This window comes from Hyla sarda, chromosome 7 (genome assembly GCF_029499605.1).
Source record: "Hyla sarda isolate aHylSar1 chromosome 7, aHylSar1.hap1, whole genome shotgun sequence".
In the NCBI taxonomy this organism is placed as follows: Eukaryota; Metazoa; Chordata; class Amphibia; order Anura; family Hylidae; genus Hyla; species Hyla sarda.
The window spans coordinates 96711770-96772717 of NC_079195.1; the positions used below are offsets into that span (position 1 = coordinate 96711770).

Below are 60948 nucleotides of genomic sequence, written 5' to 3' on the forward strand. Positions count from 1 at the left end.
AGAGACAAGAGGATTTTGGAGAGAACATTTTTCTGAAATTGTTTTTGGGGGGGCGTCACCTTTAGGAAGCCCCTAGGGTGCCAAAACAGCAAAAAAAAAAAAAAAAAACACACATGGCATACCATTTTGGAAACTAGACCCCTTGAGGAACATAACAAGGAATTAAGTGAGCCTTAATACCCCACAGGTGTTTCATGACTTGGAAATGTAAAAAAAAAAAAAAAAAATTACCTAAAATGCTTGTTTTCCCCAAAATTTTACATTTTTAAAAAGGGTAATAACAGAAAATACCCCCCAAAATTTGAAGCCCAATTTCTCCCGATTCAGAAAACACCCCATATGGGGGTGAAAAGTGCTCTGCTGGCGCACTACAGGTCTCAGAATAGAAGGAGTCTGTTACGCCTAGCGCTCCGGGTCCCCGCTCCTCCCCGGAGCGCTTACGGCGTCTCTCTCTCCGCAGCGCCCCGGTCGGTCCCGCTGACCGGGAGCGCTGCACTGTCTTGGCCGTCGGGGATGCGATTCGCACAGCGGGACGCGCCCGCTCGCGAATCGCATCCCAGGTCACTTACCCGTCCCGGTCCCCCGCTGTCATGTGCTGGCGCGCGCGGCTCCGCTCTCTAGGGTGCGCGCGCGCCAGCTCCCTGAGACTTAAAGGGCCAGTGCACCAATGATTGGTGCCTGGCCCAATTAGCTTAATTGGCTTCCACCTGCTCCCAGACTATATCTGATCTCTGCCCCTGCACTCCCCGGCCGGATCTTGTTGCCTTAGAGCCTAGTGAAAGCGTTACTGTGTTTGTCCATACTGTGTACTTGACCTCCTGCTATTGCCTTATTGACTACGATTCTTGCTGCCTGCCCCGACCTTCTGCTACGTCCGACCTTGCTTCTGTCTACTCCCTTGTACCGCGCCTATCTTCAGCAGTCAGAGAGGTTGAGCCGTTGCTAGTGGATACGACCTGGTCACTACCGCCGCAGCAAGACCATCCCGCTTTGCGGCGGGCTCTGGTGAACACCAGTAGTGACTTAGAACCGGTCCACTAGCACGGTCCACGCCAATCCCTCTCTGGCACAGAGGATCCACCTCCTGCCAGCCGGCATCGGGACAGTAGATCCGGCCATGGATCCCGCTGAAGTTCCTCTGCCAGTTGTCGCCGACCTCACTACGCTGGTCGCCCAGCAAGCTCGACAGATCGCCCAACAAGAGCACCAGCTGTCGTACTTGACCACCATGACTCAGCAACTTCAGTCGCAGCTACAGCAGCTTCAGTCTCAGCTACTGCAATTTCAGTCACAGCTACAGCAGCAACAACCTTCTCCTCCGCCAGCTCCTGCACCTCTTCCGCAGCGAGTGGCCACTCCTCGCCTCCGCTTGTCCCTGCCGGACAAATTTGATGGGGACTCTAAGTTTTGCCGTGGCTTTCTTTCACAATGTTCCCTGCACTTGGAGATGATGTCGGACCAGTTTCCTACTGAAAGGTCTAAGGTGGCATTCGTAGTCAGTCTTCTGTCTGGGAAAGCTCTGTCATGGGCCACACCGCTCTGGGACCGCGATGACCCCGTCACTGCCTCTGTACACTCCTTCTTCTCGGAAATTCGAAGTGTCTTTGAGGAACCTGCCCGAGCCTCTTCTGCTGAGACTGCCCTGCTGAACCTGGTCCAGGGTAATTCTTCTGTTGGCGAGTACGCCATACAATTCCGTACTCTTGCTTCTGAACTATCCTGGAATAATGAGGCCCTCTGCGCGACCTTTAAAAAAGGCCTATCCAGCAACATTAAAGATGTTCTGGCCGCACGAGAAATTCCTGCTAACCTGCATGAACTCATTCATCTAGCCACTCGCATTGACATGTGTTTTTCTGAGAGACATCAAGAGCTCCGCCAGGAAAAAGACTTAGATCTCTGGGCACCTCTCCCACAGTCTCTGTTGCAATCAACGCCTAGGCCTCCCGCCGAGGAGGCCATGCAAGTGGATCGGTCTCGCCTGACCCAGGAGGAGAGGAATCGCCGTAGAGAAGAAAATCTTTGTCTGTACTGTGCCAGTACCGAACATTTCTTGGTAGATTGCCCTATCCGTCCTCCACGTCTGGGAAACGCAAGCTCACACCCAGCTCTCGTGGGTGTGGCGTCTCTTGATTCAAAGTCGGCTTCTCCACGTCTCACGGTGCCCGTGCGGATTTCTCCTTCAGCCAACTCCTCCCTCTCAGCCGTTGCCTGCTTGGACTCTGGTGCCTCTGGGAATTTTATTCGGGATTCCTTGGTGAATAAATTCCGCATCCCGGTGACCCGTCTCGTCAAGCCACTCTACATTTCCGCGGTCAACGGAGTCAGGTTGGATTGCACCGTGCGTTACCGCACGGAGCCCCTCCTAATGTGCATCGGACCTCATCACGAAAAAATTGAGTTTTTGGTCCTCTCCAATTGCACTTCCGAAATTCTCCTTGGACTACCCTGGCTTCAACACCATTCTCCTACCCTGGATTGGTCCACAGGGGAGATCAAGAGCTGGGGTACCTCTTGTTTCAAGGACTGCCTTAAACCGGTTCCCAGTACTCCCTGCCGTGACCCTGTGGTTCCCCATGTAACCGGTCTCCCTAAGGTCTTTATGGACTCTGCCTGCCATAAGAAGTGCCTCTCCCCCCCTCCCAGTCCAGTCAGGCAAGCCTCGGTGCCTCCTCATGGCCCCCGTCCTGGTGTCACACTGCCCCGTGCCAGGCCTCGCCCTCTGCCCTCCCTCCCCATTCCCACTCCTGCTGTACTGCCTGCCGTTGAGGAAACCCTCCATTCTTTCCCGGTGTCCTCATCCCAGGGGAGGCAGTTACCGGACAAAGAGAAGGGGAAACCTAAGGGGGGGGGGTACTGTTACGCCTAGCGCTCCGGGTCCCCGCTCCTCCCCGGAGCGCTTACGGCGTCTCTCTCTCCGCAGCGCCCCGGTCGGTCCCGCTGACCGGGAGCGCTGCACTGTCTTGGCCGTCAGGGATGCGATTCGCACAGCGGGACGCGCCCGCTCGCGAATCGCATCCCAGGTCACTTACCCGTCCCGGTCCCCCGCTGTCATGTGCTGGCGCGCGCGGCTCCGCTCTCTAGGGCGCGCGCGCGCCAGCTCCCTGAGACTTAAAGGGCCAGTGCACCAATGATTGGTGCCTGGCCCAATTAGCTTAATTGGCTTCCACCTGCTCCCAGACTATATCTGATCTCTGCCCCTGCACTCCCCGGCCGGATCTTGTTGCCTTAGAGCCTAGTGAAAGCGTTACTGTGTTTGTCCATACTGTGCACTTGACCTCCTGCTATTGCCTTATTGACTACGATTCTTGCTGCCTGCCCCGACCTTCTGCTACGTCCGACCTTGCTTCTGTCTACTCCCTTGTACCGCGCCTATCTTCAGCAGTCAGAGAGGTTGAGCCGTTGCTAGTGGATACGACCTGGTCACTACCGCCGCAGCAAGACCATCCCGCTTTGCGGCGGGCTCTGGTGAACACCAGTAGTGACTTAGAACCGGTCCACTAGCACGGTCCACGCCAATCCCTCTCTGGCACAGAGGATCCACCTCCTGCCAGCCGGCATCGTGACAGAGTCACATTTGGCTTTTTTGAAGGAAATTTTGCTCTGGGGGCATGTCGCATTTAGGAAGCCCCTATGGTGCCAGGACAGCAAAAAAAAAAAAACACATGGCATACCATTTTGGAAACTAGACCCCTTGGGGAACGTAACAAGGGGTAAAGTGAACCTTAATACCCCACAGGGGTTTCACAACTTTTGCATATGTAAAAAAAATATATATCTATTTTACCTAAAATGCTTGGTTTCCCAAAAAATTTACATTTTTACAAAGGTTTAAAGCAGAAAATACCCCCCAAAATTTGAAGCCCAATTTCTCCCGATTCAGAAAACACCCCATATGGGGTTGAAAAGTGCTCTGCTGGCGCACTACAGGTCTCAGAAGAGAAGGAGTCACATTTGGCTTTTTGAAAGCAAATATGGTGCCAGAACAGCAATAAACCCCCCACATGGCATACCATTTTGGAAACTAGACCCCTCGGGGAACGTAACAAGGGGTAATGTGAACCTTAATACCCCACAGGTGATTCACGACTTTTGCATATGAAAAAATTATTTTTTTTTTTTTACCTAAAATGCTTGGTTTCCCAAAAATTATAAATTTTTAAAAAGGGTAATCGCAGAAAATACCCCCCAAAATTTGTAACACAATTTCTCCCGAGTACGGCGATACCCCATATGTGACCCTTAACTGTTGCCTTGAAATACGACAGGGCTCCAAAGTGAGAGCGCCATGCGCATTTGAGGCCTAAATTAGGGATTTGCATAGGGGTGGAGATAGGGGTATTCTACGCCAGTGATTCCCAAACAGGGTGCCTCCAGCTGTTGCAAAACTCCCAGCATGCCTGGACAGTCAGTGGCTATCTGGCAATACTGGGAGTAGTTGTTTTGCAAGAGCTGGAGGCTCCATTTTGGAAACAGTGGCATACCAGACGTTTTTCATTTTTATTGGGGAGGGGAGGGGGGCTGTGTAGGGGTATGTGTATGTGTAGTGTTTTTTACTTTTTATTTTATTTTGTGTTAGTGTAGTGTAGTGTTTTTAGGGTACAGTCGCACGGGTGGGGGTTCACAGTAGTTTCTCGCTGGCAATTTGCCGCAGCTCAAACTTGCAGCCGGATACTTACTGTAAACCTCTGCCCATGTGAGTGTACCCTGTACATTCACATTGGGGGGGGGGGATACCTCCAGCTGTTGCAAAACTACAACTCCCAGCATGTACGGTCTATCAGTGCATGCTGGAAGTTGTAGTTTTGCAGCAGCTGGAGGCACACTGGTTGTGAAACACAGAGTTTGGTAACAAGCTCAGTGTTGTGCAACCAGTGGGCCTTCAGCTGTTGCAAAAGCTACAACCCCCAGCATGTACGGACAGTGGAAGGGCATGCTGAGACTTGTAGTTATGCAACAGCTGGAGGCATACTACTTTGGCTGGGGATTGTATTTATGCAACAGCTGGAGACACACTGGTTTGCTACTTAGCTCAGTGTTTCACAACCAGTGTGCCTCCAGCTGTTGCAAAACTACAACTCTCAGCAGTCGCCGACAGCCAACGGGCATGCTGGGAGTTGTAGTTATTCAACCAGCAGATGCACCACTACAACTCCCAGCATGCACTTTAGCTGATGTGCAAGCTGGGAGTTGTAGTGGCCGATCAGCCAGTAATTCCGGGTCACCGGGTCACTGGAGACCCGATTGACCCGGAATCCGCCGCAGATCGCTGTACTGAATTGTCCAGTGATCTGCGGCAATCGCCGACATGGGGGGACATAATGACCCCCCTGGGCGATATGCCGGGATGCCTGCTGAACAATTTCAGCAGGCATCCGGCACCGACTCCTCTCCAGCTAGCGGCTGGGGACGGAAATGCGCAGGGCGTATCCATACGCCCTGTGTCCTTAAGGACTTGGAAACGGGGGGCGTATGGATACGCCCTGTGTTCTTAAGGGGTTAATGACATTTTCTGGAAGACAAGTCCAGAGATGCTGCAGGCCATCTTAGCCTGCGTTCGAGCAAATGGACATACAGTATGTCTGCCAGCTTTTCCCTTTTTAACAGCACCAGGCAAGTGTGCTCATTGTCACTATTATTATTTGCAATAGAAATGGAGGCCTTTGTGACACTTGTATGCTTGTTTCCTGATATACATGGATTTATATGGTAGACATGGTAACAAAATTGCATTATATGCAGATGATACATTGCTTTTTTAGGTGACACAGGCCCCTCTCTAAGGGTCAAAATTGATTTCATTAGTCGGTTTGGGTAAAGGTACTTGGATACTTCAATCACATAAGGATGGGTTTGTTTCATAGCCATTATGGTTCAGCACAAAGGCTATATTATGGGAATTATTGTTTAACCCTTTCCCACTATAGGACATGTGGGTACAGCCTGTCAGCCGCTACAATAAAGGGGTACTCCGCTGGAAGACATTTTTTTAAATCAATTGGTGCCAGAAAGTTAAACAGATTTGTAAATTACTTTGATTTAAAAATTGTAATCCTTCCAGTACTTATCAGCTTCTGTATGCTCCACAGGAAGTTCTTTTCTTTTTGAATTTCTGTCTGACCACAGTGCTCTCTGCTGACACCTCTATCCATGTCAGGGACTGTCCAGAGTAGGAGCAAAAACCCCATAGCAAACCTATCCTGCTCTGGACAGTTTCAGACATGGACAGTGGGGTCAGCAGAGAGCGCTGTGGTCAGACAGAAAGGAAATTAAAAAAGAAAAGAACTTCCTGTGGAGCATACAGAAGCTGATAAGTACTGGAAGGATTAGGATTTTTACATAGAAGTAATTTACAAATCTGTTTAACTTTCTGTCATAAGTTGATTTAAATTTTTTTTTTTTTTAAAGGATATACCCATACATCGTGCATATTCCCTGTGCTGCTGGATATGGCGCAAAAGATTGTTGTCAGGATCTGGCTGTGAATCGCAGCTGGGATCCCACTGCAACTGCCGAGACCAAGATCACGCTGAGTACTGACCGCAACATCCATAGGATAGACAGGGGGAGGGGCTCCCCTTGTCCTCCATCGGTGACTCTGCAATGCAATAGTGGGTTCCCGTTGGTTGTCATTGCAACAGGAAGCCAGCTGAAAACCTTCTGTCTGCCATAGGCTGGATCTCACAAGGGAATGATCAGTGTATACAGATGAACAGCAGCATAGTAAAAGGTAGTATCAAAAGGTAGCATGTATTGCAAAAATACTAAAAACAGCATCGTTAACATGGGTACTCCAGTTTTTAAAAACTTAACCAAACGTGCACACTTTTTAGAAGTACGGATTTTAACTTATTTTCTTGTGCCTCCTGAGGTTCTAAGCACGTTTATTGCTATTGGCATCAATAATGTAAAACAGTAAGGAATTCATGGTTTCCTTTTTTTTACTATGTCATATGTTCATACACAACTAAAAGCATAGTTATGTAACCCCTTAAAGCGGTGCTCCAGGATAGCGGATAAGCATCTGATCGCGGGAGGGATGGAGATGGTGGGGGGGGGGGGGGGTTTGATCGTTCACAGGGCGCAGGTCGACCCCTCCATGCATCTCTATGGGAGAGCCGGAGATCGCGGGGGGTGGGGTTTAAGGAGGGGTAGCAGCGGTCGAACTCCCTGCAATCAGACACTTATCTCCTATCCTGTAAATAGGAGTAGGCTGTTTAAAACACGAATACCCCTTTAAGCGGTTAAATAACTAATTCTGTTCAGCTGTGTACGAACATATGACATAGTCCAAAAAAAGGAAACCATGACTTCCTTGCTGTTTTACATTATTAATGCCATAAGCAATCAATGTGCTTAGAGTCTCAGGGGACACAGGAGAACATTGTCCAAGTTAAAATCCCTACTTCTAAAGGGTGTGCACGTTTGCATCTGCCATCAATGTACATAAAAGGAAATTATCTGATATGGTTGGGCCATTTTTTTCTTGCTGGCCTCTTAGTGCTCACTACAGGGAGCTGAAATGTTCTGGGTGTTAGCTGCTGTAAAAGGAGATCTGATGGGGATACACAGCTGAGAACAGAGCATGTGCACTGTACATCCAAGATGTATGGCAGTGTAGACATGCTGTACAAACATTTACATGTCTGCTAGACCGCTATAATGTTGTACTGGCAGCGTGACTGTTCAGGGTAAAGGCAGCTTCTGGAGAGCTTCTTTTCTATAACTATGCAGTCACAGCAGCAGATGCGCAGATCAGGAATATTAGTTACAGAAGTCCTTTAGCATAACACAAAAGTGGGTGAAATCTCTCAGCATGTGGACACCAACATGTTCACACCCAATAAAATTACAGATGCACATGAATGTGCGTTCTAAATAACATGACAAAGTGAAACTTCAGCTTACTTAGACCTGGTGAGTCACAAATGAAGGTAATTATTAACAGATATTTTCCATTCCATTCTGTTAATTTGGTTTGTAATTTTTTCATTACTCCTAGTCTTAAAGGGGTACTCCGCCCCTAGACATCTTATTGAGGGAGCGTGGCTGTGACGTTATGAGTGGGGCGTGACCAAGACGTCAGGAGCCTCCGCCTCACATCGCCAGTCATCCGGCATGGAGCAAAGTTCGCTCCGTGCAACGGATGTCTGGGGTCCCCAATGGTAGGACTCAGGGGATAAGATGTCTAGGGGCGGAGTACCCCTTTAACACATTTCAAAAAATCCTACATCAGGACAACCTGCAGAAACTGGAATGCTTCAAATTTATCTTCAAATACACAAGTCCAGTACTGCTTTCAGCTCTGAACTAACAAAATCACTGGAATTTAAAGGGAACCAGTCATTATTTTCATGCTGCCTGATCGAACAACTATCAGGGTGATCCCCCACCAGCTTCTCCCTGCCCTACTGGCCTTGATTGATAGATCTTTCCTTATACCAAAACAGGAAGGAATATAGCAATAAAGATTGGCAGGATGGGGAGAATCTGGCCGGGTCCACCCTGATAACATGTGATTTGGGCAGCATAAAGGTGCTGACAGGTTCTCCTTAAGGGTAGGGTCACACGTAGCATATACGCTGGGTATTTCACGCTGCACAAAATTCATTGAGCTGCAGGAAGTATGCTGCATATTCTCCTATTAGCACACACACAGGGCTACCCAGCAGCAGCCCTGTGTGCACAGTGAGGCTTGAAGGCAGGGCCATATGTCACAGTCACGTTGGTGTGCTGGCCCCGCCTCCAAACCTCACTGCACACACAGGGCTGCCGCATATAAATAATGCATGTGAACTACAATGCATAATATACTGTATATATTAGTGTTTACTAAGACATTAAAATAGCTACTTGCTTAAAAAGTGTTCAAAAATTAATAACATTTTTTTAATATGAAAAGCCTATAAAACTATAATGCTATTGATAAAGTTATTGAAGACAACCGGCTCTTAAAAAAACAAAACCCCATACTACACTTGTAGTAATTTTACTGAGAATCACATGACACATATCTAGATTGTGTCTTGTTCATTTTGTGGCTAGCCTCTCATTTTGTGGTTAGGTATTTTTTTTTATATCTGTTACGTAATATTGTCTTATTTCTTAGCTTCCCTTAGAGAACAGATGATGGGACTTTTTTTTAACCGCCTGCTTGAACATGATGTTACTTGCTCTACTTTCCATTTACAAACAATATACATTTTCTTCCTACACATACAATCATTTATAGGCTGGTTAACTATATATGTGACAGATTTTTCTTTACTCTGAGGCTGTTTGGGAAAAATAAAAAGGCACTATGATTACGAAAAGACAGTTTTTGCCCAATAAACCCACATTACAGGTCCTTCAACCACAATCTCCTAATCACTTCTCAGCGCCACCTTACTCCACAAGGTCCGCATCTCCGGGTGAATGGGTGGGTCAAGACATCCTCCCTTTTACAATCCACACACAGAGGCAGCTCTACTATTGGGTGAGTTAGACGGCCGCCTAAGGCCTCGCGCTAGAGGGGGCCTCGAAGCCGCCTAACTCGCCCCCTATGTGAGTGGCAATATACACATCGCAACTCAGCAGAGCCGCCGGTCCTGGATGCATTTAACTATAAGCGTGTCTTTAAGACACATCTATAGTTAAATGCGGGTCGCTCGGCTCTCTTGACAGCCAAGAGCCATTGGCTCCTCATTTTGTCAAGCACTCTTGTGGCCGCCCACATTAGGTGGGCAACTACAAGAGGCACAGTGTCCTTATTCTGTGTTCTGGTGCATGAGTGATGTCATCATACGCTGGAGCACAAAGTGGATGGGGAAGAAAGAAGAGAGGGTACGCTGCAGTCTACAGGAGCCCTGTGAGTATCTTTTTTTGTTTTTTTAACATTGTCAAGTGCTACCAGTGCTTAAGGGGGCTTCTGTTACCTAAAGGGGGCTGCTGCTGTTATCAAAAGAGGGCTGCTGCTGTTATCTACAGTAAAGGACACTGCTGCCGCTGTTACCTAAAGGGGGCTGCTGCTGCTGTTACCTAAATGGCGCTTCTGTTACCTAAAGGGGCTGCTGCTGTTACATATGTTGCCTGGCTAGCTCAGTTGGTAGAGCATGAGACTCTTAACCTCAGGGTCGTGGTTTCGAGACCCACATTGGGCCGCAGATGATTCCTTTAGTTGCCCAGCTATGTCAGTCAGTAGAGCATGAGACTCTTAATCTCAGGGTCATGGGATTGAATCCCACATTGGGCGGTGGATGTTACATAAGGGGGCTGCTACTGCTACTCAGTATCAGTGTGGTGATATTATCCTGCCACTACATGGTGTGTTGCAATTATTTGTCCCTTGCATAGTAGTGTTATTGGTGATACTGGTCTGTGTATATGGAGTTATTCAGTATGGCAGTATTATCTCCTCACTATATGGTGGTAATGGTGTTGGGTAATTATTTATTATTATTATAATAATTATTTATTACTTATCCCTTGTATACTGGTGATTTTGGTCTATCTGTAGTGTTTTTTTTAAATATAATAACAGTATGAAGGTATTAGCAGGAGTAATATGTCATCCTGGTGTGGAGGTATTATTTTATCAAAACCTATCCAGAGGAAAAGTTCTTGAGTCACCCACAGCAACCAATCAGATCACCTCTTTCATTTTTAACAAGGCCTCTGCAAAATGAAAGAAGCAATCTGAATGATTGCAATGGGTAACTCAACAACTTATCCTCTGTACAGGTTTTGATGCATGTGCCTCTGGTTAGCAGAGATCAATATACTGTATGCACTGCCATTCTTTTAAGTTTGCAGGCTGGCGGGGGGGGGGGGGGGGGGGTTATGAGTGAGTTTTGCCTAAGGCCTCATAAAGTCAAGAGCTGCCTCTGTCCACACCCCTGCAGAGACATGCTCCTTCTATAGTTCAGTTCCACCTGAGTACAGGATATGAGGAGGGGACCTGACCTCAGGTATGAGAACAGCCTATGAGGTCGAAATATGAGGATGGGCTATGAGGTCAGTATATGAGGACAATATATGAAGACTGGATGTGAAGATGGGATATTTGGTCACGAAATGCAGACAAGATATTTGTATGAGGTATGAGGATGGGATATGAGGTCTGGATATTAGGATGGGATATGAGGACTAGATCCATCATGGGTCGCGAAGGAGTTAAAGCTGCTCTGTCAGCAGCTAAACAGGTGTAAATAAGCTCATGGGTAGATAGGGCTTTTCAACAGGATTTCAAGTATACCTTATTATTCCTATAGTGCTTTCCAAGAACCAAGATATAGGCCTTTTTGTTAATATGCAAATTAAGATGAAGTACTCAGGCGGAGTTGACTACCATGGCAAGGGTGAAGCAGTGAAAAAGAAGATATGGGCTAGCTAACCCTGGGTTCTTGCCACCACTGCAACAAGCCAGTTCCCGAAATTTCCTCCTTCCTAGATCTTCCGCAGTCGGCTGTGAGTGAGTGTTTAGCAACTTAGCCACTACTTTTCACACAGATTACTGCTATTCTACTCTACTGTTTTCCCAAACCTGTCTCTGGTTACATCATTGCAAGCAGAACACCATGGACACCCTGTTTACCATTACTACAGAAAACATGGCATACCCCAGGGGTGGAGACCTAAAACATTAGTACATCCATTCTTTATCACTGCTTTGACAGTTAGGATAGTGCCTCAAGGCTAGAGATCCAACAGCCTTCAGTTTGGTCAATTTAAAAAAATTGAAGTTTGTATTTTCTCCTGGTGATCATATATAGTGATTTTACTCTAGGGTTGACACCAGTACATTTTCACTTTTCACACCCTGAATAGTTAGGTGGGTGTGAACTTTATTTTAAAAAGGGGTGTGACAGGTAAGCTCAGGGGTGTAAGCCATCTCAGCCTCATATTTACACTACCTGAATCTGATTCAGACTCCCAGCCTCATATTTATACCACCTGAGCCTAATTTCCACCTGCGCAGCCACCCTCTGAGCCTAGCATTCACATCCTTTACTTAGGTGTTTCCAACCTATGGTAATAATACATGTATGGTGTTTAGGGTATGTTCACATGTGTCAGATTTGTTGCAGCAATTTTTGTAATGCTTTCTAGCAAAACAATCCAACTGAGATGAGAACATTTCAGCTAGAGGCTGGTGGTGAGACACAAATATCTGCTAGCAGCGATGATAATTTAGGTTATATTCTTACATAGAGCAGACCTTTGTGTGACCCACTTATACAATTTTAGGGTTTAAACAATGTCAGATACCTCATTGACAAAGAATTAACTGCATGGTGACTCCTATATATGGTTAAAAAGCTCTACTCAGAATCATACACCTTGCTGACTATTCTAGGCTAAGAATATTTTTTCTTTCTTTCAATTACTGCATACAAATATTACAGGCTTACAGTAGCTTGTAAGGGAGGTTAACTGTATATCTTTTCTTTTGGATCTGGATCCTTTTATAAGTAGTTACCTGTCACTTTAATTGTACATTTTACATCTGCATCTACATCTCGGTTAATATTTTTGTATGTGGTGACTTTATACATTTATATATTTTGGATCATGTTACTGAATATGTGTTTGTCCTTTATTTATTGCAGGTTCTGCAAGATAATGGGTCATTAACCCACTGGCGCCATCTTTGATTGTGGTGATTATCAGAAAGGAAAAAAAGACTACATAGCTGTCAACCACAGTAGAAGATATGTGTATGGGCATTGGCCCAGGAAGGGCCTAGTAGTGGCAGAGGAATACACTGGGTGACCCTTGTGTATTGTGCCACTTCGCTAAGGAGGAAAAGTCTTGAGAAGTGTTATAAGGCAGGGTCAACCAAGCAAGTGAGTAGACAGCCTTGACTGGAACCGACCTGTGTATCTAAAGAAATAGACCAAGAAATGGACATGAGGGTGCTGGTTTTCCCCTCTGTAGTAGAGTTTTAGGGAGACTGGAGGCTATAAAGTTGTATTGGTAGTCATTGCGGTGGTCAGTGTCTTCATAATGCATTGTTGATTATGGTCAAGGTTTATAGCAGTGGCGTCACTTGGGGGTGAGGGTATAGCCCTGAGTGTGATGCCCATAGCCTGAGGCCTGGCTAATGGAGATTCAGGACACTTGCCCCTTGTGCACATACAGGTGAAAGCTGCCTGTCAGTGTGAGCCGCACGCTTGTCGCTTACACTGACAGGGGACCCATGACTTTTGCCCCTCATGCAGTGGTCCTATACATAGTCACTTATAAGGTATGCAGATTCTGTGTAAAGCTGGTATCTACCTTTATGTGGTCCTGTATATAATCACTCATGGTATAGCTGGTATATACCTCTATATGGTCCTTTATACAGTCTTTAACAGTCATGGCCGTAAATATTGGCACCCCTGACATTTTTCAAGAAAATGAAGGATATCTCACAGAAAAGGATTGCAGTAACACATCTTTTGTTATACACATGTTTATTCCCTTTGTGTGTATTGGAACTAAACCAAAAAGGGAGGAAAAAAAAGCAAATTGGACATAATGTCACACCAAACTCCAAAAATGGGCTGGACAAAATTATTGGCACCCATTTAAAAATAAGATTGTTTCAAGCATGTGATGCTTCTTTAAACTCACTTGGGGCAAGTAATGGGTGTGGGCAATTTAAAAATCACACCTGAACGCAGATAAAAAGGAGAGAAGTTCACTTAGTCTTTGCATCTTGTGTCTGTGTGTGCCACATTAAGCATGGACAACAGAAAGAGGAGAAGAGAACTGTCTGAGGACTTGAGAACCAAAATTGTTGAAAAATATCAACAATCTCAAGGCAAGGTTACAAGTCCCTTTCCAGAGATCTAGATTTGCATTTGTCCACAGTGCGCAACATTATCAGGAAGTTTGCAACCCATGGCACTGTAGCTAATTTCCCTGGGCATGGATGGAAGAGAAAAATTGATGAAAGGTGTCAACGCAGGATAGTCTGGATGGTGGATAAGCAGCCCCAAACAAGTTCCAAAGATATTCAAGCTGTCCTGTAGGCTCGGGGAGCATCAGTGTCAGCGTGAACTATCCGTCGACATTTAAATTAAATGAAACTCTATAGCAGGAGACCCAGGAGGACCCCACTGATGACACAGAGACATAAAAAAAGCAAGACTACATTTTGCCAAAATGAACTTGAGTAAGCCAAAATCCTTCTGGAAAAACGTCTTGTGGACAGATGAGCCCAAGATAGAGCTTTTTGGTAAAGCACATCATTCTACTGTTTACCGAAAATGGAATGAGAGCAAAGAAAAGAACACAGTACCTACAATAAAATATGGTGGAGGTTCAATGATGTTTTGGGGTTATTTTGCTGCTTCTGGCACTGGGTGCCTTGAAGGTGTGCAAGACATCATGAAATCTGAAGATTACCAACGGATTTTGTGTCACACTGTACAGCCCAGTGTCAGAAAGCTGGGTTTGCATCCGAGATCTTGGGTCTTCCAGCAGGACAATGACCCCAAACATATGTCACAAAGCACCCAGAAATGGATGGCAACAAAGCGCTGTAGAGTTCTAAAGTGGCAGCAAGGAGTCCAGATCTAAATCCCATTGAATACCTGTGGAGAGATCTTAAAATTGCTGTTGGGAAAAGGCGCCCTTCCAATAAGAGAGACCTAGAGCAGTTTGCAAAGGAAGAGTGGTCCAACATTCCAGCTGAGAGGTGTAAGAAGCTTATTAATGGTTATACTGAGTTCAGTTATTTTTTTCAAAGGGTGTGCCACCAAATATTAAGTTAAGGGTGCCAATAATTTTGTCCAGCCCAGGAGTTTGGTGTGCATTACGACCAATTTGCTTTTTTTCCTCCCTTTTTTGGTTTAGTTCCAATACACACAAAGGGAATAAACATGTGTATAGCAAAACCTGTGTTACTGCAATCCTTTTCTGTGATACATACTTTAAAATTTCAGGGGTGCCAACATTTACGGCCATGACAATATAATTGCTAGTATATGTAGTATACATATCCTGTGTACAGCTGGTATATACCTCTATTTGGTCCCGTATGTAATCACTTATATAGTATACAGATCCTGTGCACAGCTGGAATATACCTCTATAAGGTGAATGTATGTGGTAATATTTGTCTTTTGTATAGTCGCTTTTATGCAGTAACAATATAGCAGTTTTAGTTAGTGGTAATGGTAGTGGTGGTCATAGTGTGACAGTATTATTTGTTCTTTACTGGTAACACACAAAACTAGCAGTGTGCACCTGTGCATTTATATCATTTTGGTTTAAGATGATGACCACATTTTCAGAAGTCTGTGTCAAAAGCCTGAGACACTGTTAAAATCTGGCCCAATCTTAGACTGCATGGTCTAAGTAAAACCTTTTAACTTTATTTTTAGTAAGTTTTTAAATATGCCCCTCAGTGATTCTTTCATTACATGCTATAGGAAACTGAAGTTATGGAACCCAAAGCAACCTGGTTGTGTGTTTTTAATCTAATTCAGTCTAAGGGGTATGTCAGCACTTCCGTGGTGCACGAGGTGGGATAAAGTCAACAGTAGTAAAAATGGTACCCAGCAAAAGTGAAGGTTTTTAATCAGGGGTTAAAGGGGTAGTCCAGTGGTGAAAAACTTATCCCCTATCCTAAGGATAGGGGATAAGTTTGAGATCGCGGGGGGTCCGACCGCTGGGGCCCCCTGCGATCTCTCTGTACGGGGCCCCGGCTCTCCGCCGAGATAGCGGGTGTCGACCCCCGCACGAGGCGGCGGCCGACACGCCCCCTCAATACATCTCTATGGCAGAGCCGGAGATTGCCGAAGGCAGCGCTTCGGCTCTGCCATAGAGTTGTATTGAGGGGGCGTGTCGGCCGCCGCCTCGTGCGGAGGTCGACACGCCCCCTTCCAGCGGGCTGTCGGGGCTCCGTACAGGAGATCGCGGGGGGCCCCAGGGGTCGGACCCCCGCGATCTGCAACGTATCCCCTATCCTTAGGATAGGGGATAAGTTGCTCACCACTGAATCACCACTGGACTACTCCTTTAACCCCTTAAGGACTCAGGGTTTTTCCGTTTTTGCACTTTCGTTTTTTCCTCCTTACCTTTTAAAAATCATAACCCTTTCAATTTTCCACCTAAAAATCCATATTATGGCTTATTTTTTGCGTCGCCAATTCTACTTTGCAGTGACATTAGTCATTTTACCCAAAAATGCACGGCGAAACGGAAAAAAAAATCATTGTGCGACAAAATCGAAAAAAAAACGCCATTTTGTAACTTTTGGGGGCTTTCGTTTCTACGCAGTGCATATTTCGGTAAAAATTACACCTTATCATTATTCTGTAGGTCCATACGGTTAAAATGATACCCTACTTATATAGGTTTGATTTTGTCGCACTTCTGGAAAAAATCATAACTACATGCAGGAAAATTTAAACGTTTAAAAATGTCATCTTCTGACCCCTATAACTTTTTTATTTTTCCATGTATGGGGTGGTATGAGGACTCATTTTTTGCGCCGTGATCTGAAGTTTTTATCGGTATGATTTTTGTTTTGATCGGACTTTTTGATCACTTTTTATTCATTTTTTAATGATATAAAAAGTGACCAAAATACGCTTTTTTGGACTTTGGAATTTTTTTGCGCGTACGCCATTGACCGTACGGCTTAATTAATTATATATTTTTATAGTTCGGACATTTACGCACGCGGCGATACCACATATGTTTATTTTTTATTTTTTTTACACTGTTTTATTTTTTTTATGGGAAAAGGGGGGTGATTCAAACTTTTATTAGGGAAGGGGTTAAATGACCTTTATTAACACTTTTTTTTTACTTTTTTTTTGCAGTGTTATAGGTCCCATAGGGACCTATAACACTGCACACACTGATCTCTAATGCTGATCACTGGCGTGCATTAACACGCCTGTGATCAGCATTATCGGCGCTTGACTGCTCCTGCCTGGATCTCAGGCACGGAGCAGTCATTCGTCGATCGGACACCGGGGAGGCAGGTAAGAGCCCTCCCGGTGTCCGATCAGCTGTTCGTGACGCCGCGATTTCACCGCGGCGGTCCCGAACAGCCCGACTGAGCAGCCGGGTCACTTTCACTTTCACTTTAGAAGCGGCGGTCAGCTTTGACCGCCGCTTCTAAAGGGTTAATACCGCACATCGCCGCGATCGGCGATGTGTGGTATTAGCCGCGGGTCCCGGCCGTTGATTAGCGCCGGGACCCACGCGACATGATGCGGGATCGCGGCGCGATCCCGCTTCATATCGCGGGAGCCGGCGCAGGACGTAAATATACGTCCTGCGTCGTTAAGGGGTTAAGTCCTGGGGAAAAAAAGTGTGGGAACTCACCACAGATTTCCACTCAATTGTTGGTCCTGCTGATGGGAACAGTACACCTGCTGTGAAAAAAGTGCAGGAACTCCGTTCCCGTGCGTTCCTGCAGGACTTGAGCCCTGTTTTTAATCCATATCAAGGTACAGGGACGCTTTTCGGCAAAGTTGCCTCCCTCAGTTCTTGTGTACACACAAGTTCTAAAGTAAAGCTTTAAATATCCATCTGACTATTGTTCATTTAAAGGGCTATTCCAGGAAATTTTTTTATTTGACTATGCTACAGGGGCTGTAAAGTTAGTGTAATTCATAATATAGTGTCTGTACCTGTGTGTGACGGTTTTCTCACAATTCTTATGTGATTTTCATCCCAATATTTATTTTTAAGAGCATACAAAATGACTGTTGTCTCAGCTTTTTCCCAGCTTGCAATGTGGTCGAGACCTGACTCACTAGTCAGCTGATGACAGGGAGCCTGTCTGCTTCAATGGGTGGAGAGAGCAATCTGCAAGTAATGCAACAGTTGGAGGCACCCTGATTGAAAACCACAGGTCTGCAGCTCATTTATGTTTCAATGGGTGGGGTGGCTGATGTGTGGGAAGGAGGAAAATGGTATCATGGGATTTGTAGGCAAACAAGAAAACTGAAAACAGTAAATACAAGTTCACAGAAAACTAGCCAAAGTGTTCTGGTAATCTCACAGCATAGCCATTTAGCCCAAGACAAGCGCAGATCCTTCCTAAGCATGTCCATTACTGTCTGCCAGGTACATACTAAAATCACCTTATGGTGGATAACCCCTTTAATTCTTCTGCACAAAGCCCTTTACTCTGTCCCACTGGGCTTCAGGCCACTGCTGGGCATCTACTCTTTCCTTATTCCAGAATCATTAGGCCTGCTATCCCATTTCTTACATATGGAGTGGTTGGGAGAGACATTTGTCAGATGGACACAACATGTATGAATAACTTTAAGAAAAGTGCTAAGAAACAGTAACCTTTGAACTTTTGTGCCTCTCTTGAGGATTGCAACTACCAAAATGACTGTACCATTTTACAGAATGTGCAAATGTTCAGTAAAGTCATTTTGAATATAGTGTTCTGCACTTGTCTTATTTTAAAGGAAACCAAGCATGAGGATTGAGAGACGGAAACTCGATGGTACAAGCTTGATAATGTGTAGTTATAAAGGGAACTCCCAGCTATTTGCCTTTTAGGAAATATATAACTAATAAAGTTGTGGTGGAAAACAGCATTTCAGGGAGTATTGTGGAAAGCATGAAATAATGTGTGTAATCCCCTAAACTCATAACAGACAAAATACCAGTTATGTGTCTTGACTTTATAAGGGAAAGCAGCTTCTTCATTATAGTTCTTCCTCCTTCACTGCGATTGGTCCAGGCAGAACGGGGCTGCAGTGAAGTATGTGTATTCTTCATTTTGGTTTAGGAATTTCTTTCATAAAGCTGCAGAGGGTGCTCTGGCCAGTGCGATGAGTTAATATCAAGCACATTGTTTTATTACTCCCTAGTACTACTGTCTGTTAAAGGGCTTAGAAAAATATGTAGAGTTTGAATTTGTATTGATTTCTGTCTGAATTTTCTAAGGTTTAAAATGATATATATATATATATATATATATATATATATATATATATATAGTTATATTTATAATCTGTTAACCAAAATGAGTTATGTTTTACAGAAATGCAATGGACCCAAACATCTAATGTGTGAATTTAGTAATTGTATTGTGTCATTTCTGTTAAGATCAATTTATATTACAGTCTTGAATGTACATATGTAGGGACAAATAAAGTGGACTCAGGAACTGATCCCATTTCAAATGTGATGGGTGCTGGTTGTATGCTACAGCTAAGCTGTCTGGGAATGATGGAGGGTGCAGTTTGGCAACAGAGAGCCTCCACCTAAACTACAACTCCCTGGAGGCTCGCTGTTGCTACACTACAATGTCCATCATTCCTAGAAAGCCAAAGGCTGGGAACATACTGCTTTATGGGAGTTCTCCTCAGGGAGAGCACCCGAAAATGTACTAACCCACTTTTTGTTTTTTTTCCTCTTCTTGTTTTAAATCCATGTATGCAGAGGACCAGTTGTCAGACTAGAGAACGACATTGATGGCCAGTGTTATTTTAATTCAATATAATGGTAAAAAAAGGGTGGTGGGGGGGGGGGAGGGTTGTTTTTTGTAATAAAAATGTAAAAGTGTTTTTTTTTTATTGAATTGACAGACTTAGTACTTACAGACAAGCTTTAGACAGAATCCATTACTTAGCCAGGACTTAGTAGTGGATTCTAAACAGGTAGTGCTAACCTCCCATTTATTACCCTGGTACCCACAGGTGTACCGGGAAGAGCCAGTACCAACAGGCCAAGAGCATAAAACATGGCGCTCCTGGGCCTAGGTGGTAACAGACTGATGTTATTTAGGCTGGGGAAGGCCAATCACAATGGTAATTTATAAAATAAATAAAAAAAATTTGTGTGGTCTGGGAATGATTGGAGTTGTAGTTTATCAACAGGGAGCCTTCTGCTGTTGATAAACTATAACCCCTGTCATTTCCAGGCAGCCAAGGCTGTCTGGAAATTGTGGGAATTGTAGTTTATCAATAGCGGGGCGCTCCGTGTTTCAGAATGCACTGGCAGAAAGGTTTTGTTCAAATTATACATTTTTAACATGCTTTTTAAAAACAAAAAGCTTGCTAAACATGCATGTGAACAGACGCATACTTACCAACCTCTTTCCTATTGGTCTTCTTCTGTAGGTCCACCTCTAGTGACATCATAATTAGGGGCAAAGCTACATAAGAAGAGGCCCGGACCCCAGGAAAGAGGTTGGTAAGTAGATACCCCCCTCCCGCAACCTCTAGATGCCTCCATTAACAGTGATCATGGCCTCTAGATGGTTATTTGACAGGTGCTGTTCCTGTAAGAGTTCCTATTGTTATCCCCGCAATGCCAATGTGAGGTGCCAATCAGTTGCCATGGCAGGTCTTGCAGAGGCCTTCATGGTTGCTATAGTAGATTTGCACTAGGCAGGCTGAACTGTCAGATCACCGATTTTCCAGTCGAGTAACTGCAACATAAGGTTATGTTCACACTACGGAATGTCCGCACAGAGAATCTCCATGCGAACATTCCGCAAACACGTTCATTCTTACTGCGGACATGGAATTTGACATTTCCGTGCCGTTAACATCTGGCACAGTGCAGTGGAATCTTTGTGCTTAATTCCAATGCAGAATCCAGAACGGAAATTCCTACGTGTGAACATGGTCTAATAGTACAGGCAATCAAAATAATGCTTGTGTAAGTCTTCACTGGGAAGAGTAAAAAAAGAAAATGTTTTTATATTTAAATACCATAATAAAAATTGAAAACACTATAAATTAGGTAGCACAGAAAATAATACTGTCTGGCAGAATTAATGTAACATGTAAATTTTACTGCAAGGCAAAAGGAGTAAACTTTGTAGGAGTAAAAAAATAAAATTAAATTGCATTATTTTTTAAATTTCACACCACAAGTAACCCCTTCCTCAGGGCAGGTGTAAAGAGCAGCCACACAGGGACCTGTGAGTCGCCATATGCACTCACCGCCGATTCGAGCAGCCACACAGACATCGCGGCAGCTTTGTGATGTCTGAGTACAATGCAAGTGTGCGCGGCGACTTGCAGGTCCCTGTTTGGCTGCTTGTAGCAGCAGTTTGCTGCTGTGAGCAGGATACTGAGGAGGGGGAACAGCTGGAGACACACTATAGGGTTGGGTTACCGGCAGATGCGCAGCGTAAAATACGATGTGGATCACCTGTGACCCTAACCTAAGGCTGCGTTTTCCACTTGCCTATTTTTGTAAAAAACTGCCACTGCAATTTTTGAACCAACGCCAAAAGTGGATCCAGCAGAAGTTTATGTTTGGCTTTGGCTCAAAAACTGCTTTGGCAGTTTTACCAAAAAACTGGCAAGTAGAAAAAGCAGCCTTATACGGGTGGCAGCCTTACAGAGCTTCAGTCCCTGCTGTGTGACGCTACTGGTTTTGTGAACATGACATAACTGGATAAGTGAGCGTGTGAAGTCATGTCCTTGAACCTGGAAGAGGTTCACAGCAGGGACCAGAGCTTCATAACACCAGCAGAGCAGGAGTGAGGCAGGTGTTTGCTCTTTTTTTTTTTTATTACTTCATCCCTAAGTAGATATCTCAAAGACATGCTGCCCAGATAACCCTTAAAATTGCAAAAAAACATTGAGAATATGTAGAGACTAGCATATTAATGCTTACCCATTGTTCAGCAATAAAAATTTGCTAACAAAACCATGAAGAATGTCAGAAGCCAAGGAACCAATATACTTTTTTTTTTTTATATATATATATATATAGGATAGGGCCCCCACCTCAATTTTGAACTCCTGCAGAGTTGAGATACCTTACCCCAGTTTAAGGACCACATTCCAGGGTTATCCCTCATATGTCCAATAAAACTGTTGATCTGCAACTACTCTGCTTTATAGTCTCACATTTAGGTGGGGTTTACATTGAGGAATCTCTGGGCAAATACATTCTGTCTGAAGAGAGTACAGCCAACGCCAACTGAAAAAGTTGACGCCAGGACCGTGCATACATTGCCGCCTTCATAGACGGCAAGGTATTTCACGCAAATTCTGACAAAAGAATTACCGAGATCATTTTTTGGGCAGCAGAATTTCAGCGGTAGAAACTGGTGGAATGTAAATGGTGCTGCAGAATCATATTAACAGCAAAGGGATTCTGTTGCTCTAAGCTGCTAAAATACACTCGAAAATTCTGTAAAGTGAACTCCACCTTAAAGTAAATGAAGTGTACAGAACAGATGTAATGTAGAATTGTTTTGAGCTAAAAGTTTCTGTCAGTTGGCAGATTCTCACAAACGGGTTGTACAATATCCTATATTAACACTGAAGGTATGCAAACACATTTCCTTCCCTTATTGGAGGGGACACATCATAAATCCCCTGCATTACTTCCTGTGGTAATTTTTTGAGATAGTTATAACCCTTTGCCCCATCTCACTGTGTTTTCACAATTATTTATATATTTATATATATATACACCCATTGACAACAAAAAAACAGTTCACCTACATTGGAATGGAATGTCAGTTTGCTGCAAAACTCTGCATACAGTTGTCTCAGACAGAAATGTAAATGGTTTCAGCTTGTGTCTGATTATACACTGGGCCTTGCCACAAGAGGACATGAAAGTTCTTCCCCTGCTGCCTTATAAAAAGTGTTAATTTTGTTGACTAAATTTATTTAAACCCCCTAAGGACAATGGACGTAAATGTACATCTTGATGCAACGGGACGTAACGCAACAGGACATACATTTATGTCCTGTACATGACGCGAGCACCGGAGCAGTGCTCAAATCATACGCGGCAGGTCGCAGGGATCCACCAGTAATGGCGGACATCAGCGATCGAGCTGATGTAGGCTAATAACCCCTTAGATGCTATGATCAATAGTTCGGGAATTCCAATGGATGATCGGATTGCCTGCGGCACTGCCTGGTAATCCAATCATCCAAGATGGCAGATAGAGGTCCCCTCACCTGCTCCGGCTGTCATCCCGGGGTCTTCTTCTCTGGTCTACTGAAAGAGCGCCGATAATACAGATCAGTGCTATGCCTATGCATAGCACTGAACAGTATTAGCAATCTGATGCTTGCTATAAATAGTCCCGTATGGGGATATAAAAAGTGTAAAATAAATTTTTTTTTTAAATTAAAAAGCCCCTCCCCAATAAAAATGTAAATCACCCCTTTTTCCTATTTTGCTGAAAAAAACCCTTAAATAAATGAATAAACATATTTGGTATCGGCGTGTGGTAAATGCTCAAACTATCAAAATATAATGTTAATGATCCCGCACGGTGAATGACGTAAACATAAAAAAAAAAATCCTAATACTGCTGCTTTTTTGGCACATCATATCCCAGAAAAATGAAATAAAAAGTGATCAAAAAGTCACATATATGCCAAAGTGTACATAAAAAAAATATATAAAATCTACAGATCATGGCGCAAAAAATTTTACCCTCATGCAGCCCTGCATACGGAAAAATTAGAGTTAGAGGGGTCAGAAAAGGGTGATTAAAACACTAATTTAGTTTGGTTAGATTTTTTTTAGCAGTACAATAATAGTAAAGTATGTAAACATGGGTCATTTTAATCATATTGATCCACAGAATAAGAAAACATGTCAGCTTTACCATAAAGTGCACTGCGTAAAAATAAAACCCTCCAAAAGTTGTTAAATTGTGGTATTCTATTCAATTTCCCCACAAAATCATATGTTTTTGGCTGTGTCGTACATTTTATGGTAGAATCAAAGGTGTCATTACAAAGTACAATTGGTCACACAAACAACAAGGCCTCATATGGGTCTGTGGATGGAAAAATAAAAAAGTTATGGATTTTAGAAGGCGAGGAGGAAAAAATTAAAAAACGCAAAAATGAAACCAACTGTGTCCTTAAATGGGCACTCTCATTAATGTAAACTTTTGATATCATATAGCTTATTCAAAAATTAAAATCTTTCTAATATATTTGTTTAAAAAACATTTTTAACACATTTTTTCACCTTTGAAATCCTTGCTACCAAGGCACGTTAGGACCTCTGCTGGCCGAGCAGTGGTCTGAACGTGCCCTAGTGGCCAGGATTTCAAGGGTGAAAAAATGTGTTAAAACAAAAAAAAAATGTAATTCACCTACCATAGTTTACTGATTTCATGCTGCAGGGCACGGCAGCTCTGTTCTCTGATCTCTCTCCTCTGTGTATAGCACGTGCAGTTCATAACATGGAGGAGGAGTCAGAGCTGCTGTGCCTGCCCTCTGCTAAGCCTCTATGCGCGCTCCGGAGAGGGAACGCAGCATAAAGGAGGAAGGGCGGAAGTTAGCCCGGCCAGGTTTCATGTGACGTCACGCCTGCCGGGCCATTCCCCCTTCCTCTCTAACAGACGGACGGCAGCATGAGCAGCAGAGCTCATAGGGAAAAAGATATTTTTAAGCGGTTTTTAGCTATAAAAAATAAAAACAGGGATAGTGTCAAAGAGAGTCAGGGACTACTTGGGGGGGGGGATTAGGGAAAGTTTAGTTTATGATAGGTACTCTTTAAGGCCAAAATGGGCTGTTTCCTTAAGGAGTGAAAGGATTTTTCAGTTTCCTTGACAGAAATGAGAAAAGAAACCTGTTCCTACACAAAAATGATGTCTAATATAATTGCAATTTTTGTCCATAGGATAAAATAAGTCCTCCCTGGTGGACAACTCACCAAACGTTAGGTTGGCAGGTCGTGCATTCAGCCCAGACCAGGAAGGGGGCCTGTGGCCGCTGGCCCAGTTAAAACTGAGCACCATTTAGGGAGAATATGGGGAAGTAATTATTATGTAGGGGCAGTGTGGGGGACCTAACTATTATATAGGGACAATATGGGGGAACATAACTATGATACAGGGACAGTGCAGGGGTCCTTGCTACTGTAAACGGACAGTGTCACATATTAGGGACCTTACTGCTATATGGGTGCACAGAGTTGGGCTTAACTACTATATAGGGGCACAAAGTAGGCTCTATTACTGTGTGGGAGAATGTACATGGTTATTTTGTATGGAGGCAAAATTGTGTTGAAGTGAGAAGCCTAACATGTTTGTTTGGCAGATTCTGTGGAGAGGAGTTGTGGCCGGGAGAAGTCATTAAGATGATCTCGACCAGATGGAGAAGAAAGAGAAAAGTTACCAACGTTAAACAAAGAAGACGTAACCTGTCATTCACTTGAAGAATATGTCACCTGTGATTCACTGAAAAAATACATCACCTTACATCCTACCTACTGCCCTACTCCTGGAAGAAGGGCTTTTCTCAGAAACAGACATAAGAGGTGGACGTTCCTGTGGCTCTCCGTTTACATATGTAGGTATCACTGCTGTGTTTGTGCTTTTTTATGTATATTAGGCACCTGTATTTGAGGAGAAGGACATCAGAAAAAGGACGGTATACCCGGGACTGATGTATAATGCTAAGCAACAATAGCAGCAATGCATTAGAATACTAAATGGATCTGATGGCAATATGTGCAATAAAAGCAGTATGCAGAGTCAATAATAGGCTAACTTTTATCAGATTGGTGAAGTGCAAGTGCAGTAACTAAGCTTACAGACAATGCATGGCACAGAATTATAGCAGCAATACAGACCACAGCAGCAGTAATGAGTAGTAAGTAGTCCCAGGTTTCCGCCACTCCAACACATGTCCCTGAGGTCTCTGTGCGGTCCTCCGCTCCCATGATGGACAGTTTCCGGGGCCCCAATCTGATAATAGTTAGCCTATTATTGACTCTGCATACTGCTTTTGTTGCACATATTGCCATCAGATCCATTTAGTATTTTTATACATTGCTGCTATTGTTGCTCAGTATTATACATCAGTCCTGGGTATGCCGTCCTTGTTCTGATTTCCATCTCCTTCTTTTAAATGTAATTTTATATGTATATTGTATTTCTAATAAAGATATAGGCCTAGATTTAACAAACTGTGTGAGAGAAAAAATTGAAGGATTTCCCCACAGCAACCAATCACAGCTCAGCTTTCACTTTACCAGAGCTCATTAGCTGAGCTGTGATTGGTTGCTGTCGGAAAATCTCTCAATTTTTTCTCTCACACAGTTTGATAAATCTGGGCCATTGTTATTGCTACACTTTTTCTGTGGAGTTCCAATTCTTTCTGGTTTTTCAGCACAACTTTTCGTGCTGAAAACACCCCCCTCGGCTTATACTTGAGTGAACTCTCCACCCTCAGTGGTCTTCAACCTGCGGACCTCCAGATGTTTCAAAACTACAACTCCCAGCAAGCATCCTAGGAGTTGTAGTTTTGAAACATCTGGAGGTCCGCAGGTTGAAGACCACTGCCCGGGCCTTCGTTGTTATCCAGAACCCCCCCCCCCCCCCTCCCCACTTTAGTTTTGTACTAACCTCCGCTCGGCTGGACGTTAGGGTGAGCGAGGGATAGTGGTTCCGGGCTGTCCATCTTCACCGGGGGGGCCTCTTCTCCGCGCTTTGGGCCCGGCCCCGGAATAATGGCGTTGCCTTGACGACGACGCACAGGGACGTTGCTCATGAACGTCCCTGTGCGTCGTCGTCAAGGCAACGCCATTATTCCGGGGCCGGGCCCAAAGCGCGGAGAAGAGGCCCTCCCCCCCGGTGAAGATGGACAGCCCGGAACCACTATCCCTCGCTCACCCTAACGTCCAGCCGAGCAGAGGTGAGTACAAAACTAAAGTGGGGAGGGGGGGGGTTCTGGATAACAACGAAGGCCCGGGCAGTGGTCTTCAACCTGCGGACCTCCAGATGTTTCAAAACTACAACTCCCAGATGGCTGTCCGGGCATGCTGGGAGTTGTACTTTTGGAACATCTGGAGGTCCGCAGGTTGAAGACCACTGTTAAATCAGACATTGACAAGCGGTGATGATGAAGGGGGTGGTGTGGGATGATGACAGGGTAATGATGACAGGTTAATGATGAAGGGGGGATGATGACAGGGTAATGATGATGAAGGGGGGATGATGACAGGGTAATGATGACAGGTTAATGATGAAGGGGGGGATGATGACATGGTAATGATGATGAAGGGGGTTTATGACAGGGTAATGATGACAGGGTAATGATGAAGGGGGGGATGATGACAGGGTAATGATGATGAAGGGGGGGATGATGACAGGGTAATGATGATGAAGGGGGATGATGACAGGGTAAAGATGAAGGGGGGGATGATGACAGGGTAATGATGATGAAGGGGGATGATGACAGGGTAATGATGAAGGGGGGATGATGACAGGGTAATGATGATGAAGCCCCCCTTCATCATCATTACCCTGTCATCATCCCCCCTTCATCATCCCCCCTTCATTACCCTGATGACAGGGTAATGATGAAGGGGGGGATGATGACAGGGTAATGATGATGAAGGGGGGATGATGACAGGGTAATGATGATGAAGGGGGGGGGATGATGACAGGGTAATGATGAAGGGGTATGATGACAGGGTAATGATGATGAAGGGGGGATGATGACAGGGTAATGATGATGAAGGGGGGATGATGACAGGGTAATGATGATGAAGGGGGGATGATGACAGGGTAATGATGACGAAGGGGGGATGATGACAGGGTGATGATGATGAGGGTGTTAATGATGGGGGTCTGGATGATGACAGGGGGGGGATGATGTATTTCCCACCCTAGGCTTATACTCGAGTCAATAACATTTCCTGGGTTTTTGGGGTGAAATTAGGGGCCTCGGCTTATATTCGGGTCGGCTTATACTCAAGTATATACTGTATATATATATATATATATATATATATATATATATATATACACAGTATATATATATATATATATATATATATATATATTCAATAGGAGCTTACATTGGCCATATTCAATCCTGCATTGGGGGGTTCCCATCATCATTATTACTATTATACGGGTGTTGTATATGTTACATAAAATTACAAGGCATATAGTCACATGTTTATACGATGGGTACACATTAGAAACATGTTTGAGCTCTCCTCACCCCTTTGAAAAGGAAGTCTTGTACATGCTGCAGTGTGTTGTACTTGCTTGCACAACCTATACCCAGCCTATTTGTATTAGGCATATACCCTGGGTGGTGTAGCCCATATTAAATGCACATTTTACCATTGTTCTCTTTCGAGTAATTTTGAAACATCCATTGTTCAGTTGCTGCCACCTCTTTTTATAATTACATTTTAAACGTTTGTTGCCCCTTTTTCTTTTTTTGAGATCAATAAAGACACGGGGGGGGGGGGGGGGGGGGTTATCAATACTGTACGTGGTGGACGTGTTTTACAATCAATAATTTTATGCCCTGAAAGTGCTGACGTGTGTCAAATGTATGAAATGGCACAGAGCGTATGATAAATTTGTCTGAGCAAAAGACAGCTAGGAGAAATTACCTCAGCACAATCAATTTTTCACTGAAATTAAAAGTGGCTATGATAAGTGCTACGTGTTGCAGTAATGCATTTCTGACCCTCTGCTGACCCCCCCCCCCCCCCCATTGCTTTCCTATTTTTCTGTATATGGGATTGAATGAGGATTCATTTTTCATGCTATGATCTGTAGTTTTTAACAATACCACTTTTGCATATATGTGACGCTTAAGTCACTTTTAGTGATGTGTCCAAAAATCAAAAATTTTGGACATTTTGCTATTGTTTTCACTTTTCCGGTGTTCACCATACAGGACCATTATCATTTATGCACACGGCGATACCAAATATGTTTATTTATTAACATATTTATTAACCCACTTTTTTTTTTTGGGTGGGGGGCTTATTCACATTTATAAAAAAAAATCAGGGCATGTGGGGAGTTGTAGTTGTGTACCATATAGTGAGACACATGGTAGGACAGCAAGCCCCAACCTATGACTCCCCAGCTTTTGCAAAACTGCGATTCCCAGTATGTCCTCACTGTTATTTTTGCTTCAGTACATTCCTTTGTAAGTTTCGTATTTTTTTACTTTTGTGCGACGTTTAAACCCTGTTGCGCCAAAATGTACAACCTTTTTCAACATGCTGTTCAAAAGTAAGTTTTGGAGGGGGTGCGACTTTTAAAAAAAAGTTGCAATGATAAATTCCTAACCAATGCATCTGTGAAAGGAGATATGACTGTCCAGTGTTGTCTTTCAAAGCTGCTGTGGGCAAAAAGTCGTAAAAAAGTCGCATATACAACTTTTTTTTGCACCAAACCACAGCAAAAAAATAAAAAAATAAAAATGACAATCTTTTAATAAATTCCCCCCTTTGTTTGTGTATAGAGATGAGTGAATCGAATTGGACAAATCTGAATTAGTTTACGAATTTCCTGAAAAATTTGATTCGTAACAAATCCGAATATCGCCACGATTCGTTAAAACAAATCGCTCCAATAAACTCTATTTAGTGCGGTCCAGGCCGGGGGATCTAAAATGGATCAAACACGTGTGAGGACATAGGGCAAGGAACTCTGGGAACTCTGGGAAGGATCACCCTGAATCCCATGCGCCATGCAGCCTATCAGCAGCCAGCCAGCCCTGTGATGTCACAGCCCTATAAATACGTCAGCCATCGCTGCAGACAGGCATTGCTGGCATTTTTTCTTGATAGAGCAGACAGTGTCTGTTTGTCTGTGTTACTGAGAAAAAAGATCTTTACATCGGCAAATCAATTCACCTGAAGCCCACATCACTGCAGGCAGGCAGATAGACAGGGACAGTAGAGATAGAGAGAGTACACTTTATGTTGCAACTGTACTGGGGTGTATTAATCTAAAGCTAATAGGGGCCAGTTAGTGTGAGTACTAAAGGATCTAGTCCCCTGCTTTTAATGCCTAATTCCGGTGTAACCGTACTGGGGCGTATTTTGGTATCCTAAGTGTAATATATACACACTGAGCGCTTTTACATTTTTTCCTGTTAAACTCATAGGGGCCAGTGTTTGTTGAAGGCCAGAAATACCTACACATCTGCTTTTAACGCCTAATTCAGGTGTAACTGTACTGGGGAAAAATTTCCTATACTAAGTGTAATATATATGCACTCAGCGCTTTTACGTTTTTCCATATTAAACTCACAGGGGCCAGTTATTGTTAAAGGCCATAAATACCTACATACCTGCTTTTAACGCCTAATTTAGGTGTAATCGTACTAGGGCTAAGTGTAATATATACGCATTCACCGCTTTTACGTTGTTTTCTGTTAAACTTATAGTGGCCAGTGTTTGTTAAAGGCCATAAATACCTGCACATTGTTTTAGGTCTTTTTAAGTCAACTGGTGCAAGAAAGTTAAACAGATTTGTAAATTACTTCTATAAAAAAATCTTAATCCTTCCAGTACTTATCAGCTGCTGTATACTACAGAGGAAATTCTTTTCTTTTTGGATTTCTTTTCTGTCTGTTCACAGTGCTCTCTGCAGACACCTCTGTCCATGTCAGGAACTGTCGTGAGCAGGAGAAAATCCAAATAGGAAACCTATGTTGCTCTGGACAGTCCCTGACATGGACAGAGGTGTCAGCAGAGAGCACTGTAATTTGAAAATTAGCTCTAATCTAAATCCCAATCCTTCCAGTACTTATCAGCTGCTGTATGCTCCACAGGAAGTTCTTTTCCTTTAGAATTTCCTTTCTGTCTGACCACAAGTGATCTCTGCTGACACCTCTGCCTATGTCAGGAACTGTCCAGAGAAAGATAGGTTTGCTATGGGGATTTGTGCCTACTCTGGACAGTTCCTAAAATTGACAGAGGTGTCAGCAGAGAGCACTTGAGGTCAGACAGAAAGGAAATTCGAAAATAAAAGAACTTCCTGTGTATTACACACTAGAGTACTGGAGTACTTCCTGTGTATTATAAGTACTGGAAGGATTCAGATTTTTGACAAATTTGTTTAAAGGGGTATTCCAGGCAAAACCTTTTTTTAGATATATCAACTGGCTCCGGAAAGTTAAACAGATTTGTAAATTACTTCTATTAAAAAATCTTAATCCTTCCAATATTTATTACCTTCTGAAGTTTTCTGTCTAACTGCTCAATGATGATGTCACGTCCCGGAAGCTGTGCATGATGGGAGAATATCCCCATAGGAACTGCACAGCTCCCGGGACGTGAGTCATCAGAGAGCAGTTAGACAGAAAACAACAACTCAACTTCAGAAGCTAATAACCATTGGAAGGATTAAGATTTTTTAATAGAAGTAATTTACAAATCTGTTTAACTTTCCGGAGCCAGTTGATATATAAAAAAAACTTTTTGGCCTGGAATACCCCTTTAACTTTCTGGCACCAGTTGAAAATGTTTTCCAGTGGAGTACCCCAGGTTTTAAATAGAAGTAATTTACAAATCTGTTTAACTTTCTGGCACCAGTTCATAAAAATAAAAAAAATAATGTTTTGTACCCAAGTACCCCTTTAATCTCTTCAAAATCTTCAAATTACATCTCAAAAATCTCTTAAATCTCTTCATTTGTGATGCCATTTGGTCTCCTGACCCGCTGCCATCTCCAGACTCAGTCACTCTTCCGCCCTATGGTCTCGTCATGCTGCTGGCAACTCCAGGCTCTGTCATTGTGCCACTCTGCGGCCTAAATAGGCTACTGCCACCTCGAGGCTGTTTCATTCTGCCGCCAAATGGTCTTCTCATGTTGCCGTTACCTCCAGGCTGTGTCATTCTGCCACCATATGGTCTCCTCATGCTGCCACCACCTCCAGGCTGTGTCATTCTGCCACCATATGGTCTCCTCATTCTGATGCCCCCTCCAGGCTGGGTCATTCTGCCACTATATGGTCTCCTCATGCTGATACCACCTCTAGGCTGTGTTATTCTGCCACTATATGGTCTCCTCATGCTGCCGCCACCTCCAGGCTGTGTCATTCTGCCGCCATTTGGCAGGGGCTGGAACCGATGGCAGCTCGCCTCATGGCAGAGCGCCAGCTCGATTTTAAGATACAACTAGGAGCTTTAACATAGTTTACACTGCAGCAATTATACACTATGGGGGCTGGAATTACCGCGGCTGCTGGCATGAGACTTGAAAAAGGACCTCAAAAAAGGATTTAACCCATTAAGGACCAACCCAAATAAACCTGTACGCCCCTGAAAGACCAGGCCTGTTTTTTCAAATCGGGGATGTCTGTCTTTATTAGAGAAAAACTCTGGTAACATTTTGCCAATCACGATAATTCTGACATTGTTTTTTTTTTGTCACAAGTCGTCCTTCATGTACATAGTAAAAGTAAGCCGATATCATTTGTAGTTTTTTTTTACAATGCAAAAAATCATGAATTTTTAAAAAAAAAATAGATTTTTTGCTATTTTAACACTAATAGGTTGCATATATTTATACATACTGAGCAAATAGTTTATGAAACTTATACTTTCAGATGTCTACTTTATTTTGACAGCATTTTTTTTTGTTTTTAATTAACATTTTAAATTAATTAGAAGCCTAACAATTGAACTTGAAATTTTGGAAATTTGAAAAGTACATCTTTTTTTTGTGTGCTATGCAAGGTTTGCAGAAATTTTAAGGTAGTAGAACACAGCAACACCCCCCAAATTACCCAATTTTAAAAACTAGACATTGAGTATTTTAACACCATCGTTTTTGGCAGGAATTATTACAATGTCAGTGTTAAAAATTCGAAATTTGCCTTTTTTCACAAATGCATCATTTGTGGGGCATATTTTTTGTACATCACTTCTGATATTGCAAGAAATGCACCCTATATTTTATTGAGCTGCTCGGCCCGTGTTTGGATATACCCCCGCTTAGGCCATATTTGGTTCCTTGGTCGTGTGGTAGGACCCCAAAGGAGAGGAGCCCCCTTTGGCTTTCAGGGCATCATTATATGAATAGTCCCCATTCATACTGCGTTTCTGCAGTATAGGTGTCCGTTGTCATGTCAAAAAAGGGATGCCAATGTATACTGTAGCAGTCAGAAATGACTGGAGCTGCTACAGTATATGTCAACATCACTCTTTTTGACATGATGCTGACGAATACCTCTAACACTGCGGAAATGCAATATGAATGGGACGCAGTGTATTCATATTTCACACCGCGGATGCCCAAGGCAGTCACAAGGGCGAGATCACTGCTGTGGCTGGGTAGATCAGTGTGTCCGCTCATGACTGCCTGCGGGAAATCCGCCGCTATTAGTGGACACACAAAGCTACCCGGCCGCAACAGGGAGCTCATTATTGTGATTGTTGGCGGGCATCCGCAGCATGTAATATGCTGCGGATGTGTGCCGTGTGATCCTACACATTATAAATTTTTATTTTTTACTATATTTATTTAATAAATGTGTTTTTATTTTTACACTTTTTACTTTTTCACACTTTTTTTTACACTTTATTTATTTTTTTACACTTTTTTTATACTTCTTGTTTTTATACACTTTATTTATTTTATTTATTTTTTCACTTTTTTTTTAATGCTTTGGAATACTTAGTATTCCAAAGCATTGCAGATATATGCTGCCTGCTAGTTTTACACTAGCAGGCAGCATATGAGGACGTGCCTTGTAAAGACCCCCGGCTGCCCAGGTAAGCAGCAGCACCCCGCGATCATTGCGGGGTGCTACAGGAGAGAGACAGAGGGAGCCCCCTCCCTCTATAAAAACTCCTTACAGCTCGCGGTCGCTTCCGACCATGGCTTTAAGGGTTAAACTGCTGGGAGTGAAGTTGTCTTCGGTCCCAGGAGTGCGGCAGGTCCCCGCCCGCCGGGTATTACACACAGCACCCCGCGATTGCGCTGCAGGGTGCTGCAGGGGTGACAGAGGGAGCTCCCTCCCTCTGTCATAACACTTAGAGCCAGCTGTGACTTCCACGTCCTGGTGTGGGAACGTTCATCCTGCCTGGACGTGTATACAAGTCCATGGTCGTTAAGGGGTTAAAGTTTGCTCATTCCAATTACCAGGCTCTGTCATTGTGCCACCATGTGATATTCTCATGCTGCTGGCACATTAAACTTGTAAATCTATTCAAAATCTTCATAAATTTACAATTGTGAGGCCCTATGATCGTCGTCATATATTAGCTCTGGAATTACCACAAGAATCCAAGGAAACAGATTGGAGCGATAAAAATAAACCATAACTGATTAAATGAAACATTCACAGTTTTATACTCAGTTTCACAATACCAGCCGTGTTTACTTACACGTGTATGACTTAATATTTTAGACAAGCATATGACACTGGAAGGATCTACAAAGGCTAGTCAGGCGTGCACCACTGAGAGGGACAAACTGACACACTACTCTGTCGTTGTGCCGCTCTGCGGCCTACATAGGCTGCCGCCACCTCCAGACTGTGTCATTGTGCCGCCATTTGGTCTCCTCACACCACATCCAGGCTACCACATCCAGGCTCTATCATAGTGCTGCCCTATGGTTTCGTCATGCTGCTGCCACCTCCAGGCTCTGTCATTGTGCCAACATGTGATCTCCTTGTTATATTTCTTTCGTTGTCAAGTATTTTTTCAAAGTAAACGCTTCAGGGACCTGGGACACTTAATCATGAGCATCGGGGGGGGGCGCTGAGAGGCAGGGGCTGGAACAGGTAATAGCTCACCTCTCGGCGGACCACCAGCTTGATGCTCACCAGACTTGCCCTCCAATGGGTCCTCAAAAAATAATAAAAAAAAATGTAAAAGTTGGGTCCTCATAAAAGAATTTAAAAAATGTAATTAAAATGTAATCAAAAAATCTAAAATTTTATCAATTTAATCTCTTCAATTGTGAAGCCATGTGGTCTCTCGACCCTGCTGCCACATCCAGACGCTCTGAGTTAGTGATTCTAAATGCAACACCTGTAATCTGCATGGTTTACTGAATAACAGTATTATTTCACTAACCCAGCACACTCCCTATGCGTTTTACAGCAAGGCAAAGTTGGACACCCCTATCGAGGCCCTCTGTTGTCCGGAATTAGTCATTTTCGGAAAATTTGGCGAATCGGCTGAATCAAATTTTTCTTAAATTCGCTCATCTTTATTTGTGTACTTTGAGTACTTTTTTGTAGGTTTTTGTCTGCAGAACCTGTTCAGTGCTGGTATCTCCCCCTATATGGTCACTGTATAGGGAGATTGGTCTTTTTATAGTGGATTTTATTCATAAGCAGTGCGGTAGTAATAGTGATCATACAATCATACTGTACTGATCAAACATTAAAAGTTTCTTTTGGCTGAAAAAATTTGCTTTCGATCTGGCTTAATATCACATGCCACAGAAAGGAGCTAAGTGCTTAAAAAAGTACAAAGCCATGACGTGAAATCCTGCAGTATGCTTAAGGGCATGTTTACATTTTCACACAGGATACATTTCAGTTAGCCAACTTAAAAACGTCTCTTTTGTGACATCAAAACCCCCAAGGACAGTCCCACATGTTTTGTAAGTCTTTGAAGCTGCATTGTGTGTGCACTGTAATAATGCATTAGGCTTTACAATGAATTATGAAAATGTCAGTCTCAAGACTGTTACATCTACCTTACTGCAGCCCTTATGGTTTAGGATGCACTAAGCCTGATTTTGTTCCAGGCTAATGGGCTTTAACTATGAATTGCCTGCACTAGATTGGCAAAGCAGTCAACTGAAAGGAGAGCTCAGGTTTTAGTTGCAAAATTTCTAAAATAGTCTTATATGTAAATAGAATCTTAGTTTTGCTTCACAGGTTGGGCAGAGAGTTTGTGTGGGTTTTCTGTAGCAGCACCCAGTGCTGTCTCTTTATTCAGTTCCCTTATAGAGAACCTCTACTGTTATAAACTGTCTGAGCCAATCACAGCGTGGAAATGCAGCGAGCACCATAAGTGGACTGAACACATACTGCTACTTGCTTCTTATGAGACTTGAAGTAATCGTACTTATATAATGAGAATGGGCTTATTGGCACTTGAAATTTCTTTGCTTCAGATTTTTTTTTATATAAACTGAACAATAAATAGAGGTAAAATATAAACGTAAAATAAAGCTATTTGACTGTACTCTATATCACACAGTGCATAGAGAATAACTATATTGTACTTTGTTTGTAAGCTCATGGTGAATTCTTTTCTGACGTAACCGTTGCTTAGTACTCTTCATTGTACTGTTCCTTTATAATTCCTCCTAAATATTTATGGATAAATTGGAGAATGACTCTAGTCTGACTGTTATTGCACTGGCAGGGCAGTGTGGAACTGTGTAGAGAATATCTCCTAACTGGTAACACCCAGTTGTCAATTTAATCAAAGGAATAACAAAGGAATGACAAAACACAAAGGGGGAGAATTATTAAACTTTTTTTTTACTTGTTTTTGGTCTAATTAGCTTTTATTTATTTTTTTGTTGCGATTTTTTTTGCGCATTTGTTTTTTAAAGCTTACAATATATGCACTGGTTGAAAACCTCCCCCCCCCCCCCCCCCCCGCAAACATAGACCACCTTCAGTGCTGCTCTAGAAACTTGCTTTGCAAAGTCAGAAAAAGTTGTGAAGTAATTTTGTAAGTTTTGGTGGACATGCGCATTATTTATCACACATGGGATTTATTATGCGCGTGTCCACCAAAAACCGTACAACAAAAGTAAATGACATACAGAACAACTCAGTGATAAATCTCCCCCCAAGTTCCTAAAACGATGTTCCAGAATTGATATACTGTGACCCCCCCGACTTACGATGGCCACGACTAGGGATGAGCGAATCGAATCTGACAAATCCGAATCCGATTCGATCGCGTTAATCGCTTCATTAAACTCCATTTAGTGCGGTCCAGGCTCCAGGGCATCTAAAATGGCGGATCCACATGTGAGGACATGGGGCAAGGAATCCTGGAAAGGCGGGAACAAGGGTCGGCGGGATGACCCTGAATCACATGCAGCATGCAGCTTATCAGCAGCCAGCCACTCCTGTGATGTCACAGCCCTATATAATCAGCAGCCAGAGAGAGAGGGACAGAGAGCAGTGTGTGTTGCACAGAAAAGCATTTTTACAGCAGCGATTCACCTGCCAGTCACATCAGCGTTCTATTTCAGAGAGGGACAGAGAGCAGTGTGTTGCACAGAAAAGCTTTTTTACAGCAGCGATTCACCTCAAGCCCAAATCCAGCCTAGAAGCACTGATAGGGAAAGGAGTGAGATTAAGAAAGAAATAGCAATTTTAGGTGTAGTACACAGCAACTGAAAAGCTAATAGTAGAAAGTTAGGGTGAGCAGAGAACTAAAAGCATATTGTCCATATTGTAAGTGATGTACCATTTTGTTCCTGTTAAAGTCTTAAGGGCCTAGATACTGTGAAAGACCAGGCAAAAGTACACACTTGCTGGTGTTGTAGACAAATACTGTTTTTGCGTATTGTACTCCCCTCATATACGCACTAAGTATGTCAGGCAGAAAAGTGCCAGGATGTGCACAGGGGAGTGGCAGAGGCCTAAATTCATCAGGCAAAGGTCGCAGCAGACTAGGGGCGAGTGGCAGCAGGAGTCGCAGCGATAGGCCTGAGCTTCCGGTATCAGCTAGCGGACGTGTCTAGACCAGCAACCCATCTGCCATCATCGATTGGTTAACACGTTCATCCACTTCATCACAAGTGACATCTGACACCCCCAGTCAACAGTCGGTGGGTTCCACAGACACAACCCTCAGTTGGCATGGCCCAGGAGCAGTCCCTGTCCTCCCATTGCCTCTGACCTATGCTGTTCCCTCCCCCACAGAAGTATCTTATGCTGTGGGTTCATCTCCACTATTTAGTGAAGATGATCTACTAGAGGACAGTCAGCAGCTACTGCCCAGCCAAGAAGTGGAGGAGACATCCGATGCTTCCTCTGCTAGGCAGGCAAATAGTGATGAGGAGAATGGCGTGGTAGGTGGTGTTGCGAGTGTTCAGGCTCCTGAAGAAGACACTGTTCAGGAACCTGTTGAAGACATCAGTGATAAGCAGACAACTCGATGATGATGGAGCCGATCACACTTGGGAGCCGGGTGCAGAAGGGGCTTCATCATCATCAGGAGAAGAGGGTTGCAGGTTGCCTGTGAGGCAGCAGCTGAGCCAGCAAGGTGGTAGCATAGTTGGCAGTCAGCATGGTGGCAGAAGTGGAAAGTCTGGAGCAAAATGTGCCCGGGGTAGACCAACTGCTTTGCAGCAGCCTACCTTCCCGGGAGGTAGTGGAACAGGGGTTCCTGGAGTCGGCGGCAGTAGCAGTCAATCAGTGCGAACTGTTGATGAAAAACTGCCACACCACTGAGTAGCTGATTTTCCCACCAAGCACCACGGCCCTGTGTCAACATATGCAGAGTCACCATAAAGTGGCCTAAGAAAACTGTGGCTCTGATGTGGTGGTCCAGCCTGCTGCATCACCCAGTGGCATGCCACTCCCTGTTTCAGCCAGCCAAATCTCCACCACCTAGGCCGAAGGAAGCTGTGTGTCATACCCATACCCAACCAGATGCTCCTGCTCTTCCTACTTGGAGACAGTGATTCTGCCAGCAATCCATCGGCGAAGTCATGTCCAAGAAACAACAGTATGCGCCCACTCATCCAACGATACAGAAGCTGAATGTGCTCCTGTCCAAGTTGCTTGTGCTACAGTCCCTCCCTTTTAAAGTGGTGGACTCTGCCCCTTTCAGAGAACCGATGTTTAGTGCCAAGTTGAGGTGGAGAGTCCCAAGCCGTCATTTCTTTGCACAGAAGGCAGTACAAGCACTGCACAATTTTGTGGAACAGAAGGTGGGCCAGTCCTTGAGCCTGTCAGTGTGTACCAAAATGCACGGCAGCACCGATGTGTGGAGCTGTAACAATGGGCAGGGACAATACATGTCCTTTACGGCCCACTGGGTGAATTTGGTTCCTGCACAGCCACAACAGCAATTTGGACAGGTCACGCCACTTCCGCCTCCATGTTCTCAGGCCGTTGGTCCTGTGACAGTGTGAGACTCTGCCTCCTCATCTTCCACCGTGTCCTCAGCCTCTACTGCACGGACAAGTCTCAGTGCCCCTCCAGCATACCATGTGTGCAGGGCACGGCGGTGTCTAGCTGTTCTTCACATGGTTTGCCTCGGCAAACAGAGTTACACAGGGGAGGAATTGCTAAAAGTAATTCATCAAGAAATCGAATCATGGCTTACTTCGCAAAAACTGGAAATGGGAACCATGGTGACCAACAACGGGAAGAACATCTTGTCTGTGCTGCAACAAAGAAGCCTGAGACATGTGCCCTGCATGGCAAAGGTGTTCAATCTGGTTGTCAAGCAGTTCCTGAAGTGTTACCCCTATCTATAAGACATCCTAACAATGGGAAGGAAATTTTGCATGCACTTCAGCCACTCATACACCGCAAAGAACACCCTCCTTGAGTAGCAGCTTCAGAACAGTATCCACCAACATAGTCTAATTTGCAACGTTTCCACAAGTTGGAATTCCACCCTCCATATGTTGGACCGACTATACGAACAGAGAAAAGCCATCACCGATTTCTTGATGATCCAAGCGGATAGGAGGACACCCCTGTGTAACTCCAATGTCAACCAGTGGCAGCTCATACGTGACACCTAACATTTGCTCAGGCCCTTTGAGGAAGCCACATTATTAGTCAGTCGCCAGGATAACGGGATGAACAATGTCATTCCACTGCTTTATCTACCACAACACGTGTTGGAAACAATGGCTGGTCAGGGCACTGGAGATGTGGTGCCTACATCTCTCAACCACATGAGTCCTGTGGGGGCTGAACTGGAGGAGGGGCACGGTGGAGCACAATTTAGGTTTCCCGAGATAAGCGTTTTTTTTTAGTCATCTGACAGGAGAGAAAAGCAGGAGCAGCTAGAGGGTTATGAGGAAGGCGAGACAGAGGACCCAGACACACCATGGCAGTATGCAGTGGAGATGGAGGCAGGGAGTCCCTCCGAGTCACTTTCACAAATGGCACGATTGACTTTTGGCTCTCCACCTTATTGGACCTTCGCTAACGGCACAAAATGGGGGCCTTTTTTACACCCACTGAGAGGGAGGACAAACTGACCTACTACAGAGACATCCTACGTAGTCAGTTGGCCGATGCCTATCTGCGCCATCGTCCATCCTCTCACAGGAAGAGGGCCCTCTGCGCACACCTTTCACTGCCATGGCTGCTGGGGAGGGGTGGGATAGCAGGAGCAGTACCAGATCCATCAGCAGCAGCCTGAGTCTACAGTCGCTGATGAGTAGCTTTCTTCACCCGCATAGTGAAGCAGCTCATCAGCAGCAGGTAGACCTGGAGCAGGACCTAAACCAGCAGGTGGTGGACTTCTGGGCAGCCAAACTTGATTTGTGGCCGCAACTAGCAGAGTTTGCCCTGGAAAAGCTGTCCTCCCTGGCCAGTAGTGTGCCATCAGAGCGGGTGTTTAGTGTGGCGAGGGCCATAGTAACCCCAAGGAGAACGCGTATGTCCACGAAAAATTTGGAGAGACTGACCTTTGTGAAGATGAATCAGGCATGGATCAGCCAGGATTTCCCCCCACCTGATGCATCATAGTAGATTGACCACGGTGCCACACCAACACATCACAAATATGGATAGTGCTAAACATATTTAAGGCGCTTCTCCCCAGTTACAGACATTCCTCCACATAGTATTGGGGATATGCATTACGTAAAACTTAACTTTTAATAATATTCTTAGGAATTTTTTTTTATATATGTACTCAAACTCCAACATATGGTCCATTGTAACCGGTGGGGGTAAAAACTTCCCCTGCAAGGCCCTACTTTTGCATTATTAATTCCCTTCTTGGCTAGTGTTACTCGCCCTTAAAAGGGCGGCCCCACACATGAACCTCTCCCTATTTCCCCCTACAAACACTGCCATTTCCCAGGGTTTTTACGTGGAAATAGAGAGAGTTTCCTGTGTGGGGCCGCCCTTTTAAGGGTAAGTAACACTTGCCAAGAAGGGAATTAATAGGGCAAGATTAGGGCCTTACAGAGGAAGTTTTCACCCCCACCTGCTACAATGGTCAATATGTTGTTCCCTTCCACCTTTTCGAAGAAAATGTTATTCGTCTTAACCCCTTGGGGATGGAGCCCATTATGACCCTAAGGACGGGAGCATTTTTTGCAAATCTGACCACTGTCACTTTAAGCATTAATAACTCTGGGATGCTTTTACTTATAAATTTGATTCCGAGACTGTTTTTTCGTGACATATTCTACTTTATGGTAGTGGTAAATTTTTGTCGATATTTGCATCATTTCTTGGTGAAAAATTCCCAAATTTGATGAAAAATTTGAAAATTTAGCATTTTTCTAACTTTGAAGCTCTCTGCTTGTAAGGAAAATAGATATTCCAAATAAATTATATATTGATTCACATATACAATATGTCTAATTTTTCAGGGACCAGTTCAAATGACCCAATTATAAAAACAGCACCCCTCAAAGTATCCAAAATGATATTCAGTAAGTTTGTTAACCCTTTAGGTGTTTCACAGGAATAGCAGCAAAGTGAAAGATAAAATTCTAAATCTTCATTTTTTACACTTGCATGTTCTGGTAGACCCAGTTTTTGAATTTTTACAAGTGGTAGTAAGAGAAAAAGCCCCCCAAAATTTGTAACCCAATTTCTCTCGAGTAAGGAAATACCTCATATGTGTATGTCAAGTGTTCGGCGGGCGCAGTAGAGATCTCAGAAGGGAAGGAGCAACAATGGGATTTTGGAGAGTGAATTTTGCTGAAATGGTTTTTGGGGAGCATGTCACATTTAGGAAGCCCCTATGGTGCCAGAACAGCAGAAAACCCTACATGGCATACCATTTTGAAAACTACACCCCTCAAGGCACGTAACAAGGGGTCCAGTGATCCTTAACACCACGCAGGTGTTTGACGACTTTTCGTTAAAATCGGATGTGTAAATTTAAAAAAAAATTTTCACTAAAGTGCATTTTTCCCCCCAAATTTACCATTTTTACAAAGGGTTATGCCCCCAAACTTTGTAACCCCATCTCTTCTGAGTATGGAAATACCCCATGTTAGGACGTAAAATGCTCTGCGGGCGAACTACAATGCTCAGAAGAGAAGGAGCGCCATTGAGCTTTTGGAAAGATAATTCGTTTGGAATGGTAGTCAGGGGTCATGTGCGTTTACAAAGCCCCCTGTGGTGCCAGAACAGTGGACCCCCCACATATGACCCCATTTTGGAAACTACACCCCTCACAGAATTTAGGCGTTTGACCGATCTTTGGAACAGTGGACTGCGCAAATGGGGTATTTCAGTACTCAGGAGAAATTGCGTTACCAATTTTGGGGGGCTTTTTTTCCTTTTACTGCTTGTGAAAATAAAAAGTATGGGGCAACACCAGCATGTTAGTGTAAACATTTTTTTTTTTTTTACACTAACAGGCTTGTGTAGCCCCCAACTTTTCCTTTTCATAAGGGGTAAAAGGCGAAAAAGCCCCCCAAAATTTGTAGTGCAATTTCTCCCGATTACGGAAATACCCCATATGTGGGCGCAAAGTGCTCTGGGGGCGCACAACAAGGCCCAGAAGGGAGAGTGCACCATGTACATTTGAGGTGATTTGCACAGGGGTGGCTGATTGTTACAGCAGTTCTGACAAACGCAAAACAATAAATATCCATATGTGACCCCATTTTGGAAACTAAACTGTTTCCTTGAAATACGACAGGGCTCCAAGCTGTTGCTTAACTTCTAGCATGCCTGGACAGTTACTGGCTGTCCAGAAATGCTGGGAGTTGTTGTTTTGCAACAGCTGGAGGCTCCGTTTTGGAAACACTGGCGTACAATACGTTTTCATTTTTATTGGAGGGACAGTGTAAGGGGATGTATATGTAGTGTTTTACTCTTTATTCTGTGTTAGTGTAGTGTAGTGTCGTGTTTTTAGGGTACATTCGCACTGGCGTGTTACGGTTAGTTTCCCGCTAGGAGTTTGAGCTGCGGCGAAAAATTTGCCGCAGACCAAACTTGAAGCAGGAAACTTACTGTAAACCTGCCTGTGTGAATGTACCCTGTACATTCACATGGGGGGGGGGGGGGTAAACCTCCAGCTGTTTCAAAACCACAATTCCCAGCATGTACTGACAGACCGTGTATACTGGGAGTTGTACTTTTGCAACAGCTGGAGGCACATTGGTTGGAAAACCTTCAGTTAGGTTCTGTTACCTAACTCAGAATTTTCCAACCAGTGTGCCTCCAGCTGTTGCCAAACTACAACTCCCAGCATGTACTAATCGCCGAAGGGCATGCTGGGAGATGTAGTTATGCAACAGCTGGAGGTTACACAACTACAACTCCCAGCATGCTGTTTGGGCATGCTGGGATTTGCAGTTTTGCAACATCTTGAGGGCTGCAGATTATAGACCACTGCACAGTGATCTGCAAACTGTGACCCTCCAGATGTTGCAAAACTACAAATCCCAGCATGCCCAGACAGTAAAGAGCTGTTTGAGCATGCTAGGAGTTGTAGTTTTGCAAGATCTGGAGGGATACAGTTTAGAGACCACTGTATAGTGATCTCAAACTGCAGCCCTCCAGCTGTGCAAAACTACATATTCTAGCATGCCCAAACAGCTGTGGAAATAGGGAGAGGCTCCTTTGTGGGGGCTACCCTTTTAGGGCGAGTAACGCTTGCCAAGAAGGGAATTAATAATGCGAGAGTAGGGCCTTACAGGGGAAGTTTTTACCCCCACCGGTTACAATGGACCATATGTTGTTCCTTTCCACGTTTTAGAGGTCTTTGCATCACATCAATACTTGGTGGTGTAGGTGGCACAAAAAAAAATGTTGGGTCCATATATTTTATCCTAAGCATATTATTAAAAGTTAATACTTTTACAAAAGAGACCGTTTTCTTTTGCCTACCTGCCTCAGCTACTATTTTGATCCTGCCACCCGCCTGATTCCACACATCTGATGCCAAGTTCTCAATTTTTCACCCACCTTCATCACCAGGTACTGGTATTGGCACTCACCACATCACTCTGTCACCGGGTCACGTTCAGGACTCCTGATGCTGCTGCTGCCACCTCCAGTCTGTCTCATTCTGCCACCATATGTTCTCCTCATGCTGATGCCACCTCCAGGCTGTCTCATTCTGCCACCATATGTTCTCCTCATGCTGATGCCACCTCCAGGCTGTGTCATTCTGTCACTATATGGTCTCCTCATTATTCCACCACCTCCAGTCAGTGTCATTCAGCCACTATATGTTGACCTCATGCTGCCGCCAACTCCAGGCTGTGTCATTAAGCCACTATATGGTCTCCTCATTCTGCCGCCAACTCCAGGCTGTGTCATTCAGCCACTATATGGTCTCCTCATGCTGCCACCACCTCCACGCCATGTCATTCAGGCACTATATGGTCTGCTCATGCTTCCACCACCTCCAGGCTGTGTCATTCAGCCACTATATGCTGCCACCAACTCCAGGCTGTGTCATTCAGCCACTTTATGTTCCCCTCATGATACCGCCACCTCCACGCTGTGTCATTCAGCAACTATATGGTCTCCTCATGCTGCCACCACCTCCACGCTGGGTCATTAAGCCACTAAATGGTCTCCTCATGCGGCCGCTACCTCCATGCTGTGTCAATCAACCACAATATGGTCTCCTCATGCTTCCGCCACCTCCAGGCTGTGTCATTCAGCCACTATATGTTCTCCTCATGCTGCCGCCAACTCCAGGCTGTGTCATTCAGCCACTATATGTTCTTCTTATTCTGCCGCCACCTTCACACTGTGTCATTCAGTCTCTATATGGTCTTTTCATGCTGCTGCAAACTCTAGGTTGTGTCATTCAGCTACTATATGCTGCCGCCAACTCCAGGCTGTGTCATTCCGCCACTATGTGGTCTCCTCATGCTGCCGCCACCTCCAGGCTGTGTCATTCAGCCACTATATGTTCTCCTCATGCCTCATGCTGCCGCCAACTCCAGGCTGTGTCATTCAGCCACTATATGTTCTCCTAATTCTGCCGCCACCTTCACACTGTGTCATTCAGTCTCTATATGGTCTCCTCATGCTGCTGCAAACTCTGGGCTGTGTCATTCAGCCACTATATGCTGCCGCCAACTCCAGGCTGTGTCATTCCGCCACTATGTGGTCTCCTCATGCTGCTGCCACCTCTATGCTGTGTCATTCAGCCACTATATGGTCTCCTCATGCTGCCACCACCTCCACGCTGGGTCATTCAGCCACTATATGGTTTCCTCATGCTGCCACCCCCTCCATGCTGTGTCAATTAGCCACTATATGGTCTCCTCATGCTTCCGCCACCTCCAGGCTGTGTCATTCAGCCACTATGTGGTCTCGTCATGCTGCCGCCACCTCCACGCTGTGTCATTCAGGCACTATATGGTCTCCTCATGCAGCCGCAAACTCTAGGCTGTGTCATTCAGCCACTATATGCTGCCGCCAACTCCAGGCTGTGTCATTCCGCCACTATGTGGTCTCCTCGTGCTGCCGCCAACTCCAGGCTGTGTCATTCAGCCACTATATGTTCCCCTCATGCTGCCGGCACCTCCACGCTGTGTCATTCAGTCATTATGTGGTCTCCTCATGCTTCTGCCACCTCCATGCTGTGTCATTCAGCCACTATATGGTCTCCTCATGCTTCCGCCACCTCCAGGCTGTGTCATTAAGCCACTATATGTTCTCCCCATGCTTTTTTAACATCCTTTTGCATCAGGTATGTCCATTTTTACTAATGTCAGTTATTTTTGCTGGCATAAAAGATGGTGCATGCACTAATTTTTGGTCCGGCAAAAATTTATGGTGAAAAAACTGACGTTAAAATTTAACATTGAAGTCTATGGGAACCAGATGTTCGGGAAATCATGGGGGGCCCCAGCAATTGGACCCCCACAATCTAACACTTATCCCCTATCCTTAGGATAGGGTATAATTTGTACATCCCGGAGGTATCCTTTAATGTAAGTAAGATGCAATGTCAGGCACTGCATCACCTCTGTTCATAAGCCTTTGTCAGGGATCATTCACACTATGGATTTCTGCTCAGAAATCTAGCGTGGAAATACTGCTGCATGAGGATAACATTGGTGTGAATGGATTTTCTGTTGATCTGTTTACACTGTGTAACTTTTGGACTTCGGACCCACCAAAAGAAAGAAAGGTGATAGTGAAGGTCTTCATGGTCCTAGGGCTGATGGATTTTGTTGCCATCTGCTGATTGTAGAATCTGCGCCCGGAATATCTCCAGGCAGAGATTCTGTAGTGTGAATGGGTACTTGGCAAAATCAGCTGTTTGCTAGATACTGGAAGGATTCTGTGTAAATGATATGGGGGAAATTATATTGTGCCTGGTGTGTTCCTAGCAGCTGCAACACAAAAAACTTTGGGTAAAGCAATACAGCAAGATGGGTCATCTTAGATACATTGGTGAAATGAAGTAGTATGCTTTAGTTTAGAATAAAAGATGTGAAAAATAATTGACAAGCTTAGTACCAGTTGTATCAAAGGGAGTTCCTTCGTTTTTTTTTTATCCATTACTAGCTGAGTACCCGGCGCTGCCCGGTTTTTCCTACCTTATCCTTGTGGGGGAGGAAAAGCAACAAAAGTAGGAAGCTTTTGTCCTCATATCCTGTCTTTAAATCCTGACCCCCATATCCCCTCCTCATATCCCGACCCCAAATCCCCTCATATTCCAAACTCATATCCTGCTCTCATATTTTGTCCTCATATCTCGACCTCATATCTCATCCTCATATCCCGTCCCCATATCCCGACCTCATATCTCGTCCCCATATCCCGTCCACATGTCCCGTCCACATATCTCGTCCTTATATCCCATCCTTCTATCCCGTCCCCATATCTAATCCTCATATACCATCCTCAGGTGGGGCTGTGTTAGGGTACAGATATTGCAAGCTAAAAATAAAAGGGGTGCGGCTTAACGGATGGGCATGTCTTTGCTAGATGGGGCATGGCATGCGCTGAGGGTGTGGCTTGCAAGTGACTGGCTCATTCACCAGGAGATGCAGAGCGGAGCTTGTGGAGTAAGGTACCAGAAGTCCTATATACTTGCAGGGGACTTGAAACAAAAACTCCATTCTTCACATGTGGGGGTAGGTTAGGGGTAAATTTTACTATTATATATTATCCCGTCCTCATATCCTGTCCTCATATCCCGACCTTATATCCCGTCCTCATATCCCGACCCCATTTTCCGACCCCATATCCCTTCCTCATATGCTTTCCTCATATCCCGTCCTTATGTCCCATCCTCATATCCTGTCCTCAGGTGGGACTGATTTGTGATAAAGATATTGTAAGCTGAAAATAGAAGTGGATGTGGCTTTGTGGGACTGGCCGTGATTTGCAAGCTAGACCGATGCACAAAAAAGGTGGAGAATAAAAGGGGGTGAGGCTTAAACAGTGGGTGTGCCTTTGTGAGCTGGGGTGTGGCTTGCAAGCCAGACTGACACATTCACCAGGAGATGCAGAGCGGAGCTTATGGAGTACGGTACTGGAAGTCCCATATACTTGCATGGGACTTTAAACAAAAAACATCTTTTATATAAGGGTGTAGGTAAGGGTTAATTTAACTATCATATATTATTTGACATATAAGTTATATGTGTACCTGGTATTATTGAAATATCTCCAGCCATACGGAAGTTATGTGGGAACATACACTACCCATTGATTTGCATGGGACTTTAAACAAAAAACCCTGACCTTCACAAATGGGGGTAGTTAAGGGCTAAATTAACTATCCTATATTTTAAGTGGACATATAAGTAATATGTGACCTAGTATTATCGAAATATCTCCATCCGATTGGAAGTCATGCAGTAACATATATTTCCCATAGACTCTGACCCTGGCAAATGGGGGTGAGTAAGGGTTAAATCACCTATCCTATGTTTGTTGTTGACATATTAGTAACATGTGTGCCAAGTTTCATGTTAATATCTTTAGCCTTTTGGACGTGATGCTGGAACATACACACATACACATACACACACATTGGGGGAGATTCATCAAAACCAGTGCAAAGTATAGGTTGCCCAGTTGCCCATAGCAACCAATCAGATTGCTTCTTTCATTTTTCAAAGGCCGTGCTAAAAATGAAAGAAGCAATCTGATTGGTTGCAATGGGCAACTGCACCACTCTTCCTCTACACTGGTTTTGATGAATCTCCCCCATTGAGTTTTATATTATATATATATATATATATATATATATATATATATATATAGACTAGCTGAGTACCCGGCGTTGCCCGGTTTTTCCTTTCTAATCCTTGTTGGGGAGGAAAATAAACAAAGGAGGAAGCTTTTGACTTCATTTCCCGTGGGGGAACATACTGCACTGAAAGTGGGGAACTATGCTGCACCTAATGTGGGGCAACATACTGCACCTAATGTGGGGGAACTGTACTGCCCCTAATGTGGGGGAACTGTACTGCCCCTAATGTGGGGGAACTGTACTGCCCCTAATGTGGGGGAACTGTACTGCGTACCTAATGTGGGGGAACTGTACTGCACCTAATGTGGGGAGCTATAATGCACCTAATGTGGAGAACTATACTGCACCTAATGTGGGGAACTATATGGCACCTAATGTGGGGGAACTATACTGCACCTAATGTGGAGAGCTATATTGCACCTAATGTGAGGGAGCTATACTGCACCTAATGTGGGGAACTATATGGCACCTAATGTGGGGGAACTATACTGCACCTAATGTGGGGAACTATACTGCACCTAATGTGGGAGAACTATATTGCACCTAATGTGGGGAACTATACTGCACCTAATGTGGGGGAACTATACTGCATCTAATGTGGGGAACTGTACTGCACCTAATGTGGGGAACTATACTGCACCTAATGTGGAGAGCTATACTGCACCTAATGTGGAGGAACTATACTGCATCTGATTAAGGGGGGCAGGGGACTGGTGAAGGGGGACATGGGACTGATTAAGTGGGCAGGGGACTGATTAAGTATTTAAAAAAAAAATATTTGTTACAAAGATTTTTTTTCCTCTTTGTGTATGCTTATGGGGTAATGGGGGGAGGGGGGCACCACAAGGTTAGCTTGCACAGGGCACCTGAACACCTAAGGACGGCCCTGGTAATATGTGACCAAGTATTGTCGAAATATCTCCAGGAAGTTATGCAGTCACATATATTTCTCATAGACTTGTATGGGACTTTAAACAAAAACCTCGCCCCTGGCAAATGGGGGTAAGTAAGGGTAAAATTACTTATCCTATGTTTGTTGTTGACATATAAGTAACATGTGTGTCAAGTTTCATGTTAATATCTTTAGCCGTTTGGACGTGATGCTGGAACATACACACATACACACACATACATACATACACACATACACTGGGGGAGATTTATCAAAGTTGTCTATGTCCTGCATCAATATAGACCAAACTACAGAGGGTTAGGCTGGTCTATTGTGCGCCTAATTTATCAAAAGGCGCACGGCTCTTGATAAATTCTGTGCACAGACTTCAGGATCTATGCTTTAGACTGTATTTAAACCTGCTCCAGCATGGTCTGAAATTTTGGCGTACTTTCAGCCGATGCGACTTGTCGCTGAAAAGTCATTATTGATAAATTCAGCACCAATGCATTTTTCCGTCTAAAATAGACTAGAATGCATCATGTTCTAAAAATCCTCTAAAGCAAAAGTCACAGAAAAGTCGCACATATTTAGACTGCGACTTTCTGTGTGACAAATTTAGACAGGAAAAACCAGTCTAAATCCTTTGATAAATATCCCCCATTGAGTTTTATATATAGATTTATATTCAAAACTAATTTACAGAATGACTAACAGCAATTCCCTGAAGCAAGGCTTTGTGTTGTAGGGGATGTCCATCCTGATGTCATCTCCAGCTTCAACATTCAGTGCTGTAACTGCTAACACTTATTTAGGAAATAGCATATCAAATTAAAAATCGCTGAATTTTGGGGAGTTTAACCCTCCTAAGTTTAGCACAGTAATATTCTACCATGGTTTTTTTTTGTCTGCCTAGGGTCTATTCATATTTAGATAGCAGAACTTCCGCTTGCAGATTTCTGCCTTAAATTAAAGCCCACAGACCTTAATGGGATGCCACACACTACCAAGAGGAAATTCAGAAGTGTGAATGGGAGTGCAGAATCCCATAGAAGTCTATGGGCTTTAAAGGGGTATTCCGGCGCTTAGACATCTTATCCCCTATCCAAAGGATAGGGGATAAGATGCCTGATTGCGGGGTCCCACCGCTGGGGACCCCGTGATCTTGCACCCCAGTTAAAATCAGTCCCTGGAGCATGTTCGCTCTGGGTCTGATTACCGGCGACCACGGGGCCGGCGGCGTGTGATGTCACGCCTCCGCCCCCGTGTGACGTCACACTCCGCCCCTCAATGCAAGCCTATGGGAGGGGTTCTCCACTACCCTGCTTTCCGGAGCTCCGCTCGCAGCATCTGGAAGTTTACTACTCCGAACGCTGTGTGCGGGCTTCCGTGTTCGAGGCCGCCCCCTCGTGATGTCACACCTGCCCCCTCGTGACGTCACGCCCGCCCCCTCAACGAAAGTCTACGGGAAGGGTGTGCGACCGCTGTCAGTATGTATCTAAGCCCCTGAGGACGTGGTTGATACCACAAAACGTGTAGGGGAGACATAGTTTTTGTATTTTAAATTGTAGCAATTAGTCCCTATATAGACGTTCTGCAGACGTCTAGACATCTCTACTCTCCCTAAAAGGAATTATACTTTATCATAATAGGGACTGTGCTAGTGTTTTTAAGTAATACACTTCTGAACCTTTTAATGTAATACAAATAAAAGTGAAGTTTTATTACACCTATAGGTGAACATAAGAGGGGGAATTTTTGGTTTAGGTTTTTTTTTACCCCATCACCCTTGGGTGATTGGGGTTTGGTAATTTATTATTGGTTTACCCCATTCCCAACTTTTTTGTTACGGTAAGTAAAAATGCAATTTCCACACAAATGAAAAAACGCCCGGAAAAAACGCCAGACGCAGGAAATTGCACTGGCGTTTTTAAGTCTTTTTTCAGGCGTTTTTTTTTTCAAACCAAAAAAATGCAGGACAAAACACCAAGTGGAAACTTAGCCTTAATATGTTTTACCTGTGCAAACTGTTTTAACAAAAATGTTGCAATTGATGGAACAAAACATACACGGTTTTATCACCACTGCTGTGCAATGATAAACTGGAAATTCCACACTCCACAAGGAGTCAGAGCTGTTTTGACCTTACTGAAAGATTGTTAGTTTTAACTCTTTCCTCTCCAGAGCACACAGCATAAAGGGAACAATCTTCAAGACTACAGGTAAATGCCCACTAGTTTTCCACAGTTGCAGATTTTGCTGTTGAACCTTAGGTACTGTGCAGCCAAATCCACAGCAGAAGGGTTATTTGTGGAATGATTTTCGCTTCCCTATTGATCTCAATGGAGAAAATCCACAATAAATCTGTGTGGATAATATCTGATGTGTGTAGATGAGGAAATGAGGTAAAAACCACATCCAGTTTGCTGGTAATATAATCCACCGTGGATTTACTGTGTGCAATTCTTTGCAGGAAAATCCTCAGCAAATCCTTCTAGTGAGAATTTAGGCCATATTCACACAGCTAATAAATGTGCGGAATGTCCGTCCGAAAAACACGGGTGGACATTTGAATGATCTGGAAGGAGTGGGGACTGCTCAGAAATGCACTCATAGACAGCTATGCCTTTTCAAGTGCAATTCACAGAAAGAATAGATATGTCTATTCTTTCTGAAGATGCTGGAATTGTGTTTCTGCCATGAAAATTCAGTTTTGTGCACAATGCAGCAGAAACCCATTCAAATCAATAGGACTCTGCTGCAACGGAATTTCCAAGCTGAATATTCCTGCAAAATTTCGCTCAGAGATTCCTCCATGTGAACATAGCCTTACTCTTCCACCAAATGTAAAGGCACTCTGATATACAAATGTAGTCAGTGTCCTCAATAACTGGTACCAAGGGAGCTATAAAATAACTAATTATAAAATAACAATAATAATCTCTGGTGTATAAGAATATCCCAACACGTTAGGTTAATGCGTTCAGTGAGTGATCTCTACATTGATGCAGCTGCAATTCATGATGAACTAATAGCAGGACTTCCAAAATGAACGACCGATATCAAATACACACATTTGGGCCTATACCTGCACATGGATGTTTATTTCATCCAAGAACCTGATATTAACATATGGTCAACATTTTAACACTGCAGGCACTGCTTCTACTATGTCTACTTTACCCATATGGGTGGCAGACACATGTGGTTAGCCTCACCCCAGCAAGTTTTCATCCAAGAGAAATATAGTTGGCATACCAAAATCTATTTTCTATATATTCTATTAATATCAAGCTGTGCATATAACATTTAGGCAATATTTTGGGTATGAAATACCCTATTCCTTGGCTTAAGTGAGTGATGTAAGCTACAACAGTAAGCCAGAAAAACAGATGTCTGAGGCTAAGCTAATAGTGTAGTATGGCCGGGAACGGGGCATGAGGGCATTTCATACTCAGCACAGCAACAGTAACTGGGATCAAATGAGCATGATTTGTGAACAAGGTATCTGAACCATGGTCTAAAGATGCAATGAAACCAGTACTCTAGAATAAAGCACCTTAAAGAGCAACCGACCGCTAATTCACCTGCACTAAACCCAATTTATTGGGTTATAGTGTAGGTGAACAGCTTTAAAAAAAAAAAAAAGGGATACTCACATTTTTAGGTGAAGGAGTTCAAGCCATTTACATTTCTGTAGCTATTGCGCTCCTGTGCTAAATGGAGGCTGGAAGCCGGCTCGTTGAGCTCCCCTGCCTCCTCCATATTCATTGCAAGTGTCACCCCTCAAATAAATATGCAAATTTATTTACTATGCTACCAACAGGAATGTAAATACATTTGCATAGTCATGAAAGGGGTAGCCCGTGTAGTGAATATGGAGGCAGGGAAGTTCAGCGGGCCGGCTACCCGCCTCCATTGGCCTTCATAAGTTAAATACATCTCATGTTGAAGCCATCTCAAGTCAAGGGGATCACTGTAAGTGAATAAAATCTTATTTATGAAAAAAAAAATGCAAATTTGATTTGATATGAGAAGACACAAGGCATACACCAACCAGAACTATATTGCTCTAATAGAAACCAAAGTGATCTAATACACCTCCTGTATTCTAGTATTAATGGTAATAGTTGCTCTAATTCCATTTCCATTTTGGGAATGTGTAAAAATCATGACTCAATAGTTCAGCCACTGTGTATACTGAGAGAAACCAGACAGTTATTTAACTATGTGTATGTATTTTTTCTTCTTTTTTTTTTTACTCATTATTTTTGACTTATCACTATGAACAGCTTGAAGTTTCTAGACATTGGTGTTAAGGCTTATTGGCATATTAATATTTGTTTATGGTGGCTACCAGAGGTTTATTTCTTACGAACTGCTGCAGAATCCATGCCAAAAATACTGTGGCTTTTCCTTATGCTGGCTTTTAATAAAGGTTTTTTTCCTTGAAGCTTTGCTATCACCCCAAACGAGCTGTCTGCAGATGGGTATTCTTCTTCTTCTATAGAGATCTCTGGCTTGGGCATAAACTTCCAGTCAGTGTCCAAGACTGCTATTTGGAGTGAAACACTGACTTTGAAGGAAAAGCACTTGGAAAAAGTGGTGTGAGAACTGCTTTGCATTTCCCTTTTCCTCATTTTACCAAATAATAGTGTGTAGTGGTCAATGTGGTCAATGTGCTTAGCACCTTTATCTGCTAAAGGTTTATCTGTTACAGTTTTTCCAGTCAAAATGTATTCATGGCCTATCATAAGTCAGGATAGGTCATCAATATCAAATTTACTTTAGTGGGAGCTGAACTGCAGTAACACAGAACATCCACTACAAAGAAAGGTGCCATCTGCTTCTGGGTATTTTTCTCTGTCAATGCTAAAGCTGTGGCTTTGCCTGATGGCTGATCGGTGGTGATGCCAGATGTCAACACCTCACTGATCTGATATTGATAACCTATCCCACCGATCTGCTATTGAGGACCTTTCCTATCCAGTAAACTATACTGATAATTGTTTACTGGAAAATCATTGCTCAGAACTGTTAAGGAATTCACACTGTAAGCAAGCAGCTGGTAAAATGGCGGATGGGAGATATGTATCATTGAGGCTTCTTGCCTTCGTGACATTAGACTAGTTTGCAACTGGATTTTGGGAGTGGCTGAAGGTACTGGATATATATTCACTCCAATACGCCAGTTCTGGTGTGTGTGTTGGAGTCCTGAACCTGATCTCTCAGGTGTGTGAGCACTGCCAGAGAGCAGCTTGTCTGTGGTAAGTTGGATACTGATAGACTGCACTAAAAAATGACTTTGGGACTGAACGTGGCAAGATTTGGGTGAGAAGCTCAGAAGTTATGTTTATGTAAAAACCTAATGTAAAAGATATTTAAGATTCTGCTATACCACATCCTACAAGTAGAGTTGTATGTGTCTTACAATAAACTCAGGACTACTAAACTGTGACACCTGCCTGTTTGGGTCTGTTTGCTTGTTTGAAGGATCCTGTTCTACACTATAGACAATGAATGGAGCAGAGGAGAATGAGCACCACAACTTAATTCAGATGGGAGCTTTGGGAGTCCTGTTCTAAGGCCCCTAAACCCTCCCACAGTTAGGCTAGGTTCAGACTACGGAGTCTCCGGGCAGAAAATTTCCGCCCGGAGATTCCCAGTGTGGCCAGCGCTGACTGAATCAGTTGGCGCTAGGACCCTGCGGACACTGCAGTCTCCAATAGACTGCAATGTGTTCCGTGCAGATTTCCACCTGAAGAAAGAGCAACCCCTTTCTTCAGGTGGAAATTTCCAAGCGGATTTTCCGTTCACAAATTCCGCTTCACAAATTCCGAAGTGTGAATTTGTGAACGGAAACCCATTCACTACACTGTACATTTTAGCAAGCGGAATTTCCGCCTGCAAATTTCAAAGAGGAATTGCAGGCGGAAATTCCGTAGTCTGAACCTAGCCTTAGACACCTATTCCCTATTCTTTGGATAAGGAATAAGTGTTTATGCTGGTTTACTATGGGAAACACTTATCTGCCTGTCTGCAGAGGAAGTGACCATCTAAGCAATAGACTGTCTCCATGTATTTAGTTTAATTTTTACATTTTATGCATTTAGCTCATTACTGTAATTACTTTAAATTGGTGAATTATTACTGTGGCAATGATGTATAGGAGGATGGTTGGGAGGCCCCCAGTAGGTTTGATAAGTAGTGCCAAATGACAAACTCAGCACTGATACTTACTGTATGTACATGGATTTTTACCTCAAAAATAACCTCCATTGTTGCCCCAGTTGTCACTTGACTGACACAGTGACAATAAGAAGTTCAAATCTTCTGGTAACAAACATTCTCATTCTGAAAAAAAAAAAAAAAAAAAAAATATATATATATATATATATATATATATATATATATATATATTTATTTATTATCCATTGTCTTGTAAGGACAGCACCAATGTTTTATGCGATCTGTGGTATGTTTGCCATTTAACATGGTTTTGAATAAAATATCCAGGCACTCAGGCTCCATCAGTTGCATATGTGTTGTATGAGCTGCTGCCTTCCACTTTGATACAGTTTTATAGACTATTATGACAGTGCAGTTATGAATAGATACTACTCCCTACTAGATGTAGAGAGGGGCCCTGTCTTCCGCACATCTCCTCGGCTCGCTTACCAAAATAATGAGCCTTGTAGCACATACAGTCTGAGATCTACATTTATGGTAACATTGCAGCGATTGGCTGAGAGGATCCCTGGCTTGTGGCCAGATTTCTTGTCCAATTCAGAGAAATGCTCCTACGAAGTTGAAAAAAAAAAAGTTCTGATTTGAAGTATTTCTAACCAAACCCTGCAGAAAATCTACAACACTGTGTGGAATGTAATAAAGGTGCATATATAAAATCTCTACATAACTAACATAAAATAACATATATACGGTACATTTCACTTATATAAGTCATCACAGTAATTATTCAGATAAACTTTATTTAAGAACAATACAGGGCCACTCCCAACCACTGTTAAATACATAGCACTGACCTATTCCACAGCAAAGTACAGATATGATCCCCAATCTAACCTTAAAGGGGTATTCCAGGAAAAAACTTTTTTTTATATATCAACTGGATCCAGAAAGTTAAACAGATTTGTAAATTACTTCAATTAAAAAATCTTAATCCTTTCAGTACTTATGAGCTTCTGAAGTTAAGGTTGTTCTTTTCTGTCTAAGTGCTCTCTGATGACACGTGTCTCGGGAAACGCCCAGTTTAGAAGCAAATTCCCATAGCAAACCTCTTCTAAACTGGGCGGTTCCTGAGACACGTGTCATCAGAGATTACTTAGACAGAAAAGAACAACCTAAACTTCAGAAGCTTATAAGTACTGAAAGGATTAAGATTTTTGAATAGAAGTAATTTACAAATTTGTTTAACTTTCTGGAGCCAGTTGATACATAAAAAAAAAAAATTTTTCCTGGATAACCCCTTTAATATGTTTTTGAGTTTGAGAAGGAAGCAACAAAAAGGAGAACATACAGATTGCACATAAATGTGCACATAAAGGGGACGACGAGATGTCTCTGCCCCTAGACATCTTATTCCCTATCAGGCAGCAAGACCCCCTGTGATCTCTGCTACGGCACCCCAGTCAAACTGTGCACGGAGTGAACTTCGCTCCAAGCCAGATGACTAGCGATGCAGTGCCCGAGGCTCATGACGTAATGGCCACGCCCCCCTCATGATGTGATGCCTCCTGCCATAGACTTGTGTTGAAAGGGCGTAATGTCATGAGTGGCATGGCCGTGACATCAAGAGCCTCCACGGCTGCAGCCGGCGTTCTAAGCAAAAGCAGGATGCTGCAGGGAGATCGCGGGGGGTTGCAACGGCAGGACCCCCGCGATCAGACATCTTATTCCCTATCCTTTGGATAGGGGATTAGATGTCTAGGGGCAGAGTACCCATTTAAACCCAGGACCCCAGTGCTACAAGGAAACAGACTGGCCATCGAGCACATCAGGTATATGCCCAATGGGTTTTTTAAATCTATGGACTAAATCAGGGAGAGGTACTAAAAGGAGGTAGACTGTTAAAGTGAATGTGGCTCGGCAGTAATACCAGACACAGCCTAAAGACAAGAGTGGTGCTGTTTCTAGAAAGCATACATGTTTTTATGTCCTTATACAAATGCTACAGAACATAAATTAATTTAAAATTAAAATGACTAACCCATAGTTAATGGAATATATAGTGATATTCCAGTAAAAAAGGGTTTATCCATGAATAAAAAAACAGATCTAATCTGTTCCAGAAAAAAAATCACTACTCCTGTCCTCAGGTTTTGTGTGAAATCTGACTCCCTTTACTTCAATGAAATTGAGCTGCAATACCACACACAACCTGAAGTCAGGTGTGGTGGTGTTTTTTTTCTATTTTTTTTTTTAACTGCTAGTTTTTTTAAAATCTTGGATGACCCATTTAACATTTCCCAAGATGCCAGATAATATGCAGATTGTATGATACTTGAAATTCTTGGAGAGATTACGGTATATGAGTAGAATTCTGTGGTTTTTGTGAATTCTTTAGCCATAAACCATATTGAGGACTGTGTAAACAGTGTATGGACTGAGTAAGCCCTTAAAGGGGTTATGCAGAATTAGAAAAACAGAGCTGATTTCTTCCAAAAACAGCACCTTACCTGTCCTCAGGTTGTGTGTTGTAGTGCAGCTCAGTTCCATTAAAAAGTGAGAGCCAAGTAGTAATTTCATGCAAGCAATTTTGTCTCAAGACAAAATGTTATCTACTTACCTCTTTGCTATAAAAATCTAAAATGTAACTTTTAATATTACAGTTAAATAGAGGCAAAGGATTAAATGGGCACTCAAATTAAAACAAATTTTTGCTATTGCACTCCTTATGGTAAATAAAAAAATCTTTCTAATGTACTTTGTTTAAAAAAAAAAAAGGAAGTTTTTTTGGGTGTTTAAAAAAAGCTGCCACTAGGTGTCTCCCTACTTGTCCAGAGCACCTTTCCCCTATCTTTTGCACAGACTTTGGACTCCAGCTGGTCTGGCAGAAGTCCAAAATCAGGAAATGCTGAGGGGGTGTGTGCAGCCTTATCCAATCATAGCTCATCTCACACACTGAACTGCTCTGAGCTGTGTGTAGCAGAGTGAGGGAGGAAGTTTTCCCCTGTATGGCTTCAGATGATGTTACGCCTGCTGGATGTCCCTTCCCAGTCTGGGAATCTGACTGAGACTGAGCAGAAAATACAGAGCAGCATCAAGGTAGAAAACTAAAAAATAATAAAAATAAAGGCAGGGGGTGGTTTATCATGATGAGGGCAGTGAACTGGGAGGATTATAAAATGTAACAAGATCATGGCAGGTACTCTTTAACCCCTTAACGACGCAGGACGTATATTTACGTCCTGCGCCGGCTCCCGCGATATGAAGCGGGATCGCGCCGCGATCCCGCATCATATCGCGTGGGTCCCGGCGCTAATCAACGGCCGGGACCCGCGGCTAATACCACACATCGCCGATCGCGGCGATGTGCGGTATTAACCCTTTAGAAGCGGCGGTCAAAGCTGACCGCCGCTTCTAAAGTGAAACTGAAAGTATCCCGGCTGCTCATTCGGGCTGTTCGGGACCGCCGCGGTGAAATCGCGGCGTCTCGAACAGCTGATCGGACACCGGGAGGGCTCTTACCTGCCTCCTCGGTGTCCGATCGACGAATGACTGCTCCGTGCCTGAGATCCAGGCAGGAGCAGTCAAGCGTCGATAATGCTGATCACAGGCGTGTTAATACACGCCTGTGATCAGGATGAAAGATCAGTGTGTGCAGTGTTATAGGTCCCTATGGGACCTATAACACTGCAAAAAAAAAGTAAAAAAAAAGTGTTAATAAAGGTCATTTAACCCCTTCCCTAATAAAAGTTTGAATCACCCCCCTTTTCCCATAAGAAAAATAAAACAGTGTAAAAAAAATAAAAATAAACATATGTGGTATCGCCGCGTGCGTAAATGTCCGAACTATAAAAATATATCATTAATTAAGCCGTACGGTCAATGGCGTACGCGCAAAAAAATTCCAAAGTCCAAAAAAGCGTATTTTGGTAACTTTTTATAACATTAAAAAATGAATAAAAAGTGATCAAAAAGTCAGATCAAAACAAAAATCATACCGATAAAAACTTCAGATCACGGCGCAAAAAATGAGTCCTCATACCGCCCCGTACGTGGAAAAATAAAAAAGTTATAGGGGTCAGAAGAGGACATTTTTAAATGTATAAATTTTCCTGCATGTAGTTATGATTTTTTCCAGAAGTGCGACAAAATCAAACCTATATAAGTAGGGTATCATTTTAACCGTATGGACCTACAGAATAATGATAAGGTGTAATTTTTACCGAAATATGCACTGCGTAGAAACGGAAGCCCCCAAAAGTTACAAAATGGCGGTTTTTTTCGATTTTGTCGCACAATGATTTTTTTTCCCGTTTCGTCGTGCATTTTTGGGTAAAATGACTAATGTCACTGCAAAGTAGAATTGGTGACGCAAAAAATAAGCCATAATATGGATTTTTAGGTGGAAAATTGAAAGGGTTATGATTTTTTAAAGGTAAGGAGGAAAAAACGAAAGTGCAAAAACGGAAAAACCCTGAGTCCTTAAGGGGTTAAAAATGCACTACTGTTATCTCTTATACCATTGTGGCTATTTTTAGTGTACACTATAATTTGACTGTAACCTGAGTACATTTGCAGTGTGTACCTAGGACCAGGGGCGTAGCTAGAAACCCCAGGGCCCCGGTGCGAAAAATTGCCCTGGGACCCCCTACCACCTGACGAGCTGCTTCCCCAATCCCGGACGACCCCCTTACTTGGCCACACAAAGATATCAGTGACTACAGCACTGATGGGACAGAGTCAGGAGAATACACAATGAAATAAGTGACTAACAGGCAGGGCCAGACAGACAAAACAGGCATTTAAGAATAAGAAGGCCATTTCTCTGGTGGGGGTTCAACTGTGGGGACCCCCACCAATCACCCAATCGCCTTGGTTCCAGTTGCTCTCCAGCTGTTATAAAGCTACAACTCTCATCATGTCTGGAGAGCCTCAGGCATTATAGGAGTTGTAGGTTTGCAAAAGATGGAAAGCCACAGATTAGGGTACATAGTCACCCATCATCACTGCAGAACTTTCAAGTGACTCCAGCTGATAATACAGTCAGGAGAAAACACAATGGTATAATGACCTGAGTGATGTCTTCTCTGTTGTCTTTCCTTTACTTCTTTATCTGGTTCAGGCGTCAGGACTTCTTCCAGCTCCAGCTTCTCTGCAGAGTCTGAGGCCCGGACATCATTAACTCCTCACTTTGTCAATAGATCCTCATCCTCTGTATGAAGACAATAATCATTATTATTCTGCTAAATACTGTACCCCCTGAAAATAATACTGCCACCCACTGTATACCCTGAATATAAAACTATCATCCACTGTACCCCCTGAATATAATACTGCCACCGACTGTACCCCTGAATATAATACTGCCTCCTAATGTACCCCCTGAATATAATACTGCCACATACAGTACATACACACACATCATTCATATGTACAGTACATACAAACACATCATACATACACACGCTGCCTCCACCCCCCACACTCACATGCTTAAAGGAGAACTCCAGAATATAAAAATTGTCGCCCATACTGCCGGCAGTAAAAAAAAATAAAGATGTACATACCTTCCTCCGGTAACCGGCTCCGGTCTCCGCCGCATTCCACTTCCTGGTTGCCGGTGGTGGGAGAATCATACTGCGCTCAGCCAATCACCAGCTGCAGCAAAGTCAGACTCGGTCGGCGATAGGCTGAGCGGCAGTGTGAAAACGCTTCAGGACACAAAATCCTTGACTACACCGGCACCTGCGGGCGGGGCCGAAAACGTCACACTGCCCCTCAGCCTATCGCTGGCC

The 60948-nt window shown here is 43.7% G+C and overlaps 1 long non-coding RNA gene across 1 annotated transcript; it reads right to left on the reverse strand.

Moving 5' to 3' along the window:
- Positions 1-55246: 55246 nt before the first annotated feature.
- Positions 55247-60476, reverse strand: LOC130281871 (uncharacterized). The gene is made up of 3 exons (XR_008846144.1): positions 60225-60476; positions 55646-55767; positions 55247-55321 (listed from the first exon to the last, which is right to left on the reverse strand). It is a non-coding gene; the product is annotated as an uncharacterized LOC130281871 (long non-coding RNA).
- Positions 60477-60948: the final 472 nt, after the last annotated feature.